Source organism: Triticum urartu, chromosome 5A (genome assembly GCF_056163025.1).
Source record: "Triticum urartu cultivar PI428250 chromosome 5A, HENAU_Tu73, whole genome shotgun sequence".
Classification (NCBI taxonomy): Eukaryota; Viridiplantae; Streptophyta; class Magnoliopsida; order Poales; family Poaceae; genus Triticum; species Triticum urartu.
In genome coordinates, this window is record NC_141877.1 from 416769587 (window position 1) to 416841675 (window position 72089).

Below are 72089 nucleotides of genomic sequence, written 5' to 3' on the forward strand. Positions count from 1 at the left end.
CCCCATGAGACCACAGAAACCACAGAAAGTAGGCAATTTTTCATATTTTACTTGGTACCACTCCTTCTTCTCATCCTTTGTTATGGACACAAAACGTGTGATCTTCTTATCCACCCTCATATTGACCTTTACACTCACGAATTTTCCCACGAAGCCCGATGGGATCTTGATCTGAACCTCTTTAACCTCTCCCATCGGCCTGCACATCCCCCTCACGACCTGTTCATGGAGGTAATTGTCCGGTAACTTGTGAACCTGAGCCCAAACTATGATCTTATTCAAGACCAACGATCTAGGGTTAGCGAAACTGTCATATTCCTCCATCATCAAAGCGTGGTCGCGGAAAAACCACGGCCCCATCGTCATCGCCTTATTCCAATCTCCCAGGCAGCCGAATTGCACTGTGAACAGATTATCATCAACACTTCTCCAGATCACCTCTTTGCAGGATTCCAAGCAGATCTCATGTCTGCAAACAAGGCGCTCGGGCTAAAGCCCCTGGACGTGTGCACTTTTGCAATCGCCAGCCACTTGGCCTTCATCGACGGCTCCGCCAGTTCCTCCCACATGAAACCCTCGTCTTCTTCTTCATGAAGGTGGAGCCGCTCCAGGAGCCTGTCCACCGGATTGGCAGAACCGCTGCCTTCACCTGTCTCCATCACGATCGCCCTGAGGAGATCCGATCGGACCCAGAAAACTCACGGCGATAGGGATCGTCGGAGGGCAAAAAACCCTAGCCTTGCGCTAGGGGAAAGAAAACCCTTTGATTTTGTTTTGAGTGGTAATATAATAAACAAAAGATTTAAGATGAACGAACTAAGGCACGCGTTTATGGGTTAGCCCATGTTTTTTTGAGACAATATGGGCCAGCCCATGTGCTAGCGTTGGGGTGATGTTTAGGTTTACACGCTCTAAAACCTGGTGCTTCCTATTTAGTGCTTCAGGCGCTCGTTAGCATATATTTTGCAAATGGGCGCATATAGCCCCTCCACGCTCAACCGGCCAATCTCCACTTTGTTTATCTGTTTTTCAAAACGCAGAAAGAGCATGCTCGAGGAGAGAATCGAACCAGCAGTGTCCCGCATCGAGGGACACTGCACCACACAACCCAACCAGATTAGTTACTCTTTTTGTACCATCTCTTCTTTCTTGTTTCCCTTTCCCTATTTCATTTTCCTTTTCCTTTTTTCATTTCTGTTTTTTTTTATTTTCTTCTTCCTTACTCAGTGAAAAAATCGTGAACTTCCTTTTTTCAAATCGACGAACGTTTTTTATTTTGAACTTGTTTCAATATCGAAGAACTTTTTTCCAAATTCGAAGGACTTTTTTCAAATTTGACGAACTTCTTTCATTTTTCGATGAACTTTTCTCAAATTGAATGAACTTTTTTTCAAAATCAATGAAATTCTTTCAAATTCAAATAACTTTTTACAAATCCAATGAACTTTTTTCCAATTTGATGAACTTTTTAAAGTTTGTGAACTTTTTTCACATCCATGAAATTTTTTTAATTCATGATTTTTTCTAAAAAAAATCAAGAGTCAACAATTGACAGGTCAAACCGTGACCAGTGACTAGCGACCAACAGTCAACGTGCAACGTGTGAGCGAGCAAGCACTCGCTCGCACCCGTGTTGGGTTGGCCCAAGTTCACGGCTGCGTGAGCGCCAGTTCCATGAACAGGCGCCTGAAGCACCGTATAGGAGCTCCCCTAAGACCCAAATGGAATGGTTTCCTGGATGGAATCCGCCCAGCAGTACCCAGACCAAGCCCATGAATCCTATTCAACGCTTCAAAAAAGGGGGCTGGTTAAGGAGCGCGAAGTTATGGTGCACGAGCATCATGGTGGCCTTTATTTGGAAAACTTTTCAAACATATTTAGAAGTTTCAAAAAAAATATGTTTAAACTTGTGTGTGTTCACTAGGATGTATGAAATTCTGTTTTGAAAAAAAGAAAAATGAAAATTGTATTAAAAAAACAAATTTCTGGCCCAAAAATAAAAAAGCAGTCCATTTCAAAATACATATTTGTCATTTCGTTGTATGCCACGTGTGCAAGTATGTTATGAAATTTTGCACATACGCTGGGCTGGCCCATTCCTAGTCTCTTCCCTTTGACCGGTTTTGGAGCATTCTAGGAGGTTCCCTCCGGTTCTTACAGGTTGGTTTTGTTCCGTTTTCCCTGGATGTGGTTTTTTGTTTTTTCCTTCCTTTCCATTTTTTATTTTTCTCTCTTTTATCATTTCATTAAAAAATTCATGAAGCTATCTTTTTCAAATTCATGAACTTTTTTTAAAATCATGAACATTTTTCATGTTCAAGAACTTTTTTGAAATTCATGAACTGTTTTTCAAGGCATGAACATTTTTCAAATCCGTAAACATTTCCAAATCTGTGAACTTTTTTCAAATTAGTGACTTTTAAAAAATCCATGAACCTTTTTCAATTCGTGAAATTTCTTCAAATCCATGGATATTTTGAAATCGGAGAACTATTTTGAAATCTGTGATTTTTTTAAATGAATAGTTTTCAAATCCACAAACAGTTTTTAAATCCGCAAACATTTGAAAAGAAAATGAACCGGCGGGTCTATGGTCGAACGAGGCAATGGTCAACTAGTCGCCAGGTCAAGCACGAAGAAGTTATTTTTAGTCCAGCCACGAGCGATCGGGTGAAAAGAAAACGAGCGATCAAGCGCGTGCCCTTGACGAGCGAGACTGGCCGTTGGTTTAGCTGTGTCGACCCATGCAAGGTGGCGCGCCAGCACTGCGTCCACTACCTAAGAGCAACTCTAGCAGATACCGCAAAACGCGTTTGCAGTTCGCGTAAAATTGCTTTTACGGACCGGCACGGGCTGACACAAATGTAGACTTCTCAAATGGACCCGTAAAAAAATATTCGCGGAATATGCTTTTTTACGTGTCGACTATGCGGCTTTTGCTCGGGCACCAGCGCAACGACCCGTAAACAGAAAAACTGCAAATCTAAAATTTGTCATAGGGTTTCACAAACAAGTTCAAATTCAAATGACATAAACAGTTTGTGCGCAAATAAAAGCGAAGTTCATTACGCAAAAGAGAGCATGCAAAATATGCGCCCATGTCCGGCATCATTTTGGGGGTCGATCTTCACTCCGCACCATGGAGTCCATCTTGAAGTTCATCGGCGCCACCGTAGCCACCTCCGTCGCTTGTTCCAACTCCCGCACCGAAATTATCCACATTGCCATCATATGGAGCAGAGAAAACATCACCGGAACTGGCAGACGGACCGGCCGAAGCGACCATTCTCCTCTTCAAGATCTCTCTCCTTGCCATATCATGCCATGTTTTAGTGACGTCGTCCATGTCATTGCGGTTCATTGACATGATCTTGTTCTCTTCGGCGAGCAACAATGACATCGATTTGTTTTCAGAGGCGCGTACTTTTCTCTCCTCAATAGCAGCTCTGCGCAGCCCATCTTCCTTGAGCATTTGCCATTTTTCTTGCTTCTCTTTTGCCTTCTTCTCGGCCAACTCTTTCTTGATCTCCAACGACTTCAACAACATCAACTCGTTTGATTGCACCATAGTATCAATATTCTCCCTCAAGCTCGATGCTTCTTGCTCTCTCTTTATCTTCTCTCTAGTCTTCTTGTCGCCATCGGGCTTGTTCAAATTTCTTGGGCCATCATCATCCTCATCTTCATCTATGTTTGTAAGTGAGCCTTTCTTTGGTGGGGATTCTTTGTCGATCAACTTCCACTTGTCGCACTTTTGGAGCAACTCCCAACAATGCTCTAATTTGAAGAATCTGCCTTCCGAAGCTTTCATGTCCTTGTATCTATGTTGAGCAATCTTGTCCTACACAATGTGAATAAAGTGATGCAATCATTTCTCATGATACATTATGATGATGCACAACTTGAACAAAGGCAAAACAAACTCACATAGTCAGACTCCACGGTGCCAGTTGGAGGTGCATTGCGTACTTGCTCCAAGCAAGCTGCCCAACGGCTGCACATAGGCTTGATGTTCTCCCAACGACCTTGAAGCTGTTATATTTGTGTCGAATATTATGTACGCAAGGGGTTACGTGGACTTGGAGTTGTAATTGGTGTGGTTAGGTACGAGTTGTTTAGGAGTCGGACACTTGTATCCTAGGCTCTTATATACGGAGGGGCACCACACGTTGTAACCCATGACGACTTGATAGCAATAGGTACGCGGGGGAGCCGACGGCTTGTGCCGACGCCCGGGCGGCCGGTGTTGCGGTATCTTGGGGAGGAGCGCCCGTAGTCATGCCCCGGGGATGTAGCCATATCGGTGAACCTCGTTAACAAATATCGTGCCTCGGTGTGTCGTCTATGATCTTGCATTAGCGTTTTATTCTAACAAGTGGTATCAGAGCAAGGTTGCGAGAAGGCTATGCGGAAGATCATCCGAAGGTACGAGGATCATGCTCGACGGGTGCCATGGAACGTCCGATTAGCGCAAGGTGGAGCATGGCGGCGATCGCGGAGGCGGTCGGTGGAGTCGGACACTTCGGGCAGGAGGCCTGGACCGTTCGATGGGCTGCGGTCGGTAAGGATCGGCTAGACGTGGCGATCGGACCGGCGTAGTGGCTGTTGAAGACATTGCGGAGGCGACGGATTCGGCTCGCGATCAGACCGGCGACCTGACGTGGGGGACGGCCAGATAGATCGGAGTGTGAGAGCATCGAGACGATGCGCTCGGTGTTGTACAAGGGTGGCGGCGCGGCACTGCGGACGGATTGTGTTGGCGACGTAGATGGCCAGGGTACAGCACAGCTCGTGCACAGATGATACTCGCGAGGTGGCGATTGTTACGGCAGGGTAGGTGTCGATGACTACGCGCGACAGGGCAGTACAGATCACTGGCGAAGATCAAGATCAGAGACTAGGCGAAGTTGTTCGTCGAGATCAGTGGCGGATTTTTCCCGAGGTACACGGACAGAGGAAAGGAAGGTCACGACGCGGGGCTGCGTACGCGAGACAAGCTTGTTTCGGCAGCGTGCGGCAGCAAGTCTCGGTTGGCCGCGTGCGTGTTGGTGGAGGAGTCTACAAGATTGGCAGCGATTGCATAGCGGTTTCTAATTAAACAAAGGAAAGCTTGCGTACGTGCTGGTGCAGTTGTTTAGTTTGGTATGCAATGCATCTTGGGCCCACTTTTTGGGTAAAGGCCGGTCAGAATTAGACTTGAGTCAGAAGACTTGTGCAAGCCGTGTCCGTGAGGCTTTGAAACTCGTTTTCGTGTCAGGCAAGGGAAAAAAGGGTCGGGTCTACCAGCGGTAATAAAAGGCTGGGAACGTCGAGACGAACAGACACAAAAACCAGTCTGCGAGTTCGGGAAGAGGTGGAGCGATTCGGCTACAGCAGATATCGGTCTGTGTTATAGCGAAAGGCTTCACGGCAATTCCTGAAGGGCGGACAGGGACGGTACAAGTCAGATTTCTTGGTGGATCGTGGACTGCGGCGTGGCTTCAGACAAGGAATACGGGATCAGTGATCTTTTTTGTGAGGAAGTCGCAGAGGAAAAGGGCAGTAAGATCAGCGGCAACAGGTCAGTTAGATCGCGGCTCGGCATGGCGCTGGGATTCACCAGGTTTGATTTGGAGAAATTCGATGGCACGGGTAACTTCGGTCTATGGTAGACAAGAGTTAAGGATATTCTGGCGCAGCAGGGAATCTTGAAGGGTTTGCAGGAGACGAAGCTGGCCAAGGTTGACTATGATGCGTGGGGGGATATGCAAGTGCAGGCGGCCGCTACTATACGGCTTTGTCTTGCGGATCAGGTCATGTATCATGTCATGGACGAAGATTCTCCTAAGGGAATTTGGGACAAGTTGGCAAATCGTTATATGTCCAAGTCAGCGACCAATAAGCTGTATTTGAAGCAAAAGTTCTATGGGCTGAAGATGCAGGAGGGGTCAGATCTTGTGGAGCATGTGAACGCCTTTAATCAATTGGTCACGGATCTAGCGCGTCTGGATGTGAAGATTGAGGATGAGGATAAGGCACTACTTCTTCTTGTTTCGTTGCCACCGTCCTATGAGCATTTGGTCATTACATTGACACATGGAAAGACAACCGTCAATAATGAGGAAGCCACTGCAGCGTTGCTTGGGCATGAGTTGAGGAAGCAAAAGAATGCTACAGAGGAGAGTACTCAAGGTTTGGGGTTGGCAATTAAAGGTTATCAGCTCATGAAGGGACAAGAGGCGGAGAAGAAAAAGAAGAAAAAGGTGCAGTGCTACAGGTGCAAGGATTGGGGACATATAAAGAGGGAATGCCCAGAACTGAAGGGTGGGGCAAGTGCTAATGAAGCTACTCATGGTGATGGCTCGGATAGTGATAGTGATGTTCTCATTGTATCAAACAGGCGGTCAACAAAAACTGAAGCGTGGATGTTGGATTCAGCTTGCTCTTTTCATGCGACGCCCAACAGGGAGTGGTTCTCTTCGTACAAGTCTGGTGAGTTTGGTTTAGCCTATGTGGGCGATGACACAGGTTATCGTGTTGCTGGAGTAGATGACATCAAAATCAGGATGTTTGACGGAGTTGAGAGGATGCTTCGGGGAGTCAGGCATGTGCCAGGGCTAAGGAGAAATCTAATCTTGCTTGGTGTTCTTCATGATGGTGGTATGGAATTCCGTTGTGATCGGGATACGAAGGCCATGAAAATCATGGAAGATGGGGTGACTGTGATGATAGGAGAGAGGACGGCTTCACATCTTTACAGGTTGCAAGAGAGCATTATTGCAGGTGGAGCCATGGAGAGTGGAGCTGCAGGAGTAGCAGTGAAGTCCCACAGTGGCGGCAGGTCTGACCCGTCGGGTAGCTCTCAGTAAGCTACAAAGGAGACAACCCAAGTCCTGAGTACATGGAGGTTCGAGCATGGATGACTTCTAGGTGGTGGAGAATATTCGCCAAGGTGGAGTTTGTTATATTTGTGTCGAATATTATGTACGCAAGGGGTTATGTGGACTTGGAGTTGTAATTGGTGTGGTTAGGTACGAGTTGTTTAGGAGTCGGACACTTGTATCCTAGGCCTCTTATATACGGAGGGACACCACACGTTGGAACCCATGACGACTTGATAGCAATAGGTACGCGGGGAGCCGACGGCTTGTGCCGGCGCCCGGGCGGCCGGTGTTGCGGTATCTTGGGGAGGAGCGCCCGTAGTCATGCCCCGGGAATGTAGCCATATCGGTGAACCTCGTTAACAAATATCGTGCCTCGGTGTGTCGTCTATGATCTTGCATTCGTGTTTTATCCTAACAGAAGCGACCGAAATGTGCGTGGAGTCCTATTGGGGTAGTTTTTCATAATGCGGAAGTCCAATATCTCTTGGAGGTTTGATTAGTACCCGTGCATGCATCAAGAGATACCGCACTTCATATTTTGATCAAAACTTGATTTTCCAAGATCGTGTAGTTCTTCGATCTTTGGCTTTTGCCAGTTTTTGCTTGTGAATGCTCAAACGCTTACGCTTCGATCTCCTCCAACTCGTCCGCACAACCATGATCGTCCATGCCGCCCTCCGTTTCATTGTAGTCGAATGGTTCGAAAGGGGCTTGATCAATGTCAACCGCATTCGTGTCCAACAAGTTCACGAATTCGGTTGTTGCATTATTCGAACCACCACTATAGCAAACGATAACAAGTCACGAGCTATCGAGAACAATGGCGAAAAATGAAAGAGAATAGCTGAAGACCGAAGAGATATACCGTAGTATACTCCATATCCTCTGACCTAGTTCGCCTTAAGAAAATCACTAGGCAGTGAGTTGGTGTGTGATTAAAAATCCGTTGCTGGGCTGATCAGAGCGCGACCCGCACGGAAAACATTGGCCCTGAGCTCATGGAACACGCCGTGATCGCTTGCGTCCAAAGCGAAACCGTGCCCCGAGGCTGGCAGATCCCGTAGGAGGAGGATGGTTACCTTACCGGGAACTTTCCTCTCTGCGCGATGCAAAAAAGGAAAAATAAAATCCTGCCTGCGAGTGCGAGGCTCACATTCTGGGAGGATGGTTACCTTACCGGGCATGTTTGGTTGCCTGGGTGGCTCTAGCCTGCATCGCCTGAGGTATCCTGGGCGAGCGTGGCCTGCTTGAGTAGATGCAAGGATGAGATGAGACGTGTGTTTGGTGGACCATATGATATAGGTGCATGAGCGATGCTATAAACGACAGATGGTGTTTGGTAGGCTGGACATGGGTTTAATCCATGAACTCTTCTCTTTCAATTTCAATCCTCCCAACTAGATCTGGACCATTCCATGAACAGAAGGAACAAGTAAAACAAATTTGAACAAACAACCGACAGATTCCATGGATCTGAACCATTCAAGTGTCGATTTATTTATCAGAAATTTGATCCAAAATTCCGTGAGCAAGCAACCGGCTGAGACAGACGACATGGCAGCTCCGGCTCCGGCTCGGCAAGCCACTGCAATTTCCAAACTTTGAAAAATGCCACTGCAATTTTTGCAAACTTTGAAAAATGCCACTGCAGTTTGCAAACTCTGAAAAATGCCACTCCAGACTTCGAAAAATGCCACTAGAAATGGCATGAAATGACATTTTTCAAAGTTTGGAAATTGCAGTGGCATTTCTCGGATACACCAGATTTGGAGTGGCATTTATCAAATTAACCCAAAACAAAAATAACTGGGCGAGCTGCTGGGTCCCTGGTGTCAGCCGCTTGTTGTGCAATTCTCTCGTTTATTTACTACGTTGACAATGGCATGGGACCCAGATGTTAGAAATCCACTTGGAGGAGCCATTTTTTATTGGCTTGAAATAAGGAGGCACTTGCTTGCGTACTGCCATGACCTTGGCGGGTCCCTGTTGTCATCCTCTCCATGTACAATCATCTCCTGATTGTGTACGCGTCAACTTGCTAGGCCCACAAGTCAGCCTCTAAACCGTGGAGGACAAATACAACCCATTTAAAAAAATAATAGCCCATTCCATACGTTCAAACGGAAAGTTCAACATTCAAAGCAAAGTAACAGGTCGGATCCACGTATATAGTACTAGACTTCCACGTTGACAACCATCATAGCCAAGTTAACTATCTACTCCCACTAACACTCTAGTAGCGTACAAGTACTAACTTACTCTTAGCTAACTAGACGATGCCGGCCGCCATCTGCTGTCCATGCTAAACGCCGGCACCGGCATCCTTTGCCTCGCCTCGGACTTGCCAGAGGTGCGATAAGGTGCGTTGCTCGTGCGCGTTGGCCCTTTCCATGCTGGCGTGGTCCACCGAAGCTTTGACTTCCAAGCGGGAAACCCACTTGACGAGCTGGTAGTAAAAATCGGCGTCGTGAACGCGTGCGTGCTCGACAGCCTCCAGGGGTATTTGCCGGGCACCGGCCTCCACGTAGTCGGCCCAGTTGTGGGCGCTCTGCTCGCGACTCAGAGCGTCGGTGCGCTGCTGCTCCATGTCCCGCTGGTGGCGCAAATCGGTGATACGCTGCTCCTCCGCCAGGCGGTCGCGCTCCAACAACTCCTGCTCCTCCGCCATGCGGTCGCACTCCAACAACTCCTCGATCTCCGCATTGCCATCTAAAGACAGATAGAATGCCTCCTCCCTCCGTCTGCCTTCCGGTGAAAACCCGAACACTAGTTCCGGCGGTGACCGCCTCCGGCGTCGCCTACCGTGGACGGGCGGGGGCATGGCGGACGTGGTGAGCGACGTCGGGCCGGTGGGGGATTATGAGGATATGGCGAGTTTCACGGTGGCACCTGAGAAGGCCGGGAAACAATACTTATAGGCGGAAGGTAGCGCGACGGTCATCGGAATTCAATGCATAATGGCTTAGCGCGCCAGCTTGCCGTGGAAAACTAGAGAAACTGAAATTATGACTGTGTCGTCCCATCCCGTCTGGGTCGCACGCGGGCATGGCGGTCAAACGAGTGCACTCGAATCATCTCCCTCCTTGTCAATAATGATTCCACGGATTTAAAGCGTATCTTTTTTCACATCAGTTAGCTGCCTTAATTACGGCCGGCTGCATGCAGGCACTCAGAATCGCTCGCAGGCAGTATGCGAAGCAGCATGCAACGAGTCGCAGCCGAGGGCACGCATGTAGCCACTTAAATCGCTGGAATTAATTAGTCTTAAACTTCTGCATGCCGTTAATTATTGCCATGCCTTGGTCTTGCTGCTTTGCTCACGGGACTAATAAATCCCGGACGGAGGGAGTACCTTGGTTGGTGAGAGGTTTGAATTAAGCCCTGCAAACCGGAAAGGAGGTACTAGTACATGCATGATCCGCTATTTATTCATGTAGGATCAAGTAGGTCATTTCTTGAATTGAGCCCTGCAAACCGGAAAGGAGGTAGTACGTGCGTGATCCGCTATTTATCCGTGTAGGATCGATAGTGTAGCTTGTCAGTTTCTTTAGAGGTAGGCATTTTTATCCGTGTAGGATCGATAGTGTAGCCTGTCAGTTTCTTCAGAGGTAGGCATTTTTATTCAGAAAACTGCCACTTCGCATCTTGCGTCGCAAATAAAACTGCCAGGAGCGCATTTGTAGGCTAGCTAGTGATCAATCAGTAACTTGTAAACACTGAGCGAACAGAAATAAGTAACTGTTAATGCATCTCAATGATTCACAGATCATATACAAATATGTAGCTCCAAAAGCAAAGATTAGCCACTTCGGATCTTGCGTCGCAACTAAAACTAACTAGTACGATTCCCATACATAAGATCAACATGTTAATGCATCTCAATGATTCACAGATCATATACAAATATGTAGCTCCAAAAGCAAAGATCTAGAAAAAACATCTGTTCTTCCCCGAGTGCGTCAACGCTGCACATCCTTTTCTTCCCCGACGGATCTGTGACCACCGGTGAGGAGGGAGAGAGGGGCCGTCTTTTTTAGATCTGGAGAGAGGATGGTAGTGTGAGAAGCAAGTGGGCAGCCCTTAGCAAGAAAGCGCTGAAGCTCCAGCCTATATATCTTTTTTATACTACTAGTACTGGAGGTGGGGTAGTGGTAGAGTAGTTTATATTTTCTTTGCGTACAGTACCAGTTAGTCGTGCTTCAAAACTGATCGACACGCCATTAAAAAAATAAAGGTCGATAACTAATGCGGCACCTCGGGCCAGCACGGCCAGATCGCATTTTGCACGAGAAATTACACACCATGTTTCGTTGACATGTGGTCCCATTCCAACATATCAGTGAGACGACGGCGAGTAGTAGGAGTATTTCCGAACGGACGTGTAGGCCGGGGTGCCTCTTCGTGAACCGTGGCAAACTCGTAACCGTCCACCGACTCTTCGCCTTTCCATCTCGATTTGGAACTGCTGTCGCACGCTCTTCCTCTCCCTCCTCCATTTTCCTTCAGCCCTTCACCCTTTCTTCTGCCATTGTTCGATCGTCTTCTCCATGGAGGGAACAGGCCAGAAACGACCCCGTTATTCTTGCCCCGATCTGAAAGATGACGTGGTGGAGGAACTCACGGTGTGACGTCATCACCTCGGCTAGCATGGCAGGTTCGTTCAAGCCCATTGTCGACTCAATTAATAACATCATTACAAAGAACCCAAGAGTCAAGGAGCGGTTTGATCTCCCCTATCTTCTTCGCTGTGACCCTGATGACTGGCACCGTCATGACGGAGGCCTCGCCCTGTGCCAGTTGATGCCGCTTAATAATGATACATATGATGTTAAGATGCCATCGCTTGAGGGCAAGGCTTGGGTGGGCGCAAATGGAGATTGGGTTGCTTACATTGGGTCCAACTGCGAGTGGGAACTTGTGAATGTCTACACTCGTGATCGGGTTCCATTTCCAAAAATCTCAGCACACTGCCCAGAGGTTGAGCACACCAGTATTGTACGCACGTTCAAATACGATCATTGTGACTGTCTTCTACGGAAGATAGCAATTTGTCGAGTTCCCAACCGCTCTTGGAATTACAACAACTATCAAGTTGTTGCTATCTTCGACAAGCTTGTTGCCGTCCTTTGTGGTTCGACTCGATGGACATTGCTCAAAAATCAGTTTCTGTACATGGATGAGTACTGTGATGCAATTCAATACGAGGGCCTTGTGTTTGCTGCCACCACTAGTGGCACTGTTTTTGCATGTGATCCTCATAGTTTCGGTACGTTTGTCTTCCACCGTAATTATAATTGTTTCATCCACATGCATGCGGGTTAGCAAGTTTCCCTTTACTAATTAACCTTCTTCTTGTGTTTCCAAGGTCCTGTGAACATCCCACCACCTATACTTGAAAATTTTTATAACCAAGGGGGAGATGACGATGGTGATGATCACGAGCATGAGGACGAGCAGCGCCCATATACTCTGTGGCGCCTGGCAACTAATTCTGATGGATCACCTCTTCTTGTGTGTATACAGCCCACTGATGATGTTACTGCTAAGGAAGCAGGTGTAGTCTCCCATGGTCGCACTCTTCGGACCTATTCCAACACCCGTTGCATGGTATTCGGGATGGATATTAGTGTGCTAGCGCCAACTCCTTCTCCCTGGTACAGAATTGATAGTCTTGGAGAAAACTCGCTCTTCCTTGGACAAAACTATCCGATGATGGTGAAAGGCGATCTAACTGCTGTTGACACAACGTTAATAGTACCATTTATGAGAAGCAACTGTGTCTATACCTCAGACATTTGGGTGGTTCCCTACCCTGGTACTGATATAGTAGGCCACTTCAGCCTGGATGATCAGTCCTGCGTTGGTTTCCAGATCGACAATCGATGGCCCGTCCCAGAGAATCACTTGTGGTTCAAAGCAAGCGTTTCCATCGCCGAGGAATGGTTGAGTTGAAGTTCATTTCATTGCTTGTTATTTGTTGTGTGGTGAAAACTTTAGTATTTATAATGTATCCTCGTTGTCGATGTGGGTTGATGACCTGTTGTATGTAATAAAATGATATGTGTGTGATAAACTTACTAAATTTATGAATGGCTTTCGAGTCGCTTCTCTAAATTTGTACTAGCTTCACATGCTTCGCGCGTCGGGCAGGTGTTTTCACTGTAGCCATATGTTAATGTGTTCGTTGTACGTAACCAGCACCTCGAATCCTCAATACTAGTATACTATATAGTAGTAGGGTGGCATGGGCCAGAACAAGCATTCACGTCCAGGAGTACGGCACACGCCACCACCACGACATCCATCTGACACCATATTATTTCTTGGAGTCCGTGCTAGAGCAATCTCTTCAACCTTGTCGTTTCTCTAACTTCAGCCATCGCGCGGCGGGCGAGGTGAGGGTTTGCCGATAGTCGGTTTCCTTAACTGCGGTCCCACTTGTAAGGCCAACTCCAATGCATGACCCCAAACGCACCTCCGTTTTGCACGAAATCCAACAATAATTTTGACTAGAAAAGCAAGACCAAAGAAAACAAGAACCACAAGAATACATTTTACTACTCCAGTAAGTTCGATTAGTGCCTTCTCGATGCATTCATTGTTGATCTGCGGAGGCTCGATTTTGCGTCTGTGCTAGCTAAAAGTGATAGAACATCAACTAAATTGCGCTCTATCAATATATGGATGTACTCTTCTTCCCAATACAAAAACTTGCATCCATTCTACTCCCACCGTTGCACAATACATGCCTTCTATTTGTCAAAATATATATGTATCTAGACATGTCTTAGTATATAGGCACATCTATTTTTGGACAAATGGAAGTCAAGTATTTTGGAACGGAGGGAGTACACAACAAAAATTTTAAGTTAGCACAACTAGTCTAATCCGAGATCAGAACCGAAGATTTGGTCAGGTTCTTCCTCCTTTTGCGGACACGTGGGACATCCAACATCCATGTCGTGTCATGAAAGAAAATAGAGTGGTAGTTGAAGCCACGAGATGTGCATCTTGGGTTAAACTGTAAATAGAATCTTACTACTCTTGAGTAACTCCAAAAGCAGCCACCGAAGATCTTTATTGGATTTGTTTTTCATCACCAGCACGTCGAGGTGAAGGATGTGCAGGTTCAGTGGGTCCTCTTGCATTTTCACTGACATGTGGGGTCGCATGTGAGCAAACAGACGATGGGCTCCGCGCGTTCGCTGGCTGGCTGAGAAGAGAGATAGAGGAGGGCTGAGCATGGACTGCAGGAAATTTGTTCTACGTACCTTGATATAGGCTCGATATAGTGGGGTGGCATGGGCCATAACTAGCATTCACGTCTAGCAGTACGACACACGCCACCCACACGAGTCCCATCCGACACCAATTTTCTTGGAGTCCATGCTACAACCATCTCTTCTCCCTCCCGTTTTCTCAGCCATCACACGGTGGGCGGGGTGGGGGTTTGCCGATAGTCGGTTTTCTCAACTGCGGTCCCACTTGTAAGTGAAAATGCAACACCACACGCATTCCCGCTTGAGCGGCATGCCGGACCAACCGTGTGGGGGTGCGACGCGAACACGACAGGCTTTTCCTTTTGAACTCGTAACTTGTAAAATTTGGTTCTGCTCCATGGCACGACCGATAGATAGAAAATAATGATTTTGCTAGAGTAATGAGAAGTTTGGTTCTGGCACCGTTCATGCATGGAGTACGTACGAAAATTATGAAGTTGACGCGAAAGGTAAGATAATTACTGTAGTATCATATACTACTACATGGATTTGACGGAAAGATAAAAATACATACGGATCCATCAACGTTCAACGACACCCTCACGCCCTAGTGCGCCGGGTCACCAACCGACGTGTGAGGAGCAGCGGCGTTGGCGGCGAGCTCAACGTGCTTCTGAACAGTGCCGTCCAAGGTTGCCCTGCGCTCCAAGAAGGCCAACGTCCTATCGTCCTCCTCTTGCATGTAGTAGTCCTTGTGGACGATTTGCGCGTAGACGTGGGTGATTATGTCGATGGTGTCTTGCTGCGCCAGGCGCTGCGCGGCGAGCGCGACCTCGAGGTGGACATTCTCCGGCGCGACTGCGGGCAGTCGCAGGGCCACCAGTGCGTCGAAGAGGTTGTTACCATAGTGGCCGTTGAGGGTGGCGGGCATCGCAGAGCCTGGGCACGTCGGCTGGAGGCTTACGTCAAAGTCGTCCACAAGCTTCTTGACGACGGTGAACTTGTCGAGGAAACCGACGAGGACCTCGCCGAACAAGGAGACAAAGTTGTCGTCCAAGCGGCCCCTCGCCCTGGCGGCCTCAAGCAATACTACCTGGAGACGTTGCTCGGTGCCGGGCCGCAGGTCGGCGTCGTGGACCATCTGGCACAGCCGGCTGATGCTCGCGCTCATCGCTTCCATGGGTCTAGCGTAGCTTCTAGTCAACAGATCTTGCGATTCGAGTGATCACTCAGCCCTTGGTTAGTGTGCGTAGGTGCGTAGGATTTCATACTACTCCTCGACCCTCTACTGCACCTGCCTTTGGCTGTATGATAGGTGGGCTAGCCACCCCCTGGGGCCATGTGTCATTCACCCCAAAGGCAGTTGCCGTAAGTCAATGAAGCTACGTCCCCCTCCATGCCGATGCAGTATAGTCATCTCACCGGACCTCTAGTTGGGGCCAAACGAGAGAAGTTTGATGTTTACTGGTTTATTAGTCCCCTTTGCATTTTGCGCCAAGTTTTGACCTTTGATTTAACTAATAAAATGTTAATGCATGTAAACAGAAATGTTGTGTAAGTCACCTTACGAAAACCAAATAATCCCAAAATACTTAGGCATCGTGCATTAACTCCCTCCTTGTTTCTTATTTCGTGACATATCAACCAATGAGAGATGTGGGCCGTGCATGCTTTCAATGACTTGAGACTACCAAACATGACATGAAGTGTTTAGTTCATTGCATGTAATCCTATTACTACTCTAGTTAGCAAAAAAAACATTAAGTTCTCTCGCCGATAGGAATAAAACACCATGTATTTATTTACAGAGGGAGTAGTACATTTTTGGTGACATGCATTACTAGATATTGCTAGTCAAATACTAAAATCCAGATGGACGTGGTAGTACTCCTAAATCTAGACGGTGGTGCTACTAGTACTATTAGTAGTACTACCAATGTAGTAGTAGGAGTACTAGCACTGTACTACCTGTTGGTCAAATTATTACGTGCTGCTCCTCATAGTGAAGTGACAAGACCCTGCGCCGGAGATGACACCTGAGTATAGGCGCCGTGTTCGGCATACCATAGTCATCCTCACCGTCTGCAGTCACTATCATCATGGCTGTAGAGCTAGCCTGCTTACAACTAGCCCTGTTCGACATAATTTCTCGTACGTAGATGCCCATGCATTGCACAGAACACCAAGATTGGGGGTGGATGGCTCCGGCAGCGGCCATTGCGCCAGATTTTTCCACAGCCTTCTACTCCTAGATGTGGTGGGGAGGAGATGAGGCTGATTGTGAGAGACAAGGAGTTGTTTGTAAATAGGGAACAAGTGCGGGCATCTTTTTGCAAAAATGGAGAAGCTTGGTTTGTATGCGTCAGATCTAGATCCGGCGGCTATTGGTGAAAGATGGGAGGCACAACATCATCACCAACTCAGGACCTGTTTGATTCGCAGGATTTTGAAAACTCATGAATAGGACACGGCAATATTACAAGTTTCAAACTGATATTACAAATGTTAGGAGTAATGCTGCACCTACGAAGAGGGAATTACTAGGAAGTTTACGTAAGAACTTTCGTTACTTTAGTTGGATGCAGCATTATCGTACAAACTAAAATCCACCGCCCTGACAAGTCACTAATGGGCAAATAAGTTTTCGAGTCTCTGGCCACTTGATGTTTCAAAAACAAATTCAGCTTCTGCGGAGACTTTGTCATTTAGGCTTAGACGCTTGCGGTGATCAGCACGCCATTCATTGTTGCGCCAGAGAACGCCAAACCTCATTACCTTGAGCACACTTGCCTCCAGAACAAAGAACCTGGCCAATTTAATCTCAGATGTGCTGCCTCGGTAGTCGATCAAATCAATTTCTGTAAGATGGAGATCAAGGCATTCGATGAGATTGTTATAGTGCAACACATTTTTCACTTTCAGGTCTTTTTTTATCTGCAAAAGAAGAGAACATATTAGAGCAGCTGGCTGCATAAGATTGCCGTGTCATCAAGAGGTACCAATATCATTCGCTCATACGATAGGGTTGGCTGGCTAGTGATATTTTCTCTCTCTCTCTCTCTCTCTCTCTCTCTCTCTCTCTCTCTCTCTCTCTTTCTGTTTCCTCTCATTTAACTCGGAGCACGTGAAGAGCTTGGGCATTTGTTGCCTTCCACTATGTGGACGATGCCATATTTCGCAAAAGTATGCCACATAACACGCATCGATGTCAAATCAAAAGATTTTGGCACCGCTCTCGCGATGTGAGAGAGTTGGCACCGCTGTGCACACAGACCCACATGTATAAACAAATCAATCAAACCAACTACACCAGCCTCTCACTCTCCCAAACAAGTGTTTTTTTATTGCCTCAGTCCTCTATCTCTCCCACACAGTGTTTTTTCATTGCGTGAGTTAATTTGGCACCGGAGCAAAGTAGGTGATCCAGATTGGGAAACCAGGTGAGCAATGGAGGGGCATCGATGCCAAATGCATCACAAGTGAATTTGGCACATGTTTTGGCCTACATAGCCCACTTTTATAATACTACCTCGCATTTAGTATAAAATTTTGACCATAGATTTTCCTAAGAAAATGCCAATGCATGTCACTAAAAATTACACCATTTGAAATTATGTTCAAATACGAATCCAACGATATAGTTCTTAGTGACATGCATTAACATTTTGTCAGTTAAATCTATGGTCAAATTTTGATACTACAAAATTGGAAGAGTAAACCAGGACGGAGGTAGTACTTGCTCTTAGGGTAACCATAGAGTTACCGGAGTTGTCTAAGTTACTTTCCACTATGACTAGCCTAGGCTACTATAGTAGTACAGCATAAAAATGATGCAGGTGATCACGTGAGAAAAAATACTAAAAACATTTCTTTCGGTGCAGTGCGTAGATGCAGTTTTGAACACTACACTTGTCATCATAATTTGGGAAAATTACGAAAAAATTGAGCTACGTTGTGATTACCATTTTCTTATAGGAAAGAAGTTTCACCTCGATGAGTAGCTTCTCCGTGCACGGAAAGCATGTAAGGAATCCAACAACTTGATCCAGATTGGGGCTGATAGATTTTAGTGCTAAGATCTTCATTGTGCGCATGGACTGGGTCAAGCTTGTGGGAATCATTTTCTGGAAGACGGTCGTAAATACATCAAGAAGAAATTTAAAAATGTGAATTTCAAGAAGACGGAGAAGAAGATGAGTGTTGTACCTGAACGATTACGGATCCAATAAAGAGTTCAGAGAATTTGGCAGACGAGTACACCAACACTGTCAATTTCGGCGCGTCAATGACCCTGATTTTTGTTGGACCTTCTAGATCCGATACAAGCAATCTCTCAAGGAAAGGTGCATTCTCAGTGACCATAACGTGGAACAGTTGGAGTGATCTCTTCCCAATTGATGTCTTTTTGCAGGGCCAGCAAGACACATAAATCCATCGGAGATTCATCGAGGCGATGTGGAGGCTAATGAACCCGTGGATCTGCTCAAGACGAAGGTACTCGAGCGCAGTACAGCTGCGGAGCAGGTGCTCCATAGCCTTCTTCGAGATGACAACGTCGAAGAGGTCGAGCTGCTTGAGTTGAGGGAGAAGAAGAGCAGGCGCGGCATTAATCTGGGGAAGATAGCAAGAGCTGAAGCTGGCGCGGCACAACGTTAGCATGAGGCGGAGCGCGGACGGCGGCGGAGAGCGACATCGCCTAGCTTCAAAGCTAAGCTCCTCGAGCTGATCTAGGGCGAGGGATAAGAACCACTCGTCGAACTTGGGTTGGACCTTGCATTTGGTACTGAACATGCGGATGTCAAGGCGTTTGGCTGGCCTAGGGTGCGATGAAAGGATCTTGGATACTGCGGCCATGCATTTGCAATCCCCGTCGCAGAGGCAGCTATCGATGGTGAGGTTGAGGGGGACGCAGCGCCAGAGGGGGCGCCACCGCCGGGAGAGCAGGGCGGTCCGCACGGCAGATTTGGTGGGGAGGAGGCCGATGATGAGGAGCAGCGTGTCGTCGGGGAGGCTGCTGATGAAGTCCAGGCTCGTCGGATGCGGTTTTGGCTCAAGCCACCTCCGCTTGTTGGCTGCTTCGCCGTCCATCTCAACCGGCGGCGACGCCGGTGTACATGTGTGCTGGTGTGTGTTGTGTGCTGGGTGTGCGCGAGTGCGTCCTTCTGTGCATGCCGCCGCGCAGTGGTGAATTGTGCGCGAGTGCGTCCTTCGCGCGCAAGAAGTTTGTCCTCAATGCGCCCTCAATTTACTTCACCGCGTGTCAGATGGGCCTCTAGTTTACTTATTTTCACCCACTGCCAGATGGGCCAGCACACGAAGATACAGAACACGAGCTGACAAGGCAGCATGTGGATTGGTTGACCGGTCAACTAAACAATATACGGAGCTATACGCTGACACAGTGAGCGTATAATCCGTCGGTATAGAGAGTTCGAGTGAGAGGGGAGGCCCGTGAGAGATAGCAGAGAGAGAGAGAGAGAGAGAAAGAGCTACTCCCTCCGTTAGATAATGTAGTTCCAACATTTTTTTAAGTCAAACTTTTGAAACTTTGACCAAGTTTATAAAGAAATTACTTATATCTACAATACCAAAGATAAATGATAGTATGAAGTTAGTACATGTTGTGATGAATCTAATGATCATTCCAGATGTAAATGTTTTTCTCCACATATACCTGGTCAAACGTTTCTGAGGTTTGACTTTTCAAAAACATCCATATGCTTATGGACGTGACAGAGTCCCTAACAAGAGAGAGAGAGAGTGAGTGAAAAAAGTGTGTGTGCGTGTGTGAAAGAGACATGGAGAACACACGATAAAAGTAGAGAAAAAGCGTGCGTGTCTTATGCAAACATATCACACATGCATCTTCGACAACGGAGGCAAGGTGAGGAGATAGTGTGTGGTTGTTTGGAACCGAGAGAGCAAGACCCCTAGCACGTGGCCAAGAGGGGTCTGACAAACAAGGGAGAGAGGTCGAGAGAGACGTATGGAGAAAATGCAGACAAGGGGAGGAGAGAGTGTATGTTTGTCATAGAGAGATCCCCTGGAGATCGTGATGGGACTACATGGGTGGGAGATCGAGTGACAAGGTGTGTGCGTGATACGTCTCCAACGTATCTATAATTTTTGATTGCTCCATGCTATATTATCTACTGTTTTGGACTATATTGGGCTTTATTTTCCACTTTCATATTATTTTTGGGACTAACCTATTAACCGGAGGCCCAGCCCAGAATTGCTGTTTTTTTGCCTATTTCAGTATTTCGAAGAAACGGAATATCAAACGGAGTCCAAACGGAATGAAACCTTCGAGAACGTGATTTTCTCACCGAACGTGATCCAGGAGACTTGGACCCTACGCCAAGGCATTAGAGAGGCGGTCACGAGGGTGGGGGGCGCCCCCTAGGGCGCACCCCCTGCCTCATGGGCCCCTCGATGCTCCACCGACGTACTTCTTCCTCCTATATATACATACGTACCCCCAAACGATCAGAACAGGAGCCAAAAACCTAATTCCACCGTCGCAACTTTCTGTATCCACGAGATCCCATCTTGGGGCCTGTTCCGGAGCTCCGCCGGAGAGGGCCGTCATCACGGAGGGCTTCTACATCATCATAGCCTCTCCGATGAAGTGTGAATAGTTTACCTCAGACCTTCGGGTCCATAGTTAGTAGCTAGATGGCTTCTTCTCTCTTTTTGGATCTCAATACAAAGTTCTCCCCCTCTCTTGTGGAGATCTATTCGATGTAATCTTCTTTTTGCGGTGTGTTTGTTGAGATCGATGAATTGTGGGTTTATGATCAAGTCTATCTATGAATAATATTTGAATCTTCTCTGAATTCTTTTATGTATGATTGGTTATCTTTGCAAGTCTCTTCGAATTATCCGTTTGGTTTGGCCAACTGGATTGGTAGTTCTTTCCATGGGAGAAGTGCTTACTTTGGGTTCGATCTTGCGGTGTCCTTTCCCAGTGACAGAAGGGGCAGCAAGGCACGTATTGCATCGTTGCCATCGAGGATAACAAGATGGGGTTTATTTCATATTGCATGAATTTATTTCTCTACATCATGTCATCTTGCTTAAGGCGTTACTCTATTTTTAACTTAATACTCTAGATGCATGTTGGATAGCAGTCGATGAGTGGAGTAATAGTAGTAGATGCAGAATCGTTTCAGTCTACTTGTCACGGATGTGATGCCTATATACATGATCATGCCTAGATATTCTCATAACTATGCTCAATTCTGTCAATTGCTCAACAGTAATTTGTTCACCCACCGTAGAATACTTATGCTCTTGAGAGAAGCCACTAGTGAAACCTATGGCCCCCGGGTCTATTCTCATCATATCAATCTCCATCACTTTAATCTTGCTTTGCTTTTTACTTTGCCTTTAATTTTTACTTTGCATCTTTATACCAAAAATACCAAAAATATTATATCTATCAGATCTCACTCTTGTAAGTGACCGTGAAGGGATTGACAACCCCTAATTGTGTTGGTTGCGAGTAGCTATCATTTTGTGCAGGTACGAGGGACTTGAGCGTGGCCTCCTACTGGATTGATACCTTGGTTCTCAAAAACTGAGGGAAATACTTACGCTACTTTGCTGCATCATCCCTTCCTCTTCGGGGAAAACCAACGCAAGCTCAAGAGGTAGCAAGAAGGATTTCTGGCGCCATTGCCGGGGAGTCTACGCAAAAAGTCAACATACCAAGTACCCATCACAATCCCTATCTCTCGCATTACATTATTTGCCATTTTCCTCTCGTTTTCCTCTCCCCCACTTCACCCTTGCCGTTTTATTCGCCCTCTATCTCTATCCTCCCTCTCTATTTGCCTCTTTTGCCCGTTTGCTTTTGTTTGCTCATGTGTTAGATTGCTTGTTTGTCGCGATGGCTCAAGATACTACCAAATTGTGTGACTTCACTAATACCAATAATAATGATTTCCTTAGCACTCCGATTGCTCCTCTTACCGATGCTGAATCTTGTGAAATTAATACTGCTTTGTTGAATCTTGTTATGAAAGATCAATTTGCCAGCCTTCCTAGTGAAGATGCCGCTACTCATCTGAATAGCTTTGTTGATTTATGTGATATGCAAAAGAAAAAAGATGTCAATAATGATGTCGTTAAATTGAAGCTATTTCCTTTTTCGCTTAGAGATCGTGCTAAAGCTTGGTTTTCGTCTTTGCCTAAAAATAGTATTGATTCTTGGAACAAGTGCAATGATGCTTTTATCTCTAAGTATTTCCCTCCCGCTAAGATCATCTCTCTTAGAAACGATATTATGAACTTTAAGCAACTTGATCATGAACATGTTGCACAAGCTTGGGAGAGAATGAAATTAATGATACGTAATTGCCCTACTCATGGTTTGAATTTGTGGATGATTATACAAAAAATTTATGCCGGATTGAATTTTGCTTGTGAAAATCTTTTAGATTCGGCCGCGGGAGGCACTTTTATGGAAATCACTTTAGGAGATGCTGCTAAACTTCTAGATAATATTATGGTTAATTATTCTCAATGGCATACTGAAAGATCTTCTAATAAAAAAGTGCATGCGATAGAAGAAATCAATGTTTTGAGTGGAAAGATGGATGAACTTATGAAATTATTTGCTACTAAGAGTGTTTCTTCTGATCCTAATGATATTCCTTTGTCTACTTTGATTGAGAATAACAATGAATCTATGGATGTGAATTTTGTTGGTAGGAATAATTTTGGTAACAACACTTATAGAGGGAATTTTAATCCTAGGCCATATCCTAGTAATCCTTCTAATAATTATGGGAATTCCTACAACAAATCTTATGGAAATTATAATAAGATGCCCTTTGAATTTGAGAATAGTGTTAAAGAGTTTATGAATTCATAAAAGAATTTTAATGCTTTGCTTGAAGATAAATTGCTTAAAGTTGATGATTTGGCTAGGAACGTTGATAGAATTTCTCTTGAGATTGATTCTTTAAAGATTAGATCTATTCCTCCCGAGCATGATATCAATGAGTCTCTCAAAGCCATGAGAATTTCCATTTATGAGTGCAAGGAAAGAACTGCTAGAATGTGTGCTTCCAAAGATGCCTTTATTAAAGTGTGTTCTTCCAATTCCTATAAAAATCAAGATGAAGATCTAAAAGTTATTGATGTATCACCTATTAAATCTTTGTTTTGCAATATGAATCTTGATGAAACTGAATATGATCTTCCTTTACCTAGAAGGCGTTCTAAAAATTCGGAGTATTTAGATCTTTATGATGAAATTGATGAAAGTGGGATTGAAAGAAATAAAAATCTAGATGTTGCTAAACCCACTATATTGGATTTCAAGGAATTTAATTATGGAAGTTGTTCTTTAATTGATTGTATATCCTTGTTGCAATCCGTGCTAAATTCTCCACATGCTTATAGTCAACATAAAGCCTTCACCGAACATATTGTTGATGCCTTGATGCAATCTTATGAAGAAAAACTTGAGTTGAAAGTTTCTATCCCTAGAAAACTCCATGATGAGTGGGAACCAACTATTAAAATTAAAATTAAAGATCATGAGTTTTATGCTTTGTGTGATTTGGGTGCTAGTGTCTCTACTATTCCCAAGACTTTGTGCGATTTGCTAGATTTCCGTAATTTTGATGATTGCTCTCTAAACTTGCATCTTGTGGATCCCACTATTAAGAAACCTATGGGAAGGATTAATGATGTTATTATTGTTTCAAATAGGAATTATGTGCCCGTAGATTTCATTGTTCTTGTTATAGATTGCAATCCTTCTTGCCCTATTATTCTTGGTAGACCTTTCCTTAGAACGGTTGGTGCAATTATTGATATGAAGGAAGGGAATATTAGATTTCAATTTCCATTAAAAAAGGGCATGGAACACTTTCCAAGAAATAAAATAAAATATGAAACTATCATGAGAGCCACTTATGGATTGACTACCAAAGATGGCAATACCTAGATCTATCTTCGCTTTTATGCCTAGCTAGGGGCGTTAAACGATAGCGCTTCTTGGGAGGCAACCCAATTTTATTTTTATTCCTTGCTTTTTGCTCCTGATTAGTAATAAATAAATTATTTAGCCTCTTTTTTGGTTGTGTTTTTTGTGTTTAATTAGTGTTTGTGCCAAGTAGAACCGTTGGGAAGACTTGGGGAAAGTCTTGTTGAACTTCCTGTAAAAAACAGAAACTTTAGCGCTCACGAGAACTGCTGTCATTTTTATTTAAAGAGTGATATTTAGTTAATTATTTTTGAAGATGATTAATAGATAAATTCCTCACGTCCAGAAATTTATTTTAGAATTTTTGGGTTTCCAGATCTTGCGCTAGCTACAGATTACTACAGACTGTTCTGTTTTTGACAGATTCTGTTTTTCGTGTGTTGATTGCTTATTTTGATGAATCTATGGCTAGTAAAATAGTTTATAATCCATAGAGAAGTTGGAATACAGTAGTTTTAACACCAATATAAATAAAGAATGAGTTCATTACAGTACCTTGAAGTGGTCTTTTGTTTTCTTTTGCTAACGGAGCTCACGAGTTTTCTACTTTAAGTTTTGCGTTGTGAAGTTTTCAAGTTTTGGGTGAATTCTTGTGATGGATTATGGAACAAGGAGTGGCAAGAGCCTAAGATTGGGGATGCCCATGGCACCCCCAAGAAAATCCAAGGACACCAAAAAGTCAAAGCTTGGGGATGCCCCGGAAGGCATCCCCTCTTTCGTCCACTTCCATCGGTAATTTACTTGAAGCTATATTTTTATTCACCAACATGATATGTGTTTTGCTTGGAGCATCTTGTATTATTTGTGTCTTTGTTTTTTAGTATGCCACAATAATCCTTGCTGTACACACCTTTTGAGAGATCCATACATGAATTAGAATTTGATAGAATACTCTATGTGCTTCACTTATATCTTTTTGAGCTAAGTAGTTTTGCTCTATGTGCTTCACTTATATCTTTTGAGCGCTATAATTTTGCTCTATGTGCTTCACTTGGATCTTTTAGAGCACGGTGGTGGATTTTTTTTAAAGAAACTATTGATCTCTCATGCTTCACTTAAATTATTTTGAGATTCCCTTAATAGCATGGTAATTTGCTTAATAATAATATGCTTGGTATTCAAGATTTGTGAAACTTTATTTTGAGTGTGTTGAATACTAAGAAAAGATTGAAGCATGATAATTGTTTTGAGATATGGAGGTGATAATATTAAAGTCATGCTAGTTGAGTAGTTGTGAATTTAAAGAATACTTGTGTTAAAGTTTGTGATTCCCGTAGCATGCACGTATCGTGAACCGTTATGTGATGAAGTCGGAGCATGATTTATTTATTGATTATCTTCCTTATGAGTGGCGGTCGGGGACGAGCGATGGTCTTTTCCTACCAATCTATCCCCCTAGGAGCATGCGCGTAATACTTTGCTTTGATAACTTCTAGATTTTTGCAATAAGTATATGAGTTCTTTATGACCAATGTTGAGTCCATGGATTATACGCACTCTCACCCTTCCACCTTTGCTAGCCTCTCTAATACCGCGCACCTTTCACCAGTATCATACACCTACCATATACCTTCCTCAAAACAGCCACCATACCTACCTATTATGGCATTTCCATAGCCATTCCGAGATATATTGCCATGCAACTTTCCACCATCTAGTTCATCATGACACATTCATCATTGTCATATTGCTTAGCATGATCATGTAGTTGACATAGTATTTGTGGCAAAGCCACCATTCATAATTTTTTCATACCTGTCACTCTTGATTCATTGCATATCCCGGTACACCGCCGGAGGCATCCATATAGAGTCATACTTTGTTTTAGTATCGAGTTGTAATTGTTGAGTTGTAAGAAAAATAAAAGTGTGATGATCATCATTTAATAGAGCATTGTCCCAACAAAAAAAGAGAAAGGCCAAAGAAAAAAAAGGCCCAAAAAAAGAGAAAATAAATAAAAAGGGACAATGCTACTATCCTTTTACCACACTTGTGCTTCAAAGTAGCACCATGATCTTCATAGTAGAGAGTCTCTCATGTTATCACTTTCATATACTAGTGGGAATTTTACATTATAGAACTTGGCTTGTATATTCCAATGATGGGCTTCCTCAAATTGCCCTAGGTCTTCATGAGCAAGCAAGTTGGATGCACACCCACTTAGTTTCTTTTTGAGCTTTCATATACTTATAGCTCTAGTGCATCCGTGCATGGCAATCCCTACTCACTCACATTGATATCTATTGATGGGCATCTCCATAGCCCGTTGATACGCCTAGTTGATGTGAGACTATCTTCTCCTTTTTGTCTTCTCCATAACCACCATTCTATTCCACCTATAGTGCTATATCCATGGCTCACGCTCATGTATTGCATGAAGATTGAAAAAGTTTTGAAAAAGTTAGAGTATGAAACAATTGCTTGGCTTGTCATCGGGGTTGTGCATGATTTAAATACATTGTGTGGTGAAGATAGAGCATAGCCAGACTATATGATTTTGTAGGGATAACTTTCTTTGGCCATGTTATTTTGAGAAGACATAATTGCTTTGTTAGTATGCTTGAAGTATTATTATTTTTATGTCAATATAAAATTTTGTCTTGAATCTTTCGAATCTGAATATTCATATCACAATTAAGAAGATTTGCATTGAAATTATGCCAAGTAGCACTCCACATCAAAAATTCTCTTTTTATCATTTACCTACTCGAGGATGAGCAGGAATTAAGCTTGGGGATGCCTGATACGTCTCCAACGTATCTATAATTTTTGATTGCTCCATGCTATATTATCTATTGTTTTGGACTATATTGGGCTTTATTTTCCACTTTTATATTATTTTTGGGACTAACCTATTAACCGGAGGCCCAGCCCAGAATTGTTGTTTTTTTGCCTATTTCAGTGTTTCGAAGAAACGGAATATGAAACGGAGTCCAAACGGAATGAAACCTTCGGGAACGTGATTTTCTCACCGAACGTGATCCAGGAGACTTGGACCCTACACCAAGGCATCAGAGAGGCGGTCACGAGGGTGGGGGCGCCCTAGGGGGGGCGCCCCCTGCCTTGTGGGCCCCTCGATGCTCCACCGGCGTACTTCTTCCTCCTATATATACATACGTACCCCCAAACGATCAGAACAGGAGCTAAAAACCTAATTTCACCGCCGCAACTTTCTGTATCCACGAGATCCCATCTTGGGGCCTGTTCCGGAGCTCCGGCGGAGAGGGCCGTCATCACGGAGGGCTTCTACATCATCATAGCCTCTCCGATGAAGTGTGAGTAGTTTACCTCAGACCTTCGGGTCCATAGTTAGTAGCTAGATGGCTTCTTCTCTCATTTTGGATCTCAATACAAAGTTCTCCGCCTCTCTTGTGGAGATCTATTCGATGTAATCTTCTTTTTGCGGTGTGTTTGTTGAGATCGATGAATTGTGGGTTTATGATCAAGTCTATATATGAATAATATTTGAATCTTCTCTGAATTCTTTTATGTATGATTGGTTATCTTTGCAAGTCTCTTCGAATTATCCGTTTGGTTTGGCCAACTAGATTGGTAGTTCTTGCCATGGGAGAAGTGTTTAGCTTTGGGTTCGATCTTGCGGTGTCCTTTCCCAGTGACAGAAGGGACAGCAAGGCACGCATTGCATCGTTGCCATTGAGGATAAGAAGATGGGGTTTATTTCATATTGCATGAATTTATCTCTCTACATCATGTCATCTTGCTTAAGGCGTTACTCTGTTTTTAACTTAATACTCTAGATGCATGCTGGATAGCGGTCGATGAGTGGAGTAATAGTAGTAGATGCAGAATCGTTTCGGTCTACTTGTCACGGAAGTGATGCCTATATACATGATCATGCCTAGATATTCTCATAACTATGCTCAATTCTGTCAATTGCTCAACAGTATTTTGTTCACCCACTGTAGAATACTTATGCTCTTGAGAGAAGCCACTAGTGAAACCTATGCCCCCCAAGTCTATTCTCATCATATCAATCTCCATCACTTTAATCTTGCTTTGCTTTTTTACTTTGCCTTTACTTTTTACTTTGCATCTTTATACCAAAAATATTATATCTATCAGATCTCACTCTCGTAAGTGAGCGTGAAGGGATTGACAACCCCTAATCGCGTTGGTTGTGAGTAGCTCCCGTTTTGTGCAGGTACGAGGGACATGAGTGTGGCCTCCTACTGGATTGATACCTTCGTTCTCAAAAACTGAGGGAAATACTTACGCTACTTTGCTGCATCATCCCTTCCTCTTCGAGGAAAACCAACGCAAGCTCAAGAGGTAGCAGTGCGCGATAGAAGATGCCCCGAGAGATATCGAGATAGACGTATGGATGGAAGGAGACAATACGTGTGTTCCTGTTGGCTAGTAAGAGATAATCATACTTAGGAGGGGGGGAGTGCTTGCGCCTATGATGGATTGAGGGATTATGGTACTTAGGGGGGTGCGTGTCACATGGAAAGAGAACAAGGGCAGAGAGTGTTGGATGGGTCTATATGTATAGCGCGAGCGAGACATGTGTATGTGTGAACCAGGGAGATATAAGGCCAGTTTGGCTTGCATGAGCATCTTTTGCCTGGCCTGGGGTTGTCGCTGGATTTCATGCGTGCTTGTTTGGTTGCTACCCTGTGGAAAAGAAAGCCCGCCTAGCCTGGGTTCCCTTGCACTTTAATTAGCCTGGCTGAACTCCAGACAGTGCAAGTAGCCTGGCCCAGGCGACCGATTTCGAACGCCTGGTCGTGCCTGGTCGTGTGGCCACGAGGCTAATAGCAACATGGATGGATATTAACATTAAATAAGCGATGCATGGATTGATTGATGGGACGTTGATGCTTTGCCTGGCCCAGGCATGAACCAAACGCTTCAGCACCACACAAACCTGACCAGGCAAAAATATTTTACATCTCACGTCCACACCAGGTATTACTGGCCATCAAGGCATGAGGGTCAGGTCACGAACCAAACTGACCAATAAAGTTTGAGAGAGATTGAGGAGCCCCGATAAGGCTGAGTGGTGCATCAGATAGCTAAGAGGGGGAAAGAGATATTCCATCCGCTCGATAATGCAGTGCATGTAAATTTTTTAGAAGTCAAACTTTGGAAACTTTGATCAGGTTTACGCAAATGTTATTTATATCTACAATACCAAAGATACATCATACAAAACTACATCTCATGGTGAATCTAATGGTATATGTTTGCCGTACTAGATGTAATTCTTTTTCCCCACGTACATGGTCAAACTTTGTGATGTTTGACTTTTCAATAAATCTATATGCTATGGACCGAGGAGAGTGAGTCAGTCGAGACAGATCAAGTGCATGTGAAGGAGAATGAGTATGTGTGCAAAAAGAGTATGTGTGTGAAAGAGAAAGTGACAACAAACGATAAATTAGAGAGAGAGTGTGTTTTTTCGTTTCTTATGCGAACATATCACGCATGCATCTCTGAGATGGAAAAGCGAGGCGAGGAGATACACGAAGATAGCTAGTGTGTGATTGTTTGCAACGGAGAGAGACACCCCTGTAGCACATGTCCAATAGAGGTGTGGCCAACAAGGAACAAAGGTCGAGAGGGACACATGGATGGCATGGACGCATGGGGGGGGGAGAGAGGGTGTGTTTGTGATAGAGAGATCCCGTCGAGATCGTGAGGGGACTATATGGGTGGGAGATCGAGGGAGTGCGTGCGCGATAGAAAGATGCACCGAGAGAAATCGAGATAGACCATGCACATGTTTGTGATGGAGACTAAGATTAGCTAGTAGTGAGATACCATCATACTTGGCTAGCTGGGCATGAGATTGTGTGTGTGTGCGTGTGAGATGGAGAGAGAACGAGGGGGAGAGATAGAGTTTTAGATGGGCCTATCGAGTGCGAGTGAGATATGCATGTGTATGTGTGACCCAGGTGGATGGAGAGTTTGAGAGAGGGGGGAAGAGCTCCGAGACGACATAGTGGTGCGTGAGAGAGTTACAGGCAAAGAGCCAAGGAATCTGTGTGCGTACGATGAGTGCACCCAAGATATCTAGCTTGGACTAGCTAGAGTATCATACATAGTGTGCGAGAGAGACCTATAGATGGTGTATATATGCATGCGAACTAGAAAGACCCCCCCCCCCACACACACACAAAGAGAGAGAGAGAGAGAGAGATGGAGAGAAAGGGAGAGGGACGAACAAGGTTTTTGTGTCGGATGCGTGCAACAGAATTGAAGATTGTCGGCGAGAGAGAGAGAGAGAGAACAGGAGTCCGGGAGAGGGGGAGGTCACGTTTTATGCATCAAAGACTGATATAAACCATGTTTCGATATAAACTTGCATTCAAATATTTAAATTGGAGAACATGTTGTCTGCAATCCACACATGAACGGATATATGTGTATATCAAACAAGTTCATTAATTTGACTTTCAACATGTTCATGGAGTACTATAATACTGTACAACATGCTACTCGATTGAGGTGTTCAATTTTGGATTAGTTCACTATTTTGACCTACTGAATGAGATATTTCATTGAATCGAGATATTTCATTTTGGGTTTGATTCGCGTTTTTGAGTGGGTCAACTATTTGTCATATAGTAAATCGCTAGCGACGAGCATGTAAAAACACATTACTCCCGAGCATAATCTCTCCATCTAAAAAAGAAGTGGCAAGCTAATATTTCAAAAATTGATCCGAATCGACTTGGTAAGGTAGACGTGGATGCTCGTTCTCCCAAAATTTGAACGAACCATTAAACATCCTCTCTGCTCGGTGGAATTCGCCCGAGCAAATAAATGGGAGACGCGAAATTACCGTCCTATGTGGGACACGCTTCAATTGGCCCGTTGTACATCAAGGGTAGGTTCGTAACTTCATCCAAGTGCGCCTTCTCCTCGGCCGAAATGACATGTGCCGAATAATTCATAAACCATGGTCGGCAAAACATGCTCTCCTCGCCCGAAATAGCTCACGCCCACTATTTCAAAACACGCTCTCCTCGCCCGAAATCGCTCGCGCCCACTATAGTTCAAAACACGCCCTCCTCGCCCAAAATCGCAACCGCCCAGAGAAGCAAAGTTACTCTACTATCCCGACCCTCAGTACACAGACCCAAGCCGAGAAGCCTATAGGCAAGGGTAGAACTGTAACTCCACCTCACATTTCAGAAAAATGCGTCCGTAAGACATGGTTCCACTCCCCTCCCAATTTCCCCCGCCCGCCCCCATTCATACCTCGTGGGCACCAAATCACATTCTCCCCGGGAAGCTCCCTTCTCCCGAGCCGCGAAACCTCAGCCCCACCTCCATGGCGCCCCCACCACACCAATTTCACAGCCGCCCTCCTCCCTAATGCCGGAGACGCCATCCATTTGCCGTCGTGCACTGGGCCGTGTGCCTCTTACTCCGTGCTGCTGGTGCTGCCTCGACGACGGCCGCGTGAACCGTACTGGAGCCGATTCACCCCTGCCGTTGTTCACGGCGCCAGAGCGGCTCCAACTTTGGATCCGTCCAGAGTCCTGGCGCTGCTTCGGCGTAGCCATCGACCGTCGCGACATCGCTCTTTCCCTGCCGCCGGTCGCCACCGCAACCGCGCCGGCCTCACCGACTCGGCAGCTGGACCTGCCTACTTCACCATGCCGCTAGATAGGTCGCACCCTCATCTCAAATCACTTTATTTAGGCATCAGTTGTCTGAATGTTTATTCTGGGCCAATCGATTTGCAATGGGAAGCAGCACCCCTCGAGGCGGCGGAGCTCCTAGGCTGCCGGTTGGCTGGTGTCTAACGTAAGGGTGCGGGGCCGCAAGTTCGCCGCGGAAGCAGCGCTTAGATGGCTATATTTTAGAGTTGCGTGGGTTGAAGGTACTGCCGCCGCCGGATCTGGATGACGGGGAGTCTTTGTGGATTGGCTCGGGGGCGGTGCAACCACGACAGTGCGGTGGGGCGGGGTTTTGGCTGGGGCCACAAACGGCGGAGGCAGCCTGCTCTGCCGTTGGTTGCTGGCTCTTCGGGGAAGATTCCGAGCAGTGTCAGCCGGGAGGCACAAGACGAACAGCCATCTGGCGTAGATCAGACAGTACCAAAATAAAATAAAATCGTGTGACGCCAATTTAGTCTTCAGTCAACAGACGTGTGACCACTCTCGTACCTTGCTGTTGATCTCTTAGTGTATTTCTTCAGATTAAAGAGATATGTTGTTCTTAACATTATGCGTTATCTGCATCTTCAGACACACCGTCTTCCGACTCACCGCAGCTGCTCCAACAAGGGAAGCATACACCAGAAGGGAGCTATAGTCCCCACTCAACAGTTCATTGCATCGAATGCGCGTGCCCGACATGCACAGCCACAACAACTGCAGGGCCATCGACAAGTCAGCACATGATGCTCACTCCTATGGATGGCAGCCAGATAGGTTGTACCCTCATCTTACTTGTGTGCAACATTTATGTCTTTGTTATTCATCTAAGCATGGAAAATAGATCATCACATTTCACTGTATATTCATGCTGATCTCTTACGGGTCTTGTTCAGGAGTTAACGCTGTTCCATAGTTCAGCTAAGATACTTGTTCTTTAGGTAACACTGTTCCATAGTTATCATCCATCAGCCAATGCTATCCCACAAGCTGGTGATTATAGTATTATACCACTTCTAGTATTTCCTATGTTGTTCTTTAATACTTTTGTGTGCCATCTAGTTAATCTCGAGTACAAACGATACATATTCTGTAGCTTTCATCTGCGTTCTCCCTTTAGTTTATGAGACCGGTTGCTGCTAGTTAACCCCAGTCCTACTATTTATGTCGTCTCCTACAGGCACTCATTACATAAATCTAACTACTAGTTGTCTTCCATGCATGTCAGATATAATTGCACACACTGATATATCCACAAGAACCTCACGGAGCAATGTAAAGGCCAATAAACTTGATGTCAATGATACCCAATATGATGGAACATGTAAAGGCAGTTCTTCAGAAGACTTGCAGAAAGATGATGAATCCTCTTCACCCCACAAGGTCCTTGCTCTAACTTGGCCTGTGATATGGGTACAACATGCATATAATGTCCTGGAGTGTATCTACTCTGTTGCAATGCCATGTGCTTAGCATACTGATCATGCATGTAAATATGTCATGCCTTCCTGTTTTTCAGTACCTATTCCATTCATGATAACATGTTTTCAAATTCAAGTACTGTCATTCTATTCTATCGCAATGCCATCTGCTTAATTTGGACATCATGCTTGTGAATATCTTATGCATTGTTATTCATCAGTATGTACTTCATCTGTCTACCATACCATGTTTTTTTACATTGAAGTGTTGTTCTAGTGCTCTGTTGCAATGCCATCTTATTTTCCCAATCATACACGTGTATGTTGCCTTAGTTATTTCTGTATGTATTCCACTAGCATACATTTTTACATTCAACTAGTGTTTTTTTTGCTGTGTTGTCCTGTCGTATCCCTAGCTCTTACACCATACTCCCTCCGTCCGGATTACATGTTGCCGAAATGGATAAAAAAGGATGTATCTAGAACTGAAATACGCCTAGACCCATCCATTTTTTTCCGGATGGAGGGAATACATGTCAATATGCCATGCTTTTCTATTCTTCAGTACCTATTCCATCTCCCTGCTGCCGCATGCTTTATAATTAAAGCACCATTCTTCTATACAAGGCATGCAAGAGGAAGACGACTATGTTAGAATCTGAAGGGTTACAAACAAGGCCTTTGCAAAAGATCCAAACGCCAGGAGATAATAAACCAACTCCAGTTTTTATAGATACTGCTCCAGCACAGAGAAACCCAGCTCCTACTGATAATAAGCAGATTCCAGTGGCCAAAGAACTAGTCCACTCCAATCCAGCAAAAATATGTCAACTCAATTCTAAGAAGCATGTGCGTATCCTTGCATCATGAAATTTTATAGCATGCTGATCATATTTTCTACATGTTTCTTACCCATCTCTCTTTTAGAAAATAAGCTTAATAGATAGAAGATTTTCTGCAATGGTATCGTTTATGAGGAAAGATTCTTGCAGGAATTCTCTGTGCTCCAATGTAGATGTAAGTACCTGTTGTATATCACTATATTTTTACATCAGCATGTATTTTGTTAATCGGCGTGAATCCAACCTTTATCTGATCTAAATTTAGTTGTAGCAAAATGTATGATTAAAGGCCACAATGTTGATTTTTGCAAGGAAAACTGCCTGGTAGTTTTGCATCCTGAGCTGCATGAGTGTACTATCTCATATCAGTGGGTTTGAATACTTTGGTTCTGCAGTGGGTTTTTCAGTGTTTTTTTACTGTGTTGTCCTGTCGTATCCCTAGATCTTACATCATACTCCCTCCGTCCGGATTAAATGTCGCAGAAATGGATAAATCTGGATGTATCTAGAACTGAAATACGCCTAGACCCATCCATTTATTTCCGGATGGAGTGAATACATGTCAATATATCATTCCTTTCTATTCTTCAGTACCTATTCCATCTCTACTGTAGCATGTTTTATAACTGAATCACCATTCTTCTATATAAGGCATGCAAGGGGAAGACGGCTATGTTAGAATCTGAAGGGTTACAAACCAGGTCTTTGCAAAAGAACCAAACGCCAGGAGATAATAAACCAACTCCATTTTTCATAGATACTGCTCCAGCACAGAGAAACCCAACTCCCACTAATAATAAGCAGATTCCAGTGGCCAAAGAACTAGTCCACTCCAGTCTAGCAAAAGAATGTCAACTCCATTCTAAGAAGCGTGTGCGTATCCTCGCATCATGAAATTTTATAGCATTTTGATCATATTTTCTACATGTTTCTTACCCGTCTCTCTTTTAGAAAATAAGGTTAAACGATACAAGACTTCCTCCATTGGGATCGTATTCGAGGAAAATATCTTGCGGGAATTCTCTGTGCTCCAGTGCTGATGTAAGTACCTGTTGTATATCACTATATTTTTACATCAGCATGTATTTTGTTAATCGGCATGAATCTAACCTTTATCTGATCTAAAATTAGTTGTAGAAAAATGTTAAAGGCACCAATGTTGATTTTTGTAAGGAAAACTGCCTGGTAGTTTTGCGTACTGAGCTGCATGAATGTGCTATCTCATATCACGCACATTACTGAATTGTAGTGCTTCTCTGGTTGCCCATTCATTCATTGTGTCAATGTTGCTTTCGTATTACCTTACCTGGCTGATGATACCTATGCCATATTGTGTTAATTTGGTGTAGGCTAGTTGCTCAAACATTCATTGTGTCAATGTTGCTTTCCTATTATCTGACTTGGCCAATGATAGCAATGCTAGTGTGCTAATTTTGTGCAGGCTGCTGAAGATAAGAAGACAAACTCTGAAAACAGCAAGGCAACCCCATTGTTTCTTTCTAGTAAATCTAGGCCAGGTAATATGGCAATAACTCATGATTAATCTGTTTGGTTCCCGTCCTAATTTATGTTATGATGCAGTGGTCAAGACACTCTCTACTATCAATAATACAAGCCTGCTAAAATTGCCATCTGAATCTGTTCAGTATCCTCTGTCTCGAATGCAACGGAATAAATGTATGTTTGTGAACCAATTAATGGCTGAAGCAATGATGGAAATGGTGGATGAATCAGAGGTGCAGAGTCGTGCGACACAACAACTGATCAATGTTTTCAGAGACAGTGTGGCAAAGCAGCAAGAACTTGCCCACATGCTTATGGGCGTCATCTATGCTGAGGTTGCAGATTGTGACGTTGTAGATGGTTAGGTTCTGCTCATTTATTTGCACTGGCATCAATCTTTGATTGCCCAGTGGATGTAATTTCCTGTAATATATTCTGGATGTGCAACGTTATTCCCTGTATGCCATACCTTTGCTCGTCGTAATGGGCTCAAATTATCTAATTTGGCCCAAAGACATGAACGAACTTTAGTGGGCCCATTAAGTTAATGGGCCGTTACTAGGCCAAAAGTTAATGGTCGACCCTCTTACCTCCCGGGTCGTTAACAGGCCGACATCGAAGCGGGCAAAAGGTGGCCCCAATTTATTTCGCGGGCCGTTAGCAGGCCGTTACATATGGCCCAACTATACTATAGGCCTTTAGCAGGCCGAAAGAGGCACCGGGCTTGTATTGGACCATGAAGAGCATGGGCCGCTAAGAGGCCGAAAGTCAGGTCGTATTGTAAACGGCCCAACTGTGTTGTGGGCCTTTAGCAGGCCGAAAGAGAAACTGGGCTGGTATTGGACCATGAAGGGCATGGGCCGTTAAGAGGCCAAAACTAAGGTCCGACTACAAATGGCCCAACTCATTTATGGTCCGTTAACAGGCCGAAAGGCACACAAGGCCGGGCATTGGTCCAACACTTAAATGGGTCGCTAAAAGGCCAAAACTCAGGTCCGACTACAATTGGCCCACCTGATTTATGGGCCATCAACAGGCTGAAAGTGACACCGGGCCAGAAATTGGCCCAACACTTAAATGGGCCGCTAAAAGGCCGAAACTCAGGTCCGACTACAAATGGCCCATCAGATTTATGGGCCGTCAACAGGCTGAAAGAAACACCGGGACGAAAATTAGCCCAACATTTAAATGGGTCGCTAAAAGGCCGAGAGATGTACATCCTGAAAATTGGCCCATCCATTAAATGGGCCATTAATAGGCCGAAATCTCATCGGGCCGATATTGAGCCCAAATATATAGCGGGTTTTTAACGGGCTCGAACTGATGATGGGCTGCAATGGTGTCAAATCTTTAACGGGCCGAATTGGCACATCTCGTATGGGCCGTGGGCTTAAATGGACCTGACACAAGTAGGCCTTATATGGGCCGGCCTGCTAATTTTTACTGGGCCGGCCTTTTTCACCGGAATGGGCCACTGTTGACAATGATGATTTTACACGTGGAGAATCCCCATTGGTCGGGGCTGTTAACGGGTTATCGGATCCAAAACCCGACCCGATAGCTTAACGGCGTTCCGTTATGGTGGATGCCACGTGTCGGTCACCCTTGACGAAAGCACTTCTGTGACGCGCGATTTATCGTCATGGAAGTGGACACTTCCGTGATGATAATTTTGGTAATTTCATGGAACACTTCTACGATAGCACAGGTATGACTATCTTGATTCTGTCATAAATTTTTCATGGATGACATGCATGACAAAAAACGCAACCTACTGTGACAAACACGTATCATCACGGAAGCATATTTTTTTGTAGTGCTACTTAGTTATTTCCTTTGCTATTTACTTTGCCTTTATTTTACTTTGCATCTTTATCACAAAAATACCAAAAATATTATCTTTATCATATCTATCAGATCTCACTCTCGTAAGTGGCCTTATAGGGATTGACAACCCCTATTTTCATTGGTTGCGAGGATTTATTTGTTTTGTGTAGGTACGAGCGACTCGCGCGTAGCCTCCTACTGGATTGATACCTTGGTTCTCAAAAACTGAAGGAAATACTTACGCTACTTTGCTGCATCATCCCTTCCTCTTCGGGGAAAACCAACGCAATGCTCAAAAGGTAGCAAGAAGGATTTCTGGCACCGTTGCCGGGGAGGTCTACGCAAAAGTCAACATACCAAGTACCCATCACATACCCTTATCTCCCGCATTACATTATTTGCCATTTGCCTCCCGCTTTCCTCTCCCCCATTTCACCCTTGCCGTTTTATTTGCCCTCTCTCTCTCTATCCTCCCTTTCTTTCTCTATTTGCCTCTTTTTGCCCGCTTGCTTTTTTGCTTGCTTGTGTGTTAGTTTGTTTGCTTGTCGTTATGGCTAGTCCCTTATCTTCTCCGTTGTCTCTCGAGAATTAAATTCTAAATTTTAAGCAAAGGGAGGGAGAAAATCTAAAAGATGCTTGGTATAGAATTTGCAATGCTCAAAATAGATCTACTAGTAAGCAATCTACTTCCGTTCTCCTTTGCAATTTTTATGTAGGCATTACTCCTTGGCATAGATATGTTCTTGATACTATTACCGGAGGGAACTTCTTGGGTAGCCATACTGTTGATTCTTATAATGCTATGATAGATTTATTTGGCTCACCCCCTCTCTTGGTAAATGGAACTGTATTAACTTTGGAGCATGTAATGCAAAGGCTTGAAATTATTGAAAATAAGGTTGCTACCGTAGAGTTAATTGAAAATTTGGATAAAAAGATCCACAGCAGAATCTCTCAATATGGATCTAAAGTAGGAGTTACTTTGAAAAATATTAAAGAAAAGGAACCCATAGTTAATGAGAAAATAAATCATGATTCTACTAGGATCGATAAACTTGAGGATATTATTACCAAGTTGGGAACCGCTTTTTCTTCCGTAAAGAATACTCCAAGTCCTTCCACAAAAGTTGCCAAGCTTATGTACGTTCCTAAAAATAAGGGTGAATCCTCTAGTAAGGAAAATGCGGATCTCAAATCTATAAGTATTCATCCCAATCTTTTTGCTATCATTAAGGAACCATTTGCTACAAATGAATTTTTCAATCTTGTGCCTAAAAGTTTGATAATTAATAAAAAGAAAGAAATTCCTAAATATGGTAGATGCCTAATTGAATAATTGCCTACCAAAGATGGCAATACCTAGATCTATTCTTGCTTGTTATGCCTAGCTAGGGGCGTTAAACGATAGCGCTTGTTGGGAGGCAACCCAATTTTATTCTTATTCCTTGCTTCTTGCTCTTGTTTAGTAATAAATAATTTATCTAGCCTCTGTTTTGGTTGTGTTTTTTGAGTTTAATTAGTGTTTGTGCTAAGTAGAACCGTTGGGAAGACTTGGGGAAAGTCTTGTTGAACTTGCTGTAAAAAACAGAAACTTTAGGGCTCACGAGAACTGCTGCCATTTTTATTTGGAAAGTTATATTTAGTTAATTATTTTTTCACATGTTTAATAGAGAAATTTCTCACGTCCAGCAATTTATTTTAGAATTTTTGGGGTTCCAGATCTTGCGTTAGCTACAGATTACTACAGACTGTTCTGTTTTTGACAGATTCCGGTTTTCGTGTGTTGTTTGCTTATTTTGATGAAACTATGGCTAGTAAAATAGTTTATAAACCATAGAGAAGTTGGAATACAGTAGGTATAACACCAATATAAATAAATAATGAGTTCATTACAGTACCTTCAAGTGGTCTTTTATTTTCTTTCGCTAACGGAGCTCACGAGATTTTCTACTTTAAGTTTTGTGTTGTGAAGTTTTCAAGTTTTGGGTAAAGATTTGATGGATTATGGAACAAGGAGTGGCAAGAGACTAAGCTTGGGGATTCCCATGGCATCCCCAAGATAATCTAAGGACACCTAAAAGCCAAAGCTTGGGATGCCCCGGAAGGCATCCCCTCTTTCGTCTACTTCTATCGGTAACTTTACTTGGAGCTATATTTTTATTCGCCACATGATATGTGTTTTGCTTGGAGCGTCTTGTATGATTTGAGTCTTTTCTTGTTAGTTTACCACAATCATCCTTGTTGTACACACCTTTTGAGAGAGCCATACATGATTTGGAATTTGTTAGAATACTCTATGTGCTTCGCTTATATCTTTTGAGTTATATGTTTTTGCTCTAGTACTTCACTTATATCTTTTAGAGCACGGTGGTGGATTTGTTTTATAGAAACTATTGATCTCTCATGCTTCACTTAGATTATTTTGAGAGTCTTAATAGCATGGTAATTTTCTTAAAATCCTAATATGCTAGGTATTCAAAGTTAGTAAAATTTTCTTAAGAGTGTTTTGAATACTAAGAGAAGTTTGATGCTTGATGATTGTTTTGAGATATGGAGGTAATAATATCAAAGTCGTGCTAGTTGAGTAGTTGTGAAATTGAAAAATACTTGTGTTGAAGTTTGCAAGTCCCATAGCATGCACGTATGGTAGACGTTATGCAACAAATTTGAAACATGAGGTGTTATTTGATTGTCTTCCTTATGAGTGGCGGTCGGGGACGAGCGATGGTCTTTTCCTACCAATCTATCCCCCTAGGAGCATGCACGTAGTACCGAGGTTTTTGATGACTTGTAGATTTTTGCAATAAGTATGCGAGTTCTTTATGACTAATGTTGAGTCCATGGATTATACGCACTCTCACCCTTCCATCCTTGCTAGCCTCTTCGGTACCGTGCATTGCCCTTTCTCACATTGAGAGTTGGCGCAAACTTCGCCGGTGCATCCAAACCCCGTGATATGATACGCTCTTTCACACATAAACCTCCTTATATCTTCCTCAAAACAGCCACCATACCTACCTATTATGGCATTTCCATAGCCATTCCGAGATATATTGCGATGCAACTTTCCATCATTCCGTTCATCATGACACATTCATTATTGTCATATTGCTTAGCATGATCATGTAGTTGACATAGTATTTGTGGAAAAGCCACCGTTCATAATTCTTTCATACATGTCACTCTTGGTCCATTGCATATCCCGGTACACCGCCGGAGGCATACATATAGAGTCATCTTTTGTTCTAGTATCGAGTTGTAATCATTGAGTTCTAAATAAATAGAAGTGTGATGATCATCATTTTCTAGAGCATTGTCCCAAGTGAGGAAAAAGGCCATAAAAAAGAGAAAGGCCATAAAAAAAGAGAAGGCCCCAAAAAATGAGAGAAAAAGATAGAAGGGACAATGTTACTATCCTTTGCCACACTTGTGCTTCAAAGTAGCACCTTAATCTTCATGTTAGAGAGTCTCTTGTCTTGTCACTTCCATATACTAGTGGGAATTTTTCATTATAGAACTTGGCTTGTATATTCCAACAATGGGCCTCCTCAAGTGCCCTAGGTCTTCGTGAGCAACAAGTTAGATGCACACCCACTAGTTTCTTTTGTTGAGCTTTCATACATTTATAGCTCTAGTGCATCCGTTGCATGGCAATCCCTACTCCTTGCATTAACATCAATCGGTGGGCATCTCCATAGCCCATTGATTAGCCTCGTTGATGTGAGACTTTCTCCCTTTTTGTCTTCTCCACATAACCCCCTCATTATATTCTATTCCACCCATAGTGCTATGTCCATGGCTCGCGCTCATATATTGCGTGAAAGTTTATAGGTTTGAGATTACTAAAGTATGAAACAATTACTTGGCTTTCATCGGGGTTGTGCATGATGAGAGCATTCTTGTGTGACGAAAATGAAACATGACTAAACCATATGATTTTGTAGGGATGAACTTTCTTTGGCCATGTTATTTTGAGAAGACATAATTGCTTAGTTAGTATGCTTGAAGTATTATTATTTTTATGTCAATATGAACTTTTGTCTTGAATCTTTCGGATCTGAATATTCATACCATAATTAAGAAGAATTACATTAAAATTATGCCAAGTAGCACTCCGCATCAAAAATTCTGTTTTTATCATTTACCTACTCGAGGACGAGCAGGAATTAAGCTTGGGGATGCTTGATACGTCTCCAATGTATCTATAATTTTTGATTGCTCCATGCTATATTATCTATGGTTTTGGACATTATTGGGCTTTATTATCCACTTTTATATTATTTTTGGGACTAACCTATTAACCGGAGGCCCAGCCCAGAATTGATGTTTTTTGCCTGTTTTAGGGTTTCGAAGAAAAGGAATATCAAACGGAGTCCAAACGGAATTAAACCTTCGGGAACGTGATTTTCTCAACGAACAAGACCCGAGAGACTTGGACCCTACGTCAAGAAAGAAAAGAGGAGGCCACAAGGTAGGGGGCGCGTCCTCCACCCTCGTGGGCCCCCTATTGCTCCATTGACGTACTCCTTCCTCCTATATATATCCATGTACCCCTAAACAATCAGAGACGGAGCCAAAACCATAATTCCACCGCCGTAACTTTTTGTATCCACGAGATCCCATCTTGGGGCCTGTTCCGGAGCTCCGCCGGAGGGGGCATCGATCACGTAGGGCTTCTACATCAACACCATAGCCCTCCGATGAAGTGTGAGTAGTTTACCTCAGACCTACAGGCCCATAGTTAGTAGCTAGATGGCCTCTTCTCTCTTTTTGGATCTCAATACAATGTTCTCCCCCTCTCTTGTGGAGATCTATTCGATGTAATCTTCTTTTTGCGGTGTGTTTGTTGAGATCGATGAATTGTGGGTTTATGATCAAGTCTATCCATGAACAATATTTGAATCTTCTCTGAATTCTTTTATGTATGATTGGTTATGTTTGCAAGTCTCTTCGAATTATCAGTTTGGTTTGGCCTACTAGATTGATCTTTCTTGCAATGGGAGAAGTTCTTAGCTTTGGGTTCAATCTTGCGGTGTCCTTTCCCAGTGATAGTAGGGGCAGCAAGGCACGTATTGTATTGTTGCCATCAAGGATAACAAGATGGGGTTTTCTTCATATTGCATGAGTCTATCCCTCTACATCATGTCATCTTGCTTAAGGCGTTACTCTGTTTTTAACTTAATACTCTAGATGCATGCTGGATAGCGGTCGATGAGTGGAGTAATAGTAGTAGATGCAGGTAGGAGTCGGTCTACTTGTCTCGGACGTGATGCCTATATACATGATCATGCCTAGATATTCTCATAACTATGCTCAATTCTGTCAATTGCTCAACGGTAATTTGTTCACCACCGTAGAATAGTTATGCTCTCGAGAGAAGCCACTAGTGAAACCTATGGCCCCCGGGTCTATCTTTATCATATTAATCTCCTACTACTTAGTTATTTCCTTTGCTATTTACTTTGCCTTTATTTTACTTTGCATCTTTATCACAAAAATACCAAAAATATTATCTTTATCATATCTATCAGATCTCACTCTCGTAAGTGGCCTTATAGGGATTGACAACCCCTATTTGCGTTGGTTGCAAGGATTTATTTGTTTTGTGCAGGTACGAGGGACTCGCGCGTAGCCTCCTACTGGATTGATACCTTGGTTCTCAAAAACTGAGGGAAATACTTACGCTACTTTGCTGCATCATCCCTTCCTCTTCGGGGAAAACCAACGCAGTGCTCAAGAGGTAGTAGTGGCCTCCATCTCTGAAGTACTCCCTCTGTCCGGAAATACTTGTCATCAAAATGGATAAACAGGGGTGTATATAGAACTAAAATAAATCTAGATACATCCCCTTCTATTCATCTTGATGACAAGTATTTTCGAACGGAGGGAGTATAACACACTACCTTCATAACGAACCATTATTCTGATGACTTTGCACTTGTAGCGGATGATGGACACCCAGTAGATGAATGGTTGATCTGATGTACTCCATCCATCCCAAAATTCTTGTCTTAGATTTGTCTAGATACGGATGTATCAAGTCATGTTTTAGTATTAGATACATCCGTATCTAGACCAATCTAAGACAAGAATTTTTGGACGGAGGGAGTACATGCATTAGCAGCCCACTAACAGTTCTTTGCCGTAGTGGTACAACTTGATGATGTTGTTGGAGTTCATGGCCCCATGTCATGCATGCATGCATGTGCCTTTAATGAATTCTCCCTTGTACGTACACATGTGCCCTGGGTTTTTGTTTTTGTTGCTCCACTGATTTCTGCAGCGTGCACAGTGTTGGGCGAAGAGCCGCGACGGCTTGAGGAAGATGCGGGGCGGCTGGGAAGAGAGCCACAGCGAAGGCGGGCCGAGGTGATCAGGGGGAAGCTCTCGGCGATAGAGGAAATGACGTGGCAAGCCAGAAGGAACGGGGACGTGGCGGAGGCTGACCAGGCACTTTGATCCTTTGATGCTTGGTGACTCGATGGCGACTGAGATTGATAGCAGGTCAACGGAGGTGACTTGAAACAGAGGCGACGGCGACTCTCCCGCTGCTTGGAATGGCTTGAAATGGTAGCGGAGGCCGCGACGGAGTTGGGTCCCTTCAAAAGCGGCAAACGAGGCAGGTCCGCGGGGGCGAGACTCGAAGACGTCGAGGCGGCCTCGCCTCAGCAGAGGCGAGCCGGTACAAGGTGAGGCCGAGACGATGGCACAAACCATGGTGGCAGTAGAAGCAACAATCTGGACCGCGACAACGGAGACGGGCCACTCAGCGAAGGAGCGAGGCGAGTAGATGTAGCTACACTCAAAGGAGGCGACTCGTAGCCCCGTTGACGGCTCACAACAGCGAGTCAGAGCGGTAGATCAGTGTGGCGGCTCAGAGCCCCGGTGGCAGCTCATGGTAGTGTTGACTCGCAGCGCGGCCGGAGATACGGCAGAGGCAAGCGTGGCCGCGGCTCGATGCGAGGGCTGTGCCATGCAGCTCCTAAGCGACAGAGGCCCGGGGACGCGGCGATCCATGGCCATGGAGGGACGATCCGAGGGCAACTCAGAGGCACTTGCAAACTATGGACGATTCCTTTTCCAAGTAATAGAGTTTTGAACAATCTATCTCCGGGTCTTGGCTTGACTTTGTTTTCTCTGGTTTGGAGTTTAGTGCAGGTACACGCGATGACAACGGTTGTCAGATAATTTAGGAAAGTCCTTTGCTCTGGGCGACTCAACGTCCACCAAATAAGTCATAGGAAGTCGGCGTAACCCTAAATCCTTTTGATCTCAACTTTGTATAATCCATCGTTGAAAAACTCCTTTGATCTTTGACTGATGAACTTTTGATTGATGTGAATCCTTCCAAACCGGTTATTTTTCATCCAAAAAACTGCAAACTTTTCGATCCCTGGGAGAGATTGTTGGGGATCGTAGCAGAAATTTAAAATTTTCTACGCCTCACCAAGATCAATCTATGGAGTCATCTAGCAATGAGAGAGAGGAGTGCATCTACATACCCTTGTAGATCGCTAAGCAGAAGCGTTGCAAGAACGCGGTTGGTGGAGTCGTACACGCAGCGATTCAGATCGCGGTCGATTCCGATCTAAGCGCCGAACAACGGCGCCTCTGCATTCAACACACGTATAGCCCGGTGACGTCTCCCACGCCTTGATCCAGCAAGGAGAGAGGGAGAGGTTGGGGAAGACTCCGTCCAACAGCAGCACGACGGCATGGTGGTGGTGGAGGAGCGCGGTACTCCTGCAGGGCTTCGCCAAGCACTACGAGAGACGAGGAGGGAGAGAGGTAGGGCTGCGCCTTGGGAGAGAGAGACTCGTGTGTTGTTCAGCCCCAAAATCTCCACTATATATAGGGGCAAGGGCAAGGGGAGGCGCCCTAGGGTTTCCCCTAGGGGGGCGGCGGCCAGGGCAGATGGGATCTCCCCTTTGGGTGACTTGGCCCCCAAGCCAGGAGGTGGGAACCCTAGATGGGGCGCCCCAAACCCCCTGGTCACATGGGAATAGGTGAGGGGGGTGCACAACCCCTTAGTGGGCTGGTTTGCCCCCTTCCCTTGGCCCATGAAGCCCCCCAACACTTGCTGGGGCTCCCGAAACACCTTTCGGTCATGCTGGTCATCACCCGGTACCTCCGGAACACTTCCGGACTCCAAAACCCTTCGTCCAATATATCAATCTTCACCTTCGGACCATTTCGGAACTCCTCGTGACGTCCGGGATCTCATCCGGGACTCCGAACAACATTCAGTAACCGCGTACATACTTTCCCTATAACCCTAGCGTCATCGAACCTCAAGTGTGTAGACCCTATGGGCTCGGGAATCATGCATACATGACCGAGACATCTCTCTGGTCAATAACCAACAGCGGGGTCTGGATACCCATGTTGTCTCCCACATGTTCCACGATGATCTCATCGGATGAACCATGATGCCAGGGATTCAGTCAATCCTGTATACAATTCCCTTTGTCTACCAGTATAGTACTTGCCCGAGATTCGATCATCGGTATCCCGATACCTTGTTCAATCTCGTTACCGGCAAGTCTCTTTACTCGTTCCGTAACACATCATCCCGTGATCAACTCCTTGGTCACATTGTGCACATTATGATGATGTCCTACAGAGTGGGCCCAGAGATACCTCTCCGTTACACGGAGTGACAAATCCCAGTTTTGATTCGTGCCAACCCAACAGACACTTTCGGAGATACCCGTAGTGCACCTTTATAGCCACCCAGTTACGTTGTGACGTTTGGTACACCCAAAGCATTCCTACGGTATCCGGGAGTTGCACAATCTCATGGTCTAAGGAAAATGATACTTGACATTAGAAAAGCTTTAGCAGACGAACTATACGATCTTGTGCTAGGCTTAGGATTGGGTCTTGTCCATCACATCATTCTCCTAATGATGTGATCCCGTTATCAATGACATCCAATGTCCATGGTCAGGAAACCATGACCATCTATTGATCAACGAGCTAGTCAACTAGAGGCTTACTAGGGACATGTTGTGGTCTATGTATTCACACATGTATTACGGTTTCCGGTTAATACAATTGTAGCATGAACAATAGACAATTATCATGAACAAGGAAATACAATAATAACCATTTTATTATTGCCTATAGGGCATATTTCCAACAGTCTCCCACTTGCACTAGAGTCAATAATCTAGTTCACATCACTATGTGATTGCAATGAATCCAACACCCACGGGGTTTGTTCATATCTTTCTTGTGAGAGAGGTTTATTAGTCAATGAGTCTGAACCTTTCAGATCCATGTGTGCTTTACAAATCTCTATGTCATCTTGTAGATGCAGCTACCACGCGCTACTTGGAGCTATTCCAAATAACTATTCTACTATATGAATCCGGTTTACTACTCAGAGTCATCCGGATTAGTGTCAAAGTTTGCATCGACGTAACCCTTTACGACGAACTCTTTTACCACCTCCATAATCGAGAAAATTCCTAAGTCCACTAGTTACTAAGGATAAGTTCACCCGCTGTCGTGTGATCCATTCCTGGATCACTCTTGTACCCCTTGACTGACTCATGGCAAGGCACACTTCAGGTGCGGTACACAGCATAGCATACTGTAGAGCCTACGTCTAGAGCATAGGGGACGACCTTCGTCCTTTCTCTCTCTTCTGCCGTGGTCAGGTCTTGAGTCTTACTCAATATTCACACCTTGTAACACAGCTAAGAACTCCTTCTTTGCTGATTTATTTTGAACTCCTTCAAAATCTTGTCACGGTATGTATTCATTCGAAAGTACTATTAAGCGTTTTTGATCTATCCTTATAGATCTTGATGCTCAATGTTCAAGTAGCTTAATCCAGATTTTCCATTGAAAAACACTTTACAAATAACCCTGTATGCTTTCCAGAAATTCTACATCATTTCTGATCAACAATATGTTAACAACATATACTCATCAAAAATTCTATAATGCTCCCACTCATTTCTTTGTAAATACAAGTTTCTCATAAACTTTGTATAAACCCAAGATCTTTGATCATCTCATCAAAGTGTACATTCCAACTCCGAGATGCTTACTCCAGTCCTTAGAAGGATTGCTGGAGCTTTGCATACTTGTCAGCATCTTTCAGGATTGACAAAACCTTCTGGTTGTATCACATACAACATTTCCTCAAGAAAAACGTCGAGGAAACAATGTTTTGACATCCTATCTGCAAGATTTCATAAATAATGCAGTAACTGCTAACATAATTCCAATAGACTCTTAGCATCGCTACGAGTGAGAAAGTCTCATCATAGTCAACTCCTTGAACTTGTCGGAAAACATCTTAACGACAAGTCGAGCTTTCTTAATGGTGACACTTACCATCATTGTTCGTCTTCCTTTTAAAATCCATCTGCACCCAACAGCCTTACGACCATCAAGTAGTCCTTCCAAAGTCTATACTTTGTTTTATACATGGATCCTCTCTCGGATTTTATGGCCTCGAGCCATTCATCAGAATCCGGGCCCACCATCGCTTCTCCATAGCTCGCAGGTTCATTGTTGTCTAGCAACATGACTTCCAAGACATGATTACGTACCACTCTGAAGTAGTACGCATCCTTGTCGGCCTATGAGGTTTGGTAGTGACTTGATCCGAAGTTTCATGATCACTATCATAAGCTTCCACTTCAATTGGTGTAGGTGCCACAGGAACAACTTCCTATGCCCTGCTACACACTAGTTGAAGTGACAGTTCAATAACCTCATCAAGTCTCCACCATCCTCCCACTCAATTCTTTCGAGAGAAACTTTTCCTCGAGAAAGGACCCGTTTCTAGAAACAATCACTTTTGCTTCCGGATTTGAAATAGGAGGTATACCCAAATATTTTTGGGTATTCTATGAAGATGCATTTATCCGCTTTGGGTTCGAGCTTATCAGCCTGAAACTTTTTCACATAAGCATCGCAACCCCAAACTTTTAAGATACGACAGCTTAGGTTTCTCTAAACCATAGTTCATACGGTGTCGTCTCAACGGAATTGTGTGCTGCCCTATTTAAAGTGAGTGCGGTTGTCTCTAATGCCTAACCCATAAACGATAGTGGTAATTCGATAAGAGACATCATGGTATGCACCATATCCAATAGGGTGCAGTTGTGATGTTCGGACACACCATCACACTATGGTGGTCCAGGCGGTATTAGTTGTGAAACAATTTCCACAATGTCTTAATTGTGTGCCAAACTCGTAACTCAGATATTCATCTCTATGATCATATCATAGACATTTTATCATCTTGTCACATCGATCTTCAACTTCACTCTGAAATTACTTAAACCTTTCAATAATTCAGACTTGTGTTTCATCAAGTAAATATACTCAGCATCTACTCAAATCATCTGTGAAGTAAGAACATAACAATATCCACTGCGTGCCTCAGCACTCATTGGACTGCACACATCAAAATGTATTACTTCCAACAAGTTGCTTTCTTGTTCCATCTTACTGAAAACGAGGCCTTTCAGTCATCTTGCCCATGTGGTATGATTTGCATGTCTCAAGTGATTCAAAATCAAGTGAGTCCAAACGATCCATCTGCATGGAGTTTCTTCATGCATACCTACCAATAGACATGGTTCGCATGTCTCAATCTTTTCAAAAACTAGTGAGTCCAAAGATCCATCAACATGGAGCTTTTTCATGCGTTTTATACCAGCATGACTCAAATGGCAGTGCCACAAGTACGTGGTACTATCATTACTACCTTATATCTTTTGACATGAACATGTGTATCACTACGATCGAGATTCAATAAACCATTGATTTTAGGTGCAAGACCATTGAAGGTATTATTCAAATAAACAGAGTAACCATTATTCTCCTTAAATGAATAACCGCGTGGGGATAAACATAATCCAATCATGTCTATGCTCAACGCAAACACCAAATAACAATTATTTCGGTTTAACACCAATCCCGATGGTAGAGGGAGCGTGCGATGTTTGATCACATCAACCTTGGAAAACACTTCCAACACATATCGTCATCTCACCTTTAGCTAGTCTCCGCAGCCTTTTATTTTGAGTTACTAACGCTTAGCAACCGAACCGGTATTTATTACCCTGGTGCTACTAGGAGTACTAGTAAAGTACACAATAATATGACGTATATCCAAAATACTTCTGTCGACCTTGCCAGCCTTCTCATCTACCAAGTATCTAGGGTAGTTCTGCTTCAGTGACTGTTCCCCTCATTATAGAAGCACTTAGTCTCGAGTTTGGTTCAACCTTGGGTTTCTTCACTAGAGCAGCAACTGATTTGCCGTCTCATGAAGTATCCCTTCTTTCCCTTGCCCTTCTTGAAACTAGTGGTTTAACCATCAACAATTGATGCTCCTACTTGATTTCTACTTTCGCGGTGTCAAACATCGTGAGTTGCTCAAGGATCATCATGTCTATCCCTGATATGTTATAGTTCATCATGAAGCTCCAATAGCTTGGTGGTAGTGACTATGGAGAACCATCACTATCTCATCTGGAAGATTAACTCCCACTCGATTCAAGCGATTGCAGTACTCAGACAATCTGAGCACATGCTCAACGATTGAGCTTTTCTCCCTTAGTTTGCAGGCTTAAGAAACTTGTTAGAGGTCTCATACCTCTTGACGTGGGCACTAGTCTGAAATTCCAATTTCAGTCTTTGGAACATCTCATATGTTCTGTGATGTTTCAAAAACGTCTTTGGTGCCACAATTCTAAACCGTTAGTATTACGTACTGAATTATCACGTAGTCATCAAAACGTGTATGTCAGATGTTTCCCAACATCTACAGACGATGCTCGAGGTTCAACACACTGAGCGGTGCATTAAGGACATAACCCTTCTGTGGAGCAATGAGGACAATCCTCAGTTCACGAACCCAGTCCGCATAATTGCTACTGTCAACTCTCAACTAAATTTTCTCTAGGAACATATCTAAAACAGTAGAACCAAAGCGTGAGCTATGACATAATTTGCAAAGACCTTTTGACTATGTTCATGATAATTAAGTTCATCTAATCAAATTATTCAATGAACTCCCACTTAGATAGACATCCCTCTAGTCATCTAAGTGATGCATGATCCGAGTCAACTAGGCCGTGTCCGATCATCACGTGAGACGGACTAGTCATCATCGGTGAACATCTTCATGTTGATCGTATCCACTATACGACTCATGTTCGACCTTTCGGTCTTCCGTGTTCCGAGGCCATGTCTGTACATGCTAGGCTCGTCAAGTTAACCTAAGTGTATTGTGTGTGTAAATCTGGCTTACACCTGTTGTATGCGAACGTTAGAACCTATCACACCCGATCATCACGTGGTGCTTTGGAACAACGGACCTAGCAACGGTGCACAGTTAGGGGGAACACTTTCTTGAAATTATTGCGAGGGATCATCTTATTTATGCTACCGTCGTTCTAAGCAAATAAGATGTAAACATGACAAACATCACATGCAAATCATAAAGTGACATGATATGGCCAATATCATCTTGCGCCTTTGATCTCCATCTTTGAGGCGCGGCATGAACACCATCGTCACCGGCATGACACCATGATCTCCATCATCATGAACTCCATCATCGTGTCTTCATGAAGTTGCCTCACCAACTATTACTTCTACTACTATGGCTAACGGTTAGCAATAAAGTAAAGTAATTACATGGCATTTTCATTGACACGCAGGTCATAAATAAATTAAGACAACTCCTATGGATCCTATCGGTTGTCATACTCGTGATTCCTATTACAAGAACATGATCAATCTCATACATCACATATATCATTCATCACATCCTTTTGGCCATATCACATCACATATCATACCCTGCAAAAACAAGTTAGACATCCTCTAATTGTTGTTGCATGTTTTACGTGGCTGCTATGGGTTTCTAGCAAGAACGTTTCTTACCTACGCAAAATCACAATGGTGATATGCCAATTGCTATTTACCCTTCATAAGGACCCTTTTCATCGAATCCGATCCGACTAAAGTGGGAGAGACAGACAACCGCCAGCCACCTTATGCATCAAGTGCATGTCAGTCGGTGGAACCTATCTCACGTAAGTGTACGTGTAAGGTCGGTCCAGGCCGCTTCATCCCACAATGCCGCCGAATCAAGATAAGACTAGTAACGGCAAGCAAATTGAACAAATCATCGCCCACAACTACTTTGTGTTCTACTCGTGCATAGAATCTACACATAGACCTAGCTCTGATACCACTGTTGGGGATCGTAGCAGAAATTTAAAATTTTCTACGCCTCACCAAGATCAATCTATGGAGTCATCTAACAATGAGAGAGAGGAGTGCATCTACATACCCTTGTAGATCGCTAACCGGAAGCATTGCAAGAACGCGGTTGGTGGAGTCGTACACGCAGCGATTCAGATCGCGGTCGATTCCGATCTAAGCGCCGAACAACGGCACCTCCGTGTTCAACACACGTACAGCCCGGTGACGTCTCCCACGCCTTGATCCAGCAAGGAGAGAGGGAGAGGTTGGGGAAGACTCCATCCAACAGTAGCACGACGGCGTGGTGGTGGTGGAGGAGCGCGGTACTCCTACAGGGCTTCGCCAAGCACTACGAGTGACGAGGAGGGAGAGAGGTAGGGCTGCGCCTTGGGAGAGAGAGACTCGTGTGTTGTGCAGCCCCAAAACCTCCACTATATATAGGGGCAAGGGCAAGGGGAGGCGCCCTAGGGTTTCCCCTAGGGGGGCGGCGGCCAGGGCAGATGGGATCTCCCCTTTGGGTGACTTGGCCCCCAAGCCAGGAGGTGGGAACCCTAGATGGGGCGCCCCAAACCCCCTGGTCACATGGGAATAGGTGAGGGGGGCGCACAGCCCCTTAGTGGGCTGGTTTGCCCCTTCCCTTGGCCCATGAAGCCCCCCAACACTTGCCGGGGCTCCCGAAACACCTTTCGGTCATGCTGGTCATCACCCGGTACCTCCGGAACACTTCCGGACTCCAAAACCCTTCGTCCAATATATCAATCTTCACCTTCGGACCATTTCGGAACTCCTCGTGACGTCCGGGATCTCATCCGGGACTCCGAACAACATTCAGTAACCGCGTACATACTTTCCCTATAACCCTAGCGTCATCGAACCTCAAGTGTGTAGACCCTATGGGCTCGGGAATCATGCAGACATGACCGAGACATCTCTCTGGTCAATAACCAATAGCGGGGTCTGGATACCCATGTTGTCTCCCACATGTTCCACGATGATCTCATCGGATGAACCATGATGCCAGGGATTCAGTCAATCCTGTATACAATTCCCTTTGTCTACCGGTATAGTACTTGCCCGAGATTCGATCATCGGTATCCTGATACCTTGTTCAATCTCGTTACCGGCAAGTCTCTTTACTCGTTCCGTAACACATCATCCCGTGATCAACTCCTTGGTCACATTGTGCACATTATGATGATGTCCTACCGAGTGGGCCCAGAGATACCTCTCCGTTACACGGAGTGACAAATCCCAGTCTCAATTTGTGCCAACCCAACAGACACTTTCGGAGATACCCATAGTGCACCTTTATAGCCACCTAGTTACGTTGTGACATTTGGTACACCCAAAGCATTCCTACGGTATCCGGGAGTTGCACAATCTCATGGTCTAAGGAAATGATACTTGACATTAGAAAAGCTTTAGCAGACGAACTATACGATCTTATGCTAGGCTTAGGATTGGGTCTTGTCCATCACATCATTCTCCTAATGATGTGATCCAGTTATCAATGACATCCAATGTCCATGGTCAGGAAACCATGACCATCTATTGATCAACGAGCTAGTCAACTAGAGGCTTACTAGGGACATGTTGTGGTCTATGTATTCACACATGTATTACGGTTTCTGGTTAATACAATTATAGCATGAACAATAGACAATTATCATGAACAAGGAAATACAATAATAACCATTTTATTATTGCCTCTAGGGCATATTTCCAACAGAGATCCCTTCAAGAACTCATGACCACCGTGCGCAAGCCCCACGGTGGGCGCCAACTGTCATGGATTTGTCACGGCAGATGTCCTTAGTGCGAGGACTTAGTCGTGAGGCCAACGCATCTATGTGGTAGCTTGAGAGGGGTTGAGTGGGATGAGAGACGTGATGTTTTTACCCAGGTTTGTCCCCTCTCGATGGAGGTAAAAGCCTACATCCCGTGTCTAAGACTTGTCTATTGAGACCTGTCTATTGAGACGTCTAGAAAAATCTCTCCCTCTTGGGGTTCCCCGCCCCTCCTTATATAAGTTGAAGGGTAGGGTTACATGTAGAGTCCAACTCGGATTAGGACTTAACCTATTTTGACGTCTCACCATGGACTTCTCATCACGATCTTCTCACCATGGGCTTCTTAACGTCTTGTGCTTCTTAACTCCATGCGACTCAATTTCATGGCTAAGTACTTGTCGTGTTACGATCTGTCTGTCGGGTCATAACTGTCTGTCGGGTTATAACTGTCTGCTGGGTTATAACTATATGTTGGGTTATAACTGTCTGCTGGGTTATAACTGTCCGCCGGCTTACAATCTGACGGCTTATAACTGTCCGCCGGCTTACAATCTACCAGCTTACAATCTACCGGCTTATAATCTGCCGGGTCACCAATGAGTCACCAGGCTCAGCCGGTTTACCTATGAAACACCAAGTCCTAGCCGCATCATATCTCCGACTGGGTCATACCGCGGGGTATATCCCCGACACCTACCCCCTGGGAGCACCCATGTGCCTTGTGGCCTACTCCTTCGCCTTCTGGCCGGAAAAAAATCGTCAAAAAGTTTCATGCCATTTGGACTTCGTTTGGTACTGATTTCATAGAAAACCAAAACGAGGCAAAAAAATAGCAACTGGCAGTTGGCACTAAGTTAATAGCTTAGTCCCAAGAAATGATATAATATTGCATATAATTGCGTATAAAACATCCAAGATTGATACTATAATAGCATGTAACAATGAAGAATTGTAGATACGTTGGAGATGTATTAGTGTCAGAGAGTTTTGGCTCTGGCCCCATGTGCACAGGTTGTCTAGAGAGTTGACATTGCGTCATGTCCAAGACCCCTATACCCCATGTGCACAGGGTGTCTAGAGAGTTGACATTGCGCCGTGTGCATGCCCCCTATACCCTATGTGCATGGGCTATGTAGTCAAAAGGCACATCCTCATTGAGAATACGACATTTTTCTGGTGGATGGACTTGGGGGCCTGGTGTATATGTTTTGCATGTTCCCACACTTTTCATCCAAGCATCTTGACCCCTCTTAATAGTGCAGTTGTCCTATGACTCAAAGAAACCAAGAGAGAACTTCGAGTCATTGGAAAACCATGCCTTTTTCCTTTTTGAATTGGGCGTTAACCATCTTATTTAAAGAACCTTTGAGGGACAAATGACCTGAGATAAACTTAGCAATCGCCATTAGTCCCACTAAACACATTGTCAATATATCAAAACACCATTTAGAGACATATGCACTTTCAAGAAAAGGTCATGGTTCTTCAGGGTCTTTTTGAAATCTGCTTGTCAAATGATGAGCGATATTTTTACACTCATCTAACCTTTGTTTAAACCAAGATATTTCAATCAAACCGATATATTCACTCCAATATTGCCACTAATGACTAATGAATGCAAAGGATTCCATAAATCCTATTTTTATTGCGTTTCTACAGGAAATGGGATAACTATGCATGAAATCAAGTGGGAACATGGAAAGGAGTGAAGGAGATAGAAGAAATTGGGAGGAGGCACACTAGAAGAAACAATACCAAAGATGTTGTTCCATGCAACCATGACATGAGCGGTCATATGGCATGGAAACCGAGGCCTCTCGTCCACCTGAACAACTTTTATAAAGGGGTTGAGGCTGAAATGTCAACAAAACATCCGTGAGCGAAGTCAGAACAGAGTCACCCTCATCCATATCCATCAACCCTAGCCATCGCCATATCCATAGCCACCATCAACACCATAGTTCATCTTCCACTAAATCATACATGTAATCGTGCATCACACACGACATCCATTTTAAGACATATTATCAATCAATCTCCATGACGTGTCCTTCAATGTATTGTTTGTGTGATCTGATCTCCATGTGTGAGTATTTTGGTAAGGTATGGGTTGAGGCAAGAGCCTTGCAACCCTCTGTATTGCTTGGAGGGATCAATGGAAGTAATTTGAATTAATGTCCCGTATGTGTGAAATAAAATTGTTCCGTAGATGTCTCTTGTCTCGTCTACGTTCTTCATCCATGCAGGTACCCAGGATCATGGAGAGCAAGCCACGGAGAGGCTAAGGACAGGGAGACCGTGAAATGTTATTCTGAACACCAGCTACAGAAGGGTTTAATACCGTAACACGGATCCTATCTCTGAGGATTCAAGAGGTGTAGTCATTAAATGCCCAAAGCTCTTGCCTGATTATTATAATCTGAATTATCGAGGCAACCCCGCGAGATGAATAGGGCCTTCGGTTGGATAAATAATTCTTGATGCAGGACGTGTGCCAGTCAAGATGTAATTTGGACACATCCCCGACTTCAGTTCGTAACAAGCACATCTCGATGGGTGATTTCCAGTGCACAAATTAAGATCATATTTGGTCCCAACAGAAATACATGGTTGTAAGAATGCATTAAGACCTCATACCCGTACCTATTTTTATTATAAGTGTTCAACTCAAGGTAGTTGATTTTGATCCGGTCAAAAGCTAGAATTTTTTTCTTTAACAAAAGCTTGTTAGAGACCCTAGCTTGAAGGGGACCTTACTCTCATGGGTTCGATAAGCCAGGGTCACCTTTGGGGAAATAGGTGTGGATACTTTCTGGGCCTGGTAGTCCCCAAGGGCCGGCTCATCTTTTCGACATGAGTCGGGTCTTCTAGATAAGTTTTGAAAAGATAACATGTAGCCCCCAAGGGCCGACTCACTTTTATGAAACGACTCAGGTCTTCCAGATAAGCTTTGAAAAGATAACCGGTAGCCCCCAAGGTCCGACTCATTTTTATAAACTAAGTCTGGTCTTCTTGTGATATTCATAAAGAAAAAATGACCTGCATTATCCCCCAAGTGCTAAGCATATTGCTTGCAATCTGCTTGGGACTTCACAACTTAAATTGAATTGGCATAGCCCCCAAGTACCGGGTCGCATATTATAGCTGGCCTGGTTCAACACTTTGTAAATGAATTATCTCCTTATTTTGCAATAGGCTTTGAGTACGACTGAGTCAAATTTGACCGGCTTGAAAAAAGAACTTGAATCTGAACAAACTCTACGAGTTAAGGCGGAATCAAGCCTGCAATCTTCTTTGGAAGAATTAGAGAAAATCAAGGTGGGCTTTGAGACAGAAAAGAAGTCCTTTGAAACTGAGAAAGCCGCCTTGATCAAGCATGCAGAAACTGCCGAAGGCCAATTGGCATCGATTACTGAAGAGCTGGCCGGGTTAAAGCACCATATCTCCCAAATGACCCAGGCCATATTTGGTAAGCAAACCCCTAAGTTCTTGTCAAAAAAATCACCTAACAAGTCATAGATGAGTAATAAATCGCCTGGGCGGGTCATGTATAGGCAATAACTCGCCTGGCGACTCATACATTGCAATTTGTTGCGGGTGGTAGAACTCGCAAACTCCAAGATAACTTAATGAAGTTGAAGGTTGTGTACTCCCTCTTAGAGCAATTATATGCTAGAAGCATGCATCCCCTCAGGGTTGTAATGTACAGAAAAGACCCGCCGCAATTCATGGGATGTGTTGAAGTGACTATCAACCATCCCAAAGCAGGTCGAAGAACTGAAGAGGTAAGCGGCCCGCGCAGGAGCAATGACCGCGCTGAGCCGGGCTATGGCTTATGCATCCGTTAGACCCTTTGGAAATGGCCGGCAAGTTCCCACAGTACAAACATGATAGGACCGACTTTTCTCAAGCTGATTACTGCTACTTCTTGAGCTTGCGTTGGTTTCTCCCTTGAAGACGAAAGGGTGATGTAGCAAAGTAGAGATAAGTATTTCCCTCAGTTAGAGAACCAAGGTATCAATCCAGTAGGAGGTACAAGAAAGTCCCCAATCTATGCACTTGCACAAACAATCAAACACTTGCACCCAACACGATAAAGGGGTTGTCAATCCCTTCACGTTCAATTGTAAAGGTGAGATCTGATAGAGATATATAAAACTAAGTAAAAGATAACTAAATAATTTTGGGTTTTTTGGTTTATAGATCTGAAAATAAAATATTGCAAAATAGTAGATCGGAAACACATATGATAGAAAATAGACCCCCGGGCCATAGGTTTCACAAGAGGCTTCTCGCATGAAGGCAAATAAGATGGTGGGTGAACAAATTACTGTCGAGCAATTGATAGAAAAGAGCAAAGTTATGACGATATCCAGGGCAATGATTATGCATATAGGCATCACGTCTGTGTCAAGTAGACCGACTCTTGCTTGCATCTACTACTATTACTCCACACATCGACCGCTATCCAGCATGCATCTAGAGTATTAAGTTCATAAAGAACGGAGTAAGGCCTTAAGTGAGATGACATGATGTAGAGGGATAAACTCAAGCAATATGATGAAAACCCCATCTTTTTATCCTTGATGGCAATAATACAATACGTGTCTCGCTACCCCTACATTGTCACTGGGTGAAATCACGCAAGATTGAACCCAAAACTGAGCACCTCTCCCATTGCGAGAAATACCAATCTAGTTGGCCAAACAAAACCGATAATTCAAAGAGAAAAACAAATATAACAAATCATGCATATAAGAATTCAGAGAAGATTCAAATAATATTCATAGATAATCTGATCATAAATCCACAATTCATCGGATCTCGACAAACGCACCGCAAAAGAAGATTACATCGGATAGATATCCAAGAACATCGAGGAGAACATGGTATTGAGAATCAAAGAGAGAGAAGAAGCCATCTAGCTACTAGCTATGGACCTGTAGGTCTGAGGTAAACTACTCATTCTTCATCGAAGGGCAATAGGGTTAATTTACAAGCCCTCCGTGATCGAATCCCCCTCCATCAGATCGTTGGAAAAGGCCCCAAGATGGGATCTCACGGGTATAGAAGGTTGCAGCAGTGGGAAAGTGTTTTCGTGGCTCCCCCTGAGGGTTCTGGAATATATATGAATTTATAGGACAAAGAGGTAGGTTAGGGGACTCCCGAGGGGGCCACAAGGTAGGCCCCCCCCTAGGGCGCCGTCCACCCTTACCGCCGCCTCGCGGGACTTCTGGCTTGGAGTCCAAGTCCTACGGGTGTCTTCTGGTCCAAAATCATCGCAAAGTTTTATTCCGTTTGGACTCCGTTTGATATAACTTTTCTGCCAAACTCAAAAACAAGGAAAAAAATAGAAACTAGCACTGGGCTCTGGGTTAATAAGTTAGTCCCAAAAATAATATAAAATAGCATATTAATGCATATAAAACATCCAAAACAGATAATATAATAGCATGGAATAATCAAAAATTATAGATACATTGGAGATGTATCAAGCACCCCCGAGCTTAATTCATGCTCATCCTCGAGTAGGTAAATGATAAAAATAGAATTTTTGATGTGGAATGCTACCTAATATATTTATCCATATGTATTTTTCTTTATTATGGCATGAATATTCAGATCCATAAGATTCAAAATAAAAGTTTAATATTGACATAAAAACAATAATACTTCAAACATACAAACAATGCAATCATGTCTTCTCAAAATAACACGGCCAAAGTAATTTATCCCTGCAAAATCATATAGTCTGCCTATGCTCCATCTTCATCACACAAATTATTAAATCATGCACAACCCCGATGACAAGCCAATCAATTGTTTCTTACTTTTGATGTTCTCATTTTTTCAACTTTCGTGCAATACATGAGCGTGAGCCATGGATATAGCAATATAGGTGGAATAGAATATGGTGGTTGTGGAGAAGACAAGAAGAAGGAGATAATCTCACATCAACTAGGCGTATCAATGGGCTATGGAGATGCCCATCAATAGATATCAATGTGAGTGAGTAGGGATTGCCATGCAACCGATGCACTAGAGCTATAAGTGTATGAAAGCTCAAAAAGAAACTAAGCGGGTGTGCATCCAACTAGCTTGCTCACGAAGACCTAGGGAAATTTGAGGAAGCCCATCATTGGAATATACAAGCCAAGTTCTATAATGAAAAATTCCCACTAGTATATGAAAGTGACAAAATAGGAGACTCTCTATAATGATGATCATGGTGCTACTTTGAAGCACAAGTGTGGAAAAAGGATAGTAACATTGTCCCTTCTCTCTTTTCTCTCATTTTTTGGTGGGATTCTTTGGCCTCTTCTATTTATTTTTTAAGTCCGGAGAGTCATCCTAGCTTGTGAGGGAATCATAGCTTCCATCATTCTTTCCTCACATGGGGCAATGCTCTAATAATGATGACCATCACACTTTTATTTACTTACAACTCGATTCTAGAACAAAAATATGACTCTACATGAATGCCTCCGGCAGTGTACCAGGATGTGCAATGACTCAAGAGTGACATGTATAAAAAATATGAAAGGTGCCTTTGCCACATATATGATGCCAACTACATGATCATGCAAAGAAATATGACAATTATAAAGCGTGTCATAATAAGCGGAATGGTGGAAGTTGTATCGCAATATATCCCGGAATGGCTATGGAAATGCCATAATAGGTAGGTATGGTGGCTGCTTTGAGGAAGGTAATGGTGGGTTTAAAGCACCGGCGAAAGTTGCGCGGTACTAGAGATGCTAGCAATGGTGGAAGGGTGAGAGTGCGTATAATCCATGGACTCAACATTTGTCATAAAGAACTCACATACTTATTGTAAAAATTTATTAGTTATCGAAACAAAGTAATAGATGCATGCTCCTTGGGGGATAGATTGGTAGTAAAAGACCATCGCTCGTCCCCGACCACCACTCATAAGGAAGATAATCAATAAATAAATCATGCGCTGACTTCATCACATAACGGTTCACCATACGTGCATGCTACGGGAATCACAAACTTTAACAAAAGTATTTCTACCAATCCACAACTACTCATTAGCATGACTCTAATATTATCATCTTTATATCTCAAAACAATCATAAAGAATCAAACTTCTCATAGTATTCAATGCACTTTATATGAAAGTTTTTATTATATCCCTCTTGGATGCCCATCATATTAGGACTAAATTCATAACCAAAGAAAATTACCATGCTGTTTAGAGAGACTCTCAAAATAATATAAATGAAGCAATAGAGTTCAATAATTTCTATAAAATAAAGCCACTGCCGTGCTCTAAAAAGATATAAGTGAAGCACTAGAGCAAAATTGCCTAGCTCAAAAGATATAAGTGAAGCACATAGAGTATTCTAATAAATCACGATTCATGCGTTTCCCTCTCAAAAGGTGTGCATAGAAAGGATGATTGTGTCAAACTAAAAATCAAATACTCATATCATACAAGACGCTTCAAGCAAAACACATATCATGTGCTGAATAAAAATATAGCACCAAGTAAATTTATCGATAGACGAAGACGAAAGAGGGGATGCCTTCTAGGGAATCCCCAAGCTTAGGCTCTTGGTTGTCCTTGCATATTACCTTGGGGTGACTTGGGCATCCCAAAGCTTAGGATCTTGCCACTCCTTATTCCATAGTCCATCAAATCTTTACCCAAAACTTGGAAACTTCACAACACAAAACTCAATAGAAAACTCATGAGATCCGTTAGTATAAGAAAATAAATCACCATTTTGGTACTGTTGTGAAATAAATCTTTATTTATATTGGTGTAATATCTACTGTATTCCAACTTCTCCATGGTTCATACCCCTCATACTACCCATAGATTCATCAAAATAAGCAAACAACACATAGAAAACATCATCTGTCAAAAACAAAATAGTCTATAGCAATCTGTAAATCTCAAATACTTCTGTAACTCCAAAAATTCTGAAAAAATAGGACAATGGAGGCAATTTGTATATTAATCTTCGGCAAAATGAATCAATATTTTATCGCTCTTACGTTAATAATAAAAATTATTTTACTGGGCGCAAAAGTTTCTGTTTTTCATCAAGATCAAATGAACTATCACCGTAAGCCATCCCAAAGATCTTACTTGGCACAAACACTAATTAAAACATGAGAACACATCTAACCAGAGGTAATGATGTGTATTTTATTCAAGAACAGTAGAAAAACAAAAAAACATATAAATGAAATTGGGTTGCCTCCCAACAAGCGCTATTTTTTAACGCACCTAGCTAGGCATTGATAATTTTAATGATGCTCACATGAAAGATAGCAATTGAAACACAAAGAGTGCATCATAAAACATGTGACAAACAAGTTTCAGTCTAACATGCTTCCTATGCATAGGGATTTTATAAGTAAACAAATTATCAAGATAAGCAAAAACTACCATATGCAAGGAAGAAGCAAGAAACAATAGCAATCTCAACATAACGAGAGGTACTTTTGTAACATGAAAATTTCTACAACCATATTTTCCTATCTCATAATAATTACATGTGAGATCATATTCAAATTCAACAATATAAATATCACATAAAATATTCTCTTCATGATCCACATGCATGCAAAGTTGACACTCTTCCAAAATAGCGGCATTATCAACAAATAAAGTCATGAGCTCTCCAAGCCCACTTTTATCAAAAATTTCACGAGATTGAACACTATCCAAATATGTGGGATTACTTTTACTTAAAGTTGACACTCTTCCAAACCCACTTTCAATATTATCGCAAACATATTCATCATGAGGCTTTAATAAATTTTCGAGATCAAAAGAAGAGTCACCCCAATCATGATCATTGCAATAAGTAGCGGACATAGCAAAACTAGCATCCCCAAGCTTAGGGTTTTGCATATCATTAACACAATTGACATTAATAGAATTTATAATAACATCATTGCAATCATGCTTTTCCTTCAAGGAGCTATCATGAATCACTTCATAAATTTCTTCTTTCAACACTTCATCACAATTTTCAGATTCACGAATTTCAAGCAAAACCTCATAAAGATAACCTAGTGCACTCAACACACTAGCAATTGGTTCATCATAATTGGATTTTTTAAAAAGATTAGCAAGTGGATGAGGATCCATATCAATAGATTTTTAACAAGCAAAGATGCAAGCAAGTAGATGGCACATGGCAACACAAGCATACATAAGATCGAACGAGAAAAGGCAAACGAAAAAGAGGGCGAAATAAAAAACGACATATCTCTTTATATTTTTCTGAAAATCATTTTAGAAGTGGGGAGAGGAAAACGAGAGGCAAATGGCAAATAATTTAATGCAAGAGATGAGAGTGTATGATGGGTACTTGGTAGGCTTGATGTAGACCTCCCCGACAACGGCACCAGAAATTCTTCCTGCTACTTCTTGAGCTTGTGTTGGTTTGTCCCTTGAAGAGGAAAGGGTGATGTAGCAAAGTAGAGATAAGTATTTCCCTCAGTTAGAGAACCAAGGTATCAATCTAGTAGGAGGTACAAGCAAGTCACCAATCTATTCACCTGCACAAACAATCAAACACTTGCACCCAACGCGTTAAAAGGGTTGTCAATCCCTTCACAGTGCCAAATGCCAGTTGCTGTTTTCGCATGTTTTTTACATCACAGGAAATCAATATCAAACGGAGTCCAAACGCAACGAAACTTTTTGTGGATTTTTTTGGACCAAAAGACATCCAATGGGCCAGAGAAGCGCCTGGGGGGTGCTCCGAGGGGAGCACAACCCACCAGGGCGCGCGTGGAGGCTCAGGCGCGCCCTGGTGGGGTGTGCCCACCTTGGGTGCCTCCAGGACCGCCTCTTTACTCTATAAATACCCCAATATTCCAAAAACCCTAGGGGAGTCGACGAAAATCAATTCCAGCTGTCGCAAGTTCCAGAAACACCAGATCCAATCTAGACACCATCATGTCCATTGGTGCCTCTCCGATGATGCGTGCGTAGTCTTTTCTAGACCTTCGGGGCCGTACTTAGTAGCTAGATGGCTTCCTCTCTCTCGTTTGATTCTCAATACAATGGTCTCTTGGAGATCCATATGATGCAATTATTTTTGCCATGTGTTTGTTGGGATCCGATGAACTTTGAGTTTATGATTAGATCTATCTTTTTATCCATGAAAGTTATTTGAGTCTTTTGATCTCTTATATGCATGATTGCTTATAGCCTCATATTTATTCTCCGATATTTGTTTTTTTGGCCAACTTGATTTGTTTATCTTGCAATGGGAAGAGGTGCTTTGTGATGGGTTCGATCTTATGGTACTTGATCCCAGTGACAGAAGGGGAACCGACACGTATGTATCATTGCTATTAAGGATAACAATATGGGCTCTATTTCTACATAAATATATCTTGTCTACATCATGTCATCGTTCTTATTGCATTACTCCTTTTCTCCATGAACTTAATACACTAGATGCATGCCGGATAGCGGTCGATGTGTGGAGTAATATTAGTAGATGCAGACAGGAGTCGGTCTACTAATCTTGGACGTGATGCCTATATAATGATCATTGCCTGGATATCGTCATGATTATTCGAAGTTCTATCAATTGCCCAACAGTAATTCATTTACCCACCGCTTGCTATTTTTCTCGAGAGAAGCCACTAGTGAAACCTATGGCCCCCGAGTCTCTTCCTTAATATATTTGCCTTTTTTATCTATTTTTATTTGCTTTTATTTTCAGACCTATTAAACCAAAAATACAATAATACCTTGCTGCAATTTATTTTATTTGGCATCCGATCTATCAAATTATTACAACTCACTCACGTCCGTTTGCCAATTTCTGGCGCCGTTACCCGAAAGGGATTGATAACCCCTTTAACACGTCGGGTTGTGAGTATTTGTTATTTGTGTGCGGGTGCTATTTACGTAGTGTTGCTTGGTTCTCGTACTGGTTCGATAACCTTGGTCTCATCACTGAGGAAAATACCTACCGTCGCTGTGCTGCATCATCCCTTCCTCTTTGGGGAAATACCGACGTAGTTCTAGCAGACATCAATAAACTCAAGCAATATGTTGAAAACCCCATCTTTTTATCCTTTATGGCAACAATACAATATGTGTCTCGCTACCCCTACTTCGTCACTTGGTGAAATCACACAAGATTGAAACCAAAACTGAGCACCTCTCCCATTGCAAGAAATACCAATCTAGTTTGCCAAACCAAACAGATAATTCAAAGAGAAATACAAAGATATCAAATCATGCATATAAGAATTCAGAGAAGATTCAAAAATATTCATAGATAACCTGATCATAAATCCACAATTCATTGGATCTCGACAAACACACCTCAAAAGAAGATTACATCGGATAGATCTCCAAGAACATCGAGGAGAACATGGTATTGAGAATCAAATAGAGAAAAGAAGCCATCTAGCTACTAGCTAGCGACCCATAGGTCTGAGGTAAACTACTCACGCTTCATCGAAAAGGGCAATAGGGTTGATGTAGAAGCCCTCCGTGATTGAATCCCCCTCCCGCAGATTGCTGGAAAAGGCCCCAAGATGGAATCTCACGGGTATAGAAGGTTGCGATGGTGGAAAAGTGTTTTCGTGCCCCCCTTGAGGGTTCTGGAATATATGTGAGTTTATAGGACAAAGAGGTAGGTCAGGGAACTCCCGAGGGGGCCACAAGGTAGGTGCCCCCCCTACGGTGTGCCCTCCACCCTTTCCACCACCACACGGATCTTCTGACTTGGAGTCCAAGTCCTACGAGTGTCTTCTGGTCCAAGAAAAATCATCGCAAAGTTTTATTCCGTTTGGACCCCGTTTGATATTCCTTTTCTACAAAACTCAAAAACAAGAAAAACAGAAACTGTCACTGGGCTCTGGGTTAATAAGTTAGTCCCAAATATAATATAAAATAGCATATTAATGCATATAAAACATCCAAAACAGATAATATAATAGCATGGAACAATCAAAAATTATAGATATGTTGGAGACATATCAATTACGCCCGTTGTGTGAAGGAGACCCGAGTACTGGCAAGTCAGCTTGTCGAGGAAATGGAATTGAAGAAATATCTGCTGGCTTATGATGGCAGAAACACACGAATTCTGCCACCAATACTGAAATCTTTTGACTTGACTACACAATGGCGTAAGCATCTCTCCGTCCCTGATGTTGAACCATCTCCTATCTTGCATGACGAAGCTGTCTTCCAAGCCTTAACGGATGTCAACTGGAATTTGGACAATCTTTAGATCCAAAATGCAGAAGAGTCGGCGCAGGATAACCCAGAGGCGTCAACTACAAGGGGCCATCAAGAAGCTGACCCGGAGGGGACCAACTTGGATGGCAAAAAAATCCACAAATTTATAATTGGTACGAAATAACCCGACGACTTATCCACTGGCGACTAATAGTCATGATAGTTGATTGCTCAAAAGAATTTGTGAATTGATAATCTTGGCGACTCATGGTCAATAGAATCTCAATACTCATCACAAGCAACCTGGAGTTCTTTTGACCCGGAGACGTATAGTCATCGCCATAATGTGATAAAGAGCAAAAGATTCCTGCAGAAACAGAGAACCAATACTTACATATAAATATTGAATGAATTAGAAGTCGGCTTTCGAGGCTCGACAAAAAGACTGCTTTCGAGGCTCAAGTCTTGCTTCAGTGAAGCTGGCATGATAGACTTGGTTTATCCTCGCTTTCTGTAAGCCAACTCTCACATGACTTAAGTCGCCGTTTTAACCTTGACGAGTTCAGGGTCGTAAGATTGACTGTCAAGAGTACGACATGTCATCTTTATGGAGTAGCATCAAGCAGATAGGCAGGTTAAACCAAATTTATTATGGTGTTTTTGCCGGGTCAAGAGGGTGAGAAAGCTAAACTTGGTGAGTTGGAAACCCCCAAGTGACCTATGATCAACAAATAAAAGACTCATGCACAATATATGAGATGAAACGACAAAGGCCCCGAGTTTCCGTGATGTCATGTTTATTATATTTGATCATAAAAAGATATATACATGATATAGATATGTACAATGACTGGCGCCAGTGGCTTAAGTATAGTAAGGCCGAAGATGAGCAATATTCCAGGGCTTCTTGGTATCCTCCTCAGAGGTGCGTGACTTGTTGTGTTCACGTATGTCGATGAGATAATACGACCCGTTGTTGAGGTTCTTGCTAACCACAAAGGGCACTTCCCAAGGAGGTGAAAGCTTATGCATGCATGTGGAATCAAATGGAGCACTAAGTCACCCTCCTAGAAAGTGCGGCTTCGAACCCTACGACTATGATAACGACGTAGGTCTTGCTGGTAAATCACAGATCGAGCCGCCGCAAGATGACATTCTTCTTCCAAGGCATCCAAGGCATTCTGACGAGCCGTCTCATTATCTGTTTCGACATAAGACGCCACTCTGGGCAAGTTATGCTAGATGTCACTTGGGAGAACCGCCTCTACGCAATAAACCATGAAGAACGACATGTAGCCTGTTGATTTGTTGGGTGTAGTCCTTATGCTCGAAAGAACTACAGGAAGCTCCTCAACCCAACAACCTGGAGTGCACTCCAAAGGAACCATGAGCCGGGGCTTGATTCCTCATAATATCTCCTGGTTAGCACGCTCGGCTTGGCCATTGGATTGTGGATGAGCCACCGATGAAACATCAAGCCGGATGTGTTCCCTTTGACAGAACTCTTTCATAGCACCCTTAGACAGATTTTTCCCATTAGTAGTGATGATACTATGATGATAACCAAATCGGAAGATTAGCTTCTTCACAAACTGAACTGCAGTCGCCGCCTCACGATTGCCGACTGGCTTTGCTTCAACACACTTTGTAAATTTGTCGACTGCAACCAAAAGGTGAGTCTTCTTGTCCTTAGACCTCTTGAATGGCCCAACCATATCAAGCCCCCAGACTAGAAACGGCCAAGTTATTGGGATCATCCGCAATTCCTGAGCCGGCACATGAGCTTGTCATGCAAACTTCTGGCAACCATCGCACTTGCGAACAATATCTTCTGCATCAGTGTGAGCCGTCAACCAGAAAAAATTGTGTCGAAAAGCCTTGGCCACTAAAGATCTTGACCTGACATGATGACCACAATCCCTCACCTGAATTTCTTGGAGAATCTCACAGCCTTCCTCAGGGGAAACAGAACGTTGGAACACGCGACTCACACGACATGTGTGTAACTCGCCATCGACAATTGTCATGGACTTAGACCGCCTTGTAATATGTCACGCCACAATTTCACCTTCTGGCAGCTCATCCCAACCCAGGTAAGCCAGGTAAGGCATTGTCCAATCTGGAATAGCACACAGAGCCGCCACCAACTATCCTTCCGTGTCAGGAATAGCCAGATCTTCCTCTGAAGGCAACTTGACACAAGGGTTATGCAGCACATCAAGGAACACATTAGGGGGGACCGGCTTACACTGAGAACCCAACAGGGACAAAGCATCAGCCGCCTCATTATGCCGCCGGTCTGTGTGATCCACCTGATAACCTTTGAAACGACCTGCAATATTGGTCACTACTTGAAAATAAGCCGCCATGAGCGGGTCTTTAGAATCCCACTTTCCTGAAACTTGTTGTGCAACGAGATCTGAATCGCCAAGGCATCTAACTCGGCTCAAGTTCATCTCCTTGGCCATGTGGAGCCCATGTAGCAAGGCTTCTTACTCATCTGCATTATTAGTATAGAGAAACATAAGCCTCAAGACATAACAAAATTGATCACCTCGTGAGGAAGATAAAATTACTCCAGCTCCTGAGCTTTCCAATTGCCTTGAACCATCAAAGTGTATCGTCCAATATGTATTATCCGGCTTCTCCTTAGATGCTTGGAGTTTCGTCCAATCATTGATAAAATCCACTAGAGCCTAAGACTTGATGGCGGTCCTAGGCACATATTTCAGATGATGCGGCCCAAGCTCAATTGCCCACTTAGCAACTCAGCCAGTGGCTTCTCTATTTTGAATGATATCCCCTAGAGGAGCTGAACTGACCATAGTGATTGGATTCCCAAGGAAATAATGCTTCAGCTTACGGCTAGCCATGAACACCCCAAACACTAACTTCTGCCAATGTGGGTATCTCTCCTTGGACTCCGTCAAGACTTCACTGACCTAATAAACCGGCCGCTGGACTAGATACTCTTTGCCTGCCTCCTTGTGCTCCACGACAACTAATATGCTTACGGCCTTATTATTAGCCACCACGTACAGGAGCATATGCTCTTTGTCGATCAGAGCAGCCAATAGGGGTGGCTTAGCTAGCTGCTTTTTAAGTGCCTCGAATGCCTCATTAGCAGCCTCACTCAGAAAAAATGATCAGTCTTCTTCATCATCTGATACAAGGGAATCACTTTCTCACCCAGGCGACTTATAAACCGGCTTAGGGCTGCAGTACGACCTGTCAGGCGTTGAACGTCATTGATACAAGCCGGCTTAGACAGAGAGGTGATAGCCTATAACGCCCTCGATGCGGCTATATCTCCCACGTGTCGAAGCACGACTTAGAGGCATAACCGCATTGAAAGCAATGTCGCAAGTGAGGTAATCTTCACACAACCCATGTAATACATAAGGGAAAGAGATACATAGTTGGCTTAAAATCACCACTTCACACAATTACATGAAAAACATTACATCATCCAGATACACTCAAGGTTCGACTACGGAACCAAAATAAAAGAAGACTACCCCAAATGCTAAACAGATCCCCGATCGACCCCAACTAGGCTCCACTAGTGATCAACTAGAACGAAACAACACAAAGGACAAGATCTTCATCGAGCTCCTCCTTGAGCTTGGTTGCGTCACCTGCACGATATCATCGGCACCTGCAAACTGGTTTTGGAAGTATCTGTGAGTCACGGGGACTCAGCAATCTCGCACACTCGCGATCAAGACTATTTAAGCTTATAGGTGGGGAAAAGGTATGAGGTGGAGCTGCAGCAAGCGACTAGCATATATGGTGGCTAACATACGCAAATGAGAGCGAGAAGAAAAGGCAAAGCACGATCGAGAAACTCTGATCAAGAAGTGATCCTAGAACAACCTACGTCAAGCATTACTCCAACACCGTGTTCACTTTCACGGTAACACACACAGTTGATGTATTTTAATTTAAGATCAACTTTAGGTTTTCTACAACCGGACATTAACAAATTCCCATCTGCCCATAACCGCGGGCACGGCTTTCGGAAGATCAATCCCTGCAGGGGTGTCCCAACTTAGCCCATCACAAGCTCTCACGGTCAACGAAGGATATTCCTTCTCCCAAGACAAACCGATCAGACTCAGCATCCCGGTTACAAGACATCCTCGACAATGGTAAAACAAGTCCAGCAACACCGCCCGAATGTGCTGACAAATCTCGATAGGAGCTGCACATATCTCGTTCTCAGGGCACACTCAGATGAGACATCCTACGAGTAAAACCAACCCTCAAGTTGCCCCGAGGTGGCCCCGCGGTCTACTCGGTCGGACCAACACTCAGAGGAGCACTGGCCCAGGGGGGTTTAAATAAAGATGACCCTTGAGTTTGCAGAACCCAGGGGAAAGAGAAAGGCTAGGTGGCGAATGGTAAAACCAATGTTGGGCATTGCTGGAGGAGTTTTATTCAAGGCAAACTATCAAGGGGTTCCCATTATAACCCAACCGCGTAAGGAACGCAAAATCTGGGAACATAACACCGATATGACAGAAACTAGGGCGGCAAGAGTGGAACAAAACACCAGGCATAAGGCCGAGCCTTCCACCCTTTACCAAGTATATAGATGCATTAACTAAATAAGAGATATTGTGATATCCCAACAAAATATCCATGTTCCAACAAGGAACCAACTCCAATCTTCACCTGCAACTAACAACGCTATAAGAGGGGCTAAGCAAAATGGTAACATAGCCAAACAACGGTTTGCTAGGACAAGGTGGGTTAGAGGCTTGGCTTAACAAAATGGGAGGCATGATAAGCAAGTGGTAGGTATCGCAGCATAGGCATAGCAAAAGAGCGAGCAACTAGCAAGCAAAGATAGAAGTGATTTCGAGGGTATGGTCATCTTGCCTGAAATCCCGCAAGGAAGAAGAACGAGTCCATGAAGAAGACAAACAGACATAGTCGAACGGGTCCTCACAAATGCGACGTTATCGTAACCAACCCGAAGAAGCAACACCGGAAAGAAGCACACAACATAGTAAACAACCAACACACGAACATGGTATGATATGTGGGATGTGGTATGTGATGCATATGCATGATTTGGACATGAGTGATTGAACCTGGCCTCAACATGGAAATCCAAGAGTGCCACTCGAAAGGTGAGGTGATTTCGGTTGAAATCGGTATAAAGATCACCGGAATCGGATGCACGGTTTGGAAATGGCAAGCAAAACAAATATGGCACCGGTCTGCGATAAACAACAAGTAGCCATCTAAATGCATCAAGATAAATATGCTACAGCACTCAAACATGATAATAAAATACATGGCAGGGATCCACTCATGATGCTTGACAAACGATGAACACTGAGCTACGGATAATTCACTTATTAACAGGTTCAAACAAGCATGGCAAAAGTGCAAATGATAACAGGTTTCAGACTTTGTGAAATTAACACAAGTCTGGAATTTATCATCAGGAAGCAATCTTTAGAGAATGAAAACTACATGCTACAGGAACATATCATGGCAAAGCAAGGCATGGAACGAAACTACTCTAAGCATATAACAAAAGTCCCTTAGTGACCATGAGCCAAAAGGGATCAGAAAAATACAATTGCAAGCATGTGAACATAGCAAAAATATAAACAGATTCAGACTTAATGAAAAATTGGAGCATGCAAAACAGATTAGCAAGTAGGCATGTTTACGAGCTCAATGCACTCACTACAGAGCATGGCATGAAAAACTAAGCATACATCCATCAAGAAGACATGTCATAGAAGCTAGACATGGCAAGAACAACAACATAGAATGCACGGATCAATAGCAACATCCTCGGCAAAATTGCTAAACACGTCAACAATCTGCCAGGATCATTTTATAGCAAAAGTAGAGCTCGATTGACTCAAGCTAGGGTGATCCATAATTGCAAACAAAGACATGGATGGATATAGCACCACAATATTAATAAAACATCCTTACTGATCATCCTCAAAATAGGCACGGATCATTAGGAAACAACATGAACATATGGCATAAAGACAAAAACAGGACAAGGACTTAGTGAAATTATAAGTCCCTGAAATCAGCACTACCGATTAGGCTACTTTGCATGCTTGTGCTAGTCACCACAAAGATCACAAAAATAAATGGCATACACCCCTGTAAAGATGGCATGGCATTCTACAAAACACATGTAGAGCTCAGGATCATCGCATGCACACATTAATCATGGCAAAAATGACAAAAGGCTATTTGCTGAAACAGATCTGACATATTCCTCACATAGCCCTCTTCCAACATAATTTCGGGAATCAAGATGAGCTCAAATGAAAATGACGCAATGAGATGAAATGATGTACTCGTTGAGATGAACATTTTGATATGCTACACGTATGAATCGGAGCTACGGATGCAGAGTTATGGCATGTCAAAGTATGCAAAATACTAGGGTTTCGGGAGGAAAAAGTCAACTGAGGCAAACGAATCTGGATCTGGATCTCGCGGCACGCGAACCGAGGCGGCCGGAAAAGTGCTCGCCGGAGTGCTTGCCGGCGT